This window comes from Miscanthus floridulus, chromosome 8 (assembly GCF_019320115.1).
Source record: "Miscanthus floridulus cultivar M001 chromosome 8, ASM1932011v1, whole genome shotgun sequence".
Classification (NCBI taxonomy): Eukaryota; Viridiplantae; Streptophyta; class Magnoliopsida; order Poales; family Poaceae; genus Miscanthus; species Miscanthus floridulus.
The window spans coordinates 121,534,587-121,606,675 of NC_089587.1; the positions used below are offsets into that span (position 1 = coordinate 121,534,587).

The window sequence follows — 72,089 nt, forward strand, 5'->3', positions numbered from 1 at the left end:
AGCATATATACAAGTCTTTGTTTCTAAAAGGGCGAAAATTGTCAATAATCAGCTAGAGCTACATGAATTTGGATCATTTCCTAATTAACAAATGGAGGGAGCAGAATTTTTGCAGTTTTTCTTGCCAATGAGGAATTTGACATATATGTCAAATCTAAGACAATGGATAGTTCCATCGGTTGGCATTTAAAGACGAACATTGCTTAGTTCACTAGGCCGGGCCGCCGCGGATCTAGATGACTCGAGATTCTCACATCCCACATTTTCTCTACTTTGGTCACACATTGACGAGATCCCTGTTCTGCAGCACTACTTCAACAGTGTTTTCAACGAACGAATAATATTTTTCTCTCACAACAAATTAGCATAAGTATCAGCTTAAGCCAAATTTTAGCAAAACGAATAAGGCCGTGCTTATATTAATTTGTTGTGAGAGAAAAACAATGTTTGTTCGCTAAAAAGTACTGTTGAAGTAATGCTGCGGAAGATCTTAGACCCGAGGTACTAGTCAATTACCTTACTGGTGCTAATAAGCAGAGAAGAATGTAGACTGATGCCTTGAACAGGTTAGCGAGAGAATACATGACAGATCAGTAGCATCCTTTATTGAAATGGTCGGTCATATGCGCCTTTATTTGGGACGAGAGAGCTTAGGCGAATCCACATCTCCTTTCAAAAGCTAAAAAGTCCATTCATATTAGAACGAACAATCCTGTCTGGTTTACGAGATCAATAGTACTGTAGCAGCAACCAAGGTAGTTAGAATAACTCATCTAGATCGGCATCTTGTGATGGAAATAAATAAAGCCACCTTCCCATAAACAACGTAACCTAGCTAGCTCATAGGCATGCATGCCTGGCCACATATTAACTTGATTATACCCGATCGAGCCTTGGAGCTGGCACACACTCGCTCCATTAGCCAGCAAGTCTTGCAAGTTCAAGTGAATTAGCCAGTTATTATTAGTAGAAATACAAAGCTGTGTAGTGGCAGCGGCGCGGCGAGGCAAGAGAGCTAGCGCAATGGGAGGCGTGGCATCGGAGCTGGTGGGAGCCAGCAGGGAGAGGCAGAGCAGGAAGAGGAAGCAGTTCCACACGGTGGAGCTCAAGGTGAGGATGGACTGTGATGGCTGCGAGCTCAAGGTCAGGAACACCCTTGCCCGCATGAGAGGTATGCATGCATTTGTCGTTTTGCCTGAATCTTAATCTGTTGTCCTTCTTTAATTAATCTGGTAACCGTGTACTCCCTCTGTCCCTAATTAACTGTCGCCGTTGGTTTCCATGCCAAAATTTAACTACATTTGTAGAAAATATGTGCGACATTTGTATCTCCAAATAAATCTATTAAAAACTAGATTCAAATATCTATCTAATGATATTAATTATATACCATAAGTATTAATGCATGGAGTAGACTATTTGTAGAATTTAAATGACGAGAGCCATTTAAATGTGCTTATAGTCGGCCTGTGAGAGGACGAAGAAAGGAGAACGTGGATGTGTACTTGTACGAGTCATGCCAAGCATTTTGGTATGACGTGTATACATCTTACTGGTCACACCGTCCATGTAAATACTGGTTAATCGACCAGACACATATCAATGTGTCTGGCTTGATCACTTAACAGTTCACTACTTAAAAAAAAGAATTGCAAGAGATGGCTTCCATTGATTAACACGTCGCCTCTTAAGAATTTAGATTTCTTAAGCGTGATGAAATGTTTCTTGTCTAGTTCTTAAGAATTTAGATTTCTGCCTGTTGGTCCTAAAACAATGGGAATTGGGCGGCCAATCAAATCAATCTTTCATGTTTGACAATGTCCCCGTCAAAATCTATTATTGTTGCAGCTCCCACTAGTATAGTATTGAAATGGTTTCTGTCAACGCTAAGAATTTTTCCACTAGCGGCTAATAAAGGACATGCGGCAGTAAATATAGAACCCTGGGCCTGTACATATGGACTGCCAGGGGAAAAAACATTTACACTGATGGTAGGCTTTTAAGACAATCGCCGATGTAATTAGAAGATTTATACTAGCGGCAACTTTAAAAAAATTGTTAGTGAAGATGTAGTTATACTGATGGTTTTCTTAACCTGTCGCCAGTACAAATAATTGAAATTATTTTTTTTGAAACTTTTCAAATGTCCTCAGATGAAGAAAAGATCCAAACCAAAGTTTTAGTACTCGAAAATATCTACACCTTTGTAGTTAACTATATTTAGTTTAAAATCTTTTAAACCGGAAATTCTATTTTAAGGTTAACAATTTGAAATTCATATTTTTTGAATTTTTAAATGGCTTGGATGGAGAAATAACATAAATGAAAGTTGTAGTACTAAAAAAGGTCTAATTTTTTTTAGTAAAGTTTTTAAAATTAAATTCATTTAGCGTCTCAAATATGCAATACAATATTCATTAAAGTAAATAAAAAAGAATGTATCTTCTACTTAGTTACTGACTTTGAGATGCAATGGTTAAGGAAACAATACTTGAGGCATGAGATCATAAGTTTGATCCCCCACGACCACACCCACGGCCTGATTTGCAAATCGTGAAAAAGATCTGCACTAGCAGATTGTGTAAGGGGTGTTTGAATCTGCTGACTAAAATTTAGGAGGTGTCACGTGAGGGTGTCGTATGGGGTGTTCGGATACTAATAAAAAAATAAATTATAGAATCCGTCAGTACTCTACGAGATAAATTTATTAAACATAATTAATCCATCATTAGTATTTGTTACTGTAGCACTACATTGTCAAATCATGGCCTAATTAGGCTTAAAATATTCGTTTTGTAATTAGTTGCAAGCTTTGCAATTAGTTTCATAATTAATATATATTTAATACTCTATGCATATGTTCAAACATCCGATAGGAGAACGACTAAAGTTTAAAGTTTAGAAAAAGAAATCAAACACCGTGTGCCTGCAGTGTAGATTGAATTATTACACTAGCGGTAGTCTTAGGCGATTCTCGAGTAAGGCTAGTGAAACATTTCAGTAGCCTTTCGTACCAGCCAGTACTAGTGTCCGATGCTTCTACCGAACTAAATTTCACACTCCATGTTTCATCACAGTCTAATTAGTTCCATTTAACCACTTGATACGGGTTCTGTGTATGCTGGCTTATACGTGGCGTCATGCATGACACGTAATTGTAAGATTATTTAGTTATCTCGCAGTAATTCCAAAACCCATTAATATAATTTGTGCATTGAACAAATAAATATTGTGAATTCTATAACAGTGACATCTTAAACAATAGTGGATGCGTAGTCTCAAGTTCCAAAATTTTTGCTAGTGAGACGTGTTCGCGAAACGAAGACTTCACTCTGTCATCTATCTCTGCTCGATATCATTAGAACATAGAGAAAAGTCCATTCTTTGGCCCAACTATCAGACCATCAGACCAGTCAGCTTGCTCGGCTGTGCTTCTTCCCATGCCTGCGGCTCTAGCTGTCCCTGTGCATTGCAATTTACAGTAACAGCTGACGCAGCAATGCAAAGTGTGCAGCTGTCAGCTGAGCAGATCCAGTTTATATAGCCTTCAAAACTGTGAAACCATCCACCACTCTCAACAAACAAAATCATTTGTTTTTCAAACTCAACTTTAATTTTTAATTATTTTAGGTGACACGGACATGACGACATGACCTACGACCAAATTACAAATAGCTGTACAAATGCAAAAGTACCTAAACAACTTTATAAGTGAAATAGGGGTTAATATTTTTGCAAAAATCCAATTCGCCACCTTAAAATTGTCGTTGAATTTAGAAAAACACCCTGAAACTCGAATACTGGACAACTTACTTGCTTTCACTTTTAAAACTGGATAAATTACATACATAAAATAGTTTAGGGTGGTTCCCAGGATAGTTTTGGCTAGTAGGGCCTATGGGCCCACATGTCTTGAGTTTTTTTAGCCATAAAACTTTTTATTGAATATTTCAGCTTCTAAATGATCTCAATAAAAATCAACTATAAAAGTTTTAGACCTCTTCAAGCATTGTAAATTTAGTATAGAGAGTGTTTCCATCCAAGGTCATTTAAAAAATTCAAAAATTTTAATTTCATATTCAGGGAACTTAAAATGAATATTTTTCAGAGAACTTAAAATGAATATTTTTCAGAGAACTTAAAATGAATATTTAGGTGTCTAAATGATCTCAAACAAAAAGTATGTCAACTACAATGTTATAGATGTTATGGAGATCTATAACCTTGGTATTGATAATGTCAATGTCCAAAGTTGTTTGAAAATTTAAAAAATTGAACTTTAAAATATGAGAAATGAAAAACAAATACTTGAGCCTCTAAATAATATTAGATAAAAATATTTCAACTACAAAGTTGTAGATCTTATTTAGAACTACAACTATTGTATATACCATGTCAACATTCAAGATCATTTGAAAAATTAAAAGAAATAAACTTTAAAAAATTAAAACAAATATTTGAGGCTCTAAATGCTCTTAGATACAAAAAAGTTATCAACAACAATGGTGTAGATTGTTTTCAAAGCTACAACTTGGTATATGCATGTCAACATCTAGGTCGTTGAAAATTTTAAAAAAGGAATTTCAAAATCATAATTTGAAATGAATATTTGAGACTCTAAAAGATCTCAAATAAACATTTGTCAACTACAAATATGTTAATCGCATGGACCTCTACAATTTTCATACAAACTTTGTATTCATCCGACTTTGTTATGAAAATTGTATAATTTTTATATATGATGAACAAAGAGACCACCTAACATGTGTGTCAGCAAAATCATCCAAGAAATCACTTTTAGATTGTCAAGGAGTTATTTTATCCGGTTTTAAAAGTTAAGGTGTGTATGTTGTCTGGTATTAGAGTTCAAAAGGATTTTTCAAATTAGTTCAAGAGTAAATCAGACTTTACTAAAAAGTTTAATATACAATTGCTGAACTTTTTTATTAATTGATAATAATTACATCGAGTTGATACAATAATCGTGAACCCACTTTTAGCCTATGCATAAAAGCACATAGCCTAAAAAAACAAAAGCCCTAGCACTCTAATGACTATAATCCTAAGATTAGATCATCATCCATGTGCCTAGGAGAAAAATACCATGGTCGCCTACATCAATTGTTGCGCGATGCTACTACAACCAAAGCCTACAAAGTAAGTTTCTAGTGGACAACGCATATATGTGGAGCCAATAGATAATCAAATGTAGCACTTACAAAGGAGAATAAGCATGTTTGTTTCAAATACTAAATCATTTATGTATAACCAAAGCGACCAACAAGTAGCTACCACCCTAGCAAAACTAAAAGGTTTTAAATCCCTTCCAAACCTGGAGGCCAACTCCCCAACATATGAGAAATACTATGAGGTTGAGGAATGCATAAAGCAATATGTATGTAGCCCCAAACTATATGAGCAAAATGATATTCGAACAAGAGGTTCTTAATTGTCTCATTTTTGTGACAAAATCAACACTCTTTACTCATTGCCATTTGCGTTTAGCTAAGTTATCTTTTGTTTGAATCACTACTCCACGAAAATACCAAAGAATTTTTTTGTTTTTATGTCAGGGACCTAATACTGGGGTACCCAATGAGGTGGAACTAATAACCATCAAACGTTGATGCTTTCGAACAGGCGGGAGCGCAACTACACTCCTTGTCCATACAACCGAAGGTTGGCCGCGCCTTGCCCTGCCCCGAAGGGTTGGCTCCGCCTCGCTCGACCCCTGAGGGCTAGACTCCGCCTTGCCCGACCCTCGAGGGCTGGGTTTCACCTCGCTCGACATATGGGAGCGGGCTCTGCTTCGCCCGACGGCTGAGGGCTGGCTCCGCCTCGTTCGACGGCTAAGGGCTGGCTCTTCCTCGCCCGACATCTGGGATTAGGCTCTGCCTCACCCGACATCTGAGCTTCGGGGCTGGCCCTGCCTCGCCCGACGTCTACACTCTGCCCTCACATAATGACAAGCACAGGGCAAGATAGACACTCAGGTCAACCGCAGTATCGAGGACCATGCCCTACGCACCTACGAGAAGGTACCATCAGGATACGACAAGACGAACGCTTTAAGCCCTCCTAGGCATGGCAGAGCCTGAATAGTTTTGTAGGTGCTGACTTTTGTCCTACAGTGTTGTAGGTGCCGCCATCAGCCCTCGGGCGTGGATCCAGACATAAGCATACGACAACCACTACAATCCAAGGAAGAACTCACATCATCTACAGTGATGGCGTATGGTCATTTCCCCATCTACTCCTTGTAGAGTCATGGCTCGGTGCCCTGACAAACCGCACCATCCACTAGGGAAGGATGGGACGTGACCACTCGCTGAAATGTAGCCAAAGCCCGGCCCTATAAGGATCAACAAAACATGCTATCCCTGGCGTGGTCTGCCATGTCAATAGGGCAGGCTCAAGGGAAAAGGAAGACCTGGCACCTTCGAAGGACCTTCTCTACCTTTAGTTTTTTTCCTCTTTCTCCCATCTGTAACCCCTGCTCCCCCGTTGGTCTATAAAAGGGAGGGCAGGAGACCCCACTAAGGGGACGGATCGATTCCACACACAACACACAACCTAGAAGCAACCAAGCCCTTGGCATCCATTTGACCTTTCCATCAGAGACTTGGGACCTATCCCTCTCTCAACCATTTGTATCCCCTACTACAAACCTTTTTCGGTACTAATAACACGAGCAGCAGCAAACTGGACGTAGGGACATTTAGCCTAAACTAGTATAAATCTTGTGTCCTTTAGTACACCATCCAAGCCTAACGCACAACAAATATAAATTTACTAGTTGGTGTTTGTTTGAAATATTGATAGTTGATGCGCTAGGTAGGGGCCTTTGCGCATTCCAAATCAGGCCTCGGATGGCTAGCCACGCAATTAGCTAGGTCCCAGGCACACACATGTGTTTTGGTGACCTGGACTTCATCATCACAGTGGGAGGAGAGTTGGCGTTGGCCCATGCCGCCATCCAATCTCTCCCCTCCATCGCCTTCAACTACAGGAGGCTTAAGCGCTAGCCCGGCGTCTCCTCTAGACCCCAACCGTCCAGGGAGGACCCACACCGCCTCACCCTCTCTCTCCGAAACACTCCACACAAAGCGCCCCGATGGCGTTTCTGTTCGGTCTCCGCAACGCCGCGGCGACCATTTGCTACCTTATGATACAACGCACGATCCTATCCCCTGTGAACAACGAGTTCATGGGGATGATCAAAAGCATCATAGAATCTCTCCATGGCCTCCTTGCAGAGGGGCCGGGGTCAAACTTTGGCTCTGACTCCAGCAGGGGGAGCCATCACCCCTCCCAGGAATGTTTCATGGTGGGTACCCCCGAGGGACACATCGAAAGCGTCTCCACGGAGGAGGCTACCCCGGTAAGCAACCTTGGTGGTGAAACCAAAGGGGAGATGGTGGCCCCACCCCATGTAGGGGTGGAGCAGCTGAGAGCCCGAAAGCGGGAGATCAACGAAGCCGAACTCCAGCTTGTGCGGGAATACAGGATGTCGATCGGGAGATCGAACGCTGCAGAGACGGTGGGCGCGCACGCACCGTGGCCTGTGATGTAAACCGAAGGATCATTGCTTATGATGAAACCCTTCCTCACTTTGCTTGGGCAAGCCAGAACATCACCACCGCAATGGCCTTGCTCCATGGACTTCCCGAGGTTGCAATGCCCGAGGATCATCGGGCCCACCGTGAGATTCGCATGCTGCTCGAGCGTGCAGCTACGTAGCAGGTAGAAAGCTCACTGTCTTGGCAACATGAGCTCGACACCAGCCAGCGCACGCCCTTAGTGCACCCCACCAGGGACACATCAGTCCACCAGGCACCACAAGGCGGCAGGCAGCATGCTGTGATCCCGATACATCAATGTCTCGGCCGCAACCGTGACGCACATAGCACCCTCAACACCAGCAGACGCACCTACAATAACCCAAGAGAAGGAGCCTGCCACGGTTATCATCCTCATCGCGATGGATGCTATGACAGCGGCAAGGACTGGAGCCTGAGCCCTGGCATACCAGACACTTAGGCCTTCAGGTGGCACATCCTCAACGTTGCTTTCCCGCCAAGGTATCGACCACCTACCAATATCCCTAAGTACTCTGAGGAGACAAACCCTGAACTTTGGCTCAAAGACTATCGGCTTGCCTGTCAAGCTAGTGGTGTGGATAATAATGACTTAATTATCCTCAACCTTCCACTGTTCTTAGCTGATTCGGCACGAGCGTGGTTGGAACACCTATCGTCCAATGCAATCTAGAGTTGGGCAGATCTAAAGGAGATCTTTGTGGGAAACTTCTAGGGCACATACAAGCACCCTAGAAACCCATGGGACCTCAAGAACTATCATCAGAAGGCCGGTGAGACCCTCTGTGGGTACATCTAGTGCTTCTCTCAGCAGTGCAATGAGCTTCCTAACATCACCGACACCGATGTGATAGGAGCCTTCCTGTCTGGGACAACCTATGAGTCCTTGGTTCATAAGCTGGGACACAAGGGCCCATGAACCACCAAGGAACTCTTAGACATCGCCACCAGCCATGCCTTAGGAGAAGAGGCGGTCGAAGCAATCTTCGATCGCCTTGAGGGCAAGGCAAGGCGGGATGAGGGTGCCGGCAAAGGCACCTCCAATCATTCTGCCAAAAGGAAGAATAAGAAGCAACGGCGCAAGGACTTGTTCATGGCCACTGCTGACTGCAAGGGTGGTCAGAAGCCCATGGAGGACACTTGGAACCACTTCAAAAATTACTCGACGGGCCATGCCCGAAGCACACCTTTCCTGTTAAGCATCTGCTCAAGGACTGTGGCCTCATGCGGCGGTTCTTATCCGGAGGCTCCAACAAAGGGGAGTAGGGGAAAGACCCTGCCCCACTATAGATGACAACAAGAAGAAGGATGATGGCTTTCCAACACTAGATGGCTGCCTTATGATCTTTGGAGGATCAATGGCCTATGACTCCAAACGTTGTTAGAAGGTCACACGCCGTGAAGTCTACATGGCCCAACCGGCCACACCAACCATTCGGATACTATCCCACACCCAAGGAGATATCCACTTGTGGTCAACCTAATCGTCAGCCCAAAGAGACTCACCAAAGTACTGATGGATGGAGGCAGCGGCCTCAACATCATGTATGCCAGGACACTCGACGAGATGGGCGTTGATCGCACATGCCTCTGCCCAACCCGAGCACCTTTCCACAGCATCATGGCCGGGAAGTAGGCCATACCACTCAGGCAGATCGATCTGCCCATTACCTTTGGGGATCAGTTCAATTCCAGGACTAAGACCCTCACCTTTGAGGTGGTTGGGTTCCCTAGAACCTTCCGCGCCGTCCTGGGACGTCCATGCTACGCGAAGTTCATGGTTGTCCCAAACTATACATACCTCAAGCTGAAGATGTTGGGCCCCCATGGGGTCATCACCGTTGGCACCTCCTTCTAGGGTGCCTATGAGTGCGAGGTCGAGTGTTGTGGCCACGCCACGGCAATCGTCGCCTCCGAGGAACTCACCGCCCTCAAGGAGGAGGTCGCTGAAAAAGCACCCAATGCGAAGAAGTCAACTAGGTCGTTCGAATCGGTAGAGGGCTCCAAGGGGGGTCCTCATAGATCCCAGTAGCCCCAAAGGTAAAATAGTATGCATTGGTACCATGCTTTCCTCTGAATAGGAAAGCGCGCTCATCGACTTCCTCCATGGCAACAAAGATATCTTTACGTGGAAACCCTCGGATATGCCAGGCATTTCGAGGAAGGTCATAGAGCATACCTTGAAGATCCATCTAGGATCTAGGCTGGTGAAGCAATGCCTATGTTGCTTCGACGAGGAGAAACACAGGGCCATCGGCGAAGAGATAGCCAAACTTTTGGCAGCCAGATTCATCAAGGAAGTATACCACCCAGAGTGGTTAACTAATCCCGTTCTTGTATGAAAGAAGAGTGGGAAATTGAGGATGTGTGTTGACTATACGGGTCTCAACAAGGCATGCCCAAAGGACCCATTCCCTTTGCTGAGCATAGACCAAATAGTCGACTCTACCTCGGGGTGCGAGATCCTCTGCTTCCTTGATGCGTACTCTGGCTACCATCAAATCATGATGAAAGAGTCCAACCACCTCGCGACATCTTTCATCACCCCATTTGGATCGTTCTGCTATGTCTCGATGATGTTCGGTCTAAAGAACGCTAGGACTACGTACTAACGTTGTATGCTCAAATGCTTCGGGGACCTCATCGGGTGGACCATTGAGGCCTACGTCGATGACATCGTAGTTAAGTCCAAACGGGCTGACCACCTCGTTGCCGATCTTGAGCAGATCTTTGCAAAACTCCAAATGAATGGCATCAAACTCAATCCCGAGAAGTGTGTTTTTGGGGTCCTGAGGGGCATGCTGCTCGGCTTCATCATCTTCGAACATCACATCGAAGCCAACCTAGAGAAAATCTTAGCCATCACAAGGATGGGCCCGACTCAAAACATAAAGGGGGTTCAATGAATCATAGGATGCCTCGCCGCCCTTAGCCGATTCATCTCACGCCTCGGTGAATGAGGTCTCCCCCTTTATTGACTCTTGAAGAAAGTCATCTGCTTCGAGTGGACATCCGAGGCCTAGGAGGCACTTGACATGGTCAAACTACTTCTGACAAGGGCCCCGATCCTAGTTCCTCCAAGCAACAGAGAATCCCTCCTGCTATATATAGCGGCCACCACACAAGTGGTGAACGCTGCCATGGTAGTAGAGCAGGAGGAAGAGGGGCACGCCCTCAAGGTGCAGCGCCCTATGTACTTCATCAGTGAGGTACTATCCAACTCTAAGACCCGCTACTACAAAATCCAGAAACTCCTATACGCCATCCTCATCACCAAGAGGAAGGTACGCCACTACTTCAAGTCACACCCCATGACGGTCGTGACATCGTTCCCCTCAACGAGGTCATCTAGAGCCAAGACATCACAGGAAGAACCAAGAAGTGGGCACTCGAGTTGATGGATCAAGGCATCACGTATGCCCCCTGAACGACGATCAAATCCTAGGTGTTGGCTAACTTCATTGCAGAATGGACCGAGGTCCAAACACCACCAGCGGTCGTCGATCAAGAGTACTAGACGATTTACTTCGATGGATCACTATGAAGAAGGGCGCCAGCATGGGGCTAGTCTTCGTATCACCCCTCAGGGTTTGCATGAGGTACATGGTTCATCTCCATTTCTACTCATCCAATAATGTGGCTGAGTATGAAGCGCTCATCAACGGCATATGAATCACCATCGAGTTGGGCATCCGATGCCTCGATATCTGAGGTGACTCCTAGCTAGTCATCAACCAAGTCATGAAGGAGTTGAGCTATCATGACACCAAGATGGCTGCATACTACCAAGAAGTCCAACGGCTAGAGGACAAATTCAACAGCCTCGAACTCAATCACATCCCAAGGCGCCTCAATGAGGCGGCCGACGTGCTTGTGAAAGCGGCATCCGGCCGAGAACTAGTGCTAATGGGAGTCTTCACCAGCGACCAACACAAACCCTTGGTATGCTATGAAGGGTCGAAATGGGCCAATGATGGTCTGTCCGATCTAGCCTCGGGGGCTAACCAACCGATGGCTCCGTCCAGCCCTGAGGTCATGGAGCTTGAAGAGGATCCAGCGACAGAGCCCGCCCTCTAGATGACTGGAGAACACTCTACCTCAACTACCTCCTCCATGACATGCTGCCGACGGACAAGATGGAAGCTCGATGGCTCGCACATCACGCCAAGTCATTCATTCTTGTGGAGGACGAACTCTACAAACGAAGCCACACTAGGATCCTACAACTCTATATCCCCATCAAATAGGGGAAGCTTCTGCTGAGCGATATCCATGGTGGGGTCTATGGTCACCATGCTGCGCCTAGAACCTTGGTTGGGAACGCATTCCGATAGGGCTTCTACTAGCCCACTGTAGTAGCCGACGCTGAGCAAATCGTACGCACCTATGAAGGGTGCCAGTACTACACTCGGCAAACTCACCTTTCGACCTAGGCACTCCAGATGATCCCCATCACGTGCCTCTTCATGGTCTAGGGGCTCAATCTAGTTGGGCCTCTCAAGAAGATGCCCGGGGGCTACACCCACTTACTTATCACCATAGACAAGTTCACAAAATGGATCGAAGCTTGGTCGATCTCCGTGATCAATTCCGAGCAAGCTATGGTGTTCTTCCTTGACATCATCCATCGCTTTGGAGTACCAAACTCCATCATTATGGACAATGGCACATAGTTCATCGGCAAGAAATTCCTTCGATTTTGTGATGAACAACACATCTGAGTCGATTGGGCCATCGTTGCGCACCCCCAAACGAATGGGCAGGTCGAGCGTGCAAACAGCATGTTCCTATAGGGCCTCAAACCCAGGATCTTCAACTGGTTAAACATGTTCAGGGCACGCTGGGTCGCCGAGCTCCCCGCGGTGCTCTGGAGCCTGAGGACAACTCCTAGCTGAGCCACCGGCTACATGCCTTTCTTCATGGTCTATGATTCATAGGTCGTCCTCCCAACCAACCTCGACTAAGGATCAAAGCATATGATGAATAGGGAGCCAAGGCATCCCACGAAGATGCCATGGACCTACTAGATGAAGCTCACGACGTTGTCCTCCTCCGCTTAGCCAAGTACCAGTAGGCGTTGCGTCGGTACCACAGCCGACGGGTGTGGGACCAAGCCTTCAACGTTGGGGACCTAGTTCTCTGCCTCATGTAGAGCAACAAGGACCATCACAAGCTCTCCTCGCCCTAGGAGGGGTTGTACATCATCGTGGAAGTACTTCGGCCAGGCGCCTACAAGTTGAAAACCATCGACGATGAGGTCTTCATCAACGCCTGGAACTTTGAGCAGCTATGTTGTTTTTACCCTTAAATAAACACATACTTTCTCTTATTAGTTTTGTCATCAACATCCCCAATCTTTTGTGACATCCGACCCCAGCAAGTGCGAGGGGTCAGACCTCACTCGGGGGCTGGTACAAGCACGTTTACCTTACAAAAACATTCTCTATGTTATCTTGCAAACATTCTCTGTGTTTTTCTCTCTTCTCATGGTAAGTCCTAAGGGATAGGATTTTGGGGATAAGATCTGAGTATAACTGGTAGGACTGCGGGAAACCCACGCCCTAATGGCTATGGTCTCTTTGCTCACCAGCATGACCAGAATTGTGTCCCTAGCACTTTGAGTCTTTTGCGACCGTAACTATGGGAAGGGTCGGAAGGCATTAAAACTCTTTTGCCAAAAGAGGGAGAAGAGCTGAAAAGTTGTTTGCCATAATGAAATTTGAGAACATGTTCATTTTTGCAAAAATTCATTGCTTACAAAGTGATTTCATCATGAAAAGGGACTAATGTATTCATGAATACATAAAACTGTTCACACGGGGCTCCCCCACAACTTATTCAATTACAGTTTCTGACCATTTCTACTCTAAGTACTACTACGGTCACCATGCCACACTCTCCATCGGCAACGTCCTACCGCTCCAAGAGATCCCTGAGGGTGATGTCGTCTGCAATATCGAGCACCACGTCGATGACCGTGGCACTTTCACCAAGGCCATCGTGATCAGCCGCAACCCTGACAATGGTATCTAGACGGGGGGCGCTTCCCACCGAAGAAAGGCTACCATGGCTGATGGATGTCTCTGACATCTCATCAAGCTTCATGAACTGGCCGATCTGAGCAGCCGCAAGGGCGAAGCCCCCCATCGACGCAGTCCTAGGTGGCTTCCCCACCAACAAGACTCGCCCAAAGAAGATCCTCCAGAAGAGCTTCCCATATAGCTCCATCCTGATGAAGGCCTCATGGACGATGGCAAAGCCGACGACGCTCAACACCCTCTAGTGCGCCTCCTCCTTTGGCGGAAGCGGCCTCTTCTCGGCGAAGGCAGCCGACACCATCTCATCTATGTTGACCTCCAGCTTGACATCACACTCTAGATTTATGAATGGATCTATGAGTTCTCCTCTCCCTCACATTACCCTCTCTCACTTAGGAACCGCTATGACATGCGAACGTGCTCAGTGAAAAGGAAGAAGGAGGAGAAGCGGTAGCTCAGGAATAGGCAGAGGAATGGGATGAGAACTCCTCTCCCCCCCCCCCCATTTAAGGACAAGATGCAGTGGTGGGAGAAAGGCGAAAGGTTGGGACAAAAAACCCTCTCCCTTCCCCTATTCAATGCAAATGAGAATTCGATGCTGATGGGGAATTTGAGGGGACGTGCCTAGACCGACAGGATGTGCTCTGATCGACAAGACGTCGCCTAGCCAAACAGGATGTTGCCTAGGCATGGCCCACCACTATTGCATGCCATGTGTGAGAATCAGGGCGCACCCGCATGCAGGTGACTCTCCGCTTCCCCAGGCAGGACCATGGAACGACCCGATGACAGACCCCCCATAAAGTGGGGCCCAATAGGCCTCCTAGGTCAATCAGACGGCCTAGGTAAAATGATGAATGAACGGACACCAAAAGATAAGCACCTTTGTTTACTCACTTTGCGTGATTAATTTCATTACCGAGCTTTCAACCCTAGCAATGAGGGGCACGAACATCGCTCGGAGGCTGCCGAGAGTGTCTACTTGTTTAGACATCCTCTTTGCCTAACCCCTCCTTACGTTTAAAACCAGATACACAGTGTGCAGGTGTAAAACTTTAAATAAAACTAGACGAACTGCTAGAACCTATGCCCCGATGGCTATGGTGTTTTTGTTCACCAGCAGAACTGAATTCACAGTCCCCCGTTCCCCAAGCTTTAGCATCCGCCTTCCCAAGAAGGGTTCGGAGGGGTCCGCCTGTAGAATCTCCTTCAAGGAGAAGCTGGCAGGTCGCCTAAAGTCAATCGAACGGTTTGGATCACCGTCGAGAGACAGAAACAAAAAATTGTGATGCTCGTGCAGGTCACGCTGGCCCCGTCACAAACGTTGGACCTAAACCCTGCACGGACATGTCCGGTAAAAGCTTCTCGCCGCTCATACTGCCAAGGTAACATCACTGACCCCCACTTTTGATTTGATTAAATCATACATTAAACCCATACATCCAAACGTTGCATATGCAATCGCTGCATCTCAACGCTTCATGTCGCATCATGAAGCAACAGTCGCCTCATTCAATATGAGCGGCAACTGACCGAGGTTCAAAGGCTAGCCCACGAAGGGCTCAAGGCCACCTCGCGTCAAATAGAGCCAAGGGAGACAAACCAAGATGAGGGCCAGCGGCCTTGCCTGACCTCGCTCAGAAGCGGACAGGGACATCTCGACCTTTCTCGTTCGATTCTAACCTCAAGCCAAACCCATAGAATCTCCATTGAGGAGAGGCCAACAGGTCACCTGAGCCTATCGAATGGCTCAGGCATCTACTGGGAGGCAGGTTAAGAAGTAGTGGAATGCCACATGAGGGCTCTACCGACCCCGTTAGTGAATGATGGACCCAGATTCCACACGAACATGCCTATTAGCGAGCTCATTGAGCACGACACTCGAGCCATCGAGGCAAGTGTCGTCAACTTAGCCCCTTTGGTTGTGAAACCAAGGATAGGGTGATGTGTGAAACGCGGCTGACCCCTATCAGACCCCAAGGGGATCAGGGGCTCGAGCCGCTCGATCTGAGATCGAGAGACCGAGGTTTGAAGGCTGGCCCACGAAGGGTCCGAGGCCACCTTGCGTCAATCAAGAGCCAAGGAAGAAAACATAGATGAGCCTCAGCGGCCTTTGCCCAACCCGCATTGAGACGTATAGGGTCATCTCAACCTTCTAGTTCAATCTAGCCTCTAGCCGAGCCCATGGAATCCCCATTGAGGGGGAATCTGTTGGAAGGCAGGTCAAGGAGCAACAGAACACCACCCGAGGGCTTTGCTGACCCTATCACAAAGCAACAGGATCAGATTCCATTCGAACATCCCTGTTAGTGAGCTCATCAAGCACATCACTTGAGCCGTCGAGGCAAGTGACGTCGCCTCAACCCATCCAGTTGTGGAAACCACAGATGGGGCGATAGTCACAAAATGAGCCAACCCTTGACCAAATCCCCACCATGCGTGGGGGCTCGAGGAAGGCTGGGCTAGCAATGGCACCAAATGCACGGTCACGGAATGATCATTAAAATCCTAAGTAAGGGGTACATGCGAATACAAGAGTAAGTTTGCTATCTTCGCTTCGGTCTCCAGTAACATCTGGCCCCAGCGACCGCAAGGGGTCGGATCTCACTCGAGGGCTGATAAAGGTATAAATACTCCCTTTTTTTGAAACTATCATTGCATCAAACCTCTTCCTCGCGTTAAGGTTGATGGCTAGGTTTGTGGGAACAGATAAATGAGCATGCCTGCTAAGACTACAAAAACCTATGCCCCAATGGCTATGATAACTTTGCTCACCAGCGTAATCGAAATTTTCCCCGTATACACCTTGGGCCCTACAGTCTTAATGAATGGAACGATCAGATCACATAAACCTTTTTCCTCGAATGCAAAAGGGATGAAAGTAAGTTTAGACAAATGAAACAAAATTACAAAATGAAATTACAAATATGTTTTCAAACACAAAAGTACCAACACTTGTCCACAGATTATAGATAAATGTTTATCAGACTCATTCAACTAACTACTTCCTTGGAGGGAGAACTATGTCTTTTAGCCTGTCTGCCAGGTTCCATGTGATAGGAGTCACTGCCTTCTCAATCTCTTCTAGCTTGAAGTTTTCGTAGCTAGGCGCGAAGCCGAGGCTCATTGCCTCCAAGTTAACTTCTTGATCATAATGAGAGCGGGCAACAACAAAGGCTTGGGTGATCCTAGCGTGAAAGGCACTCTCTTCAAGCGGGCGCATCCACGCCATGATATCTACGGCATGGGCCGCAAGTGAGCCGGTTTCCTCCAGCCGTGCCACCCCCAGGTCATCGAAAACAACCCTGACGACAGCGCATAGGAGATTGTGCTCATCACTCTTAGCCTAAAGAATCCTCCACACCTCAGCAAGCTCCATGCCTAGCCCAACAGAGATGCTCTTGGCCTCCAACCTTCATGCCACCGTGGCTCCAAGATCTACCCGAAGGGAGCTGACCCCCTGACACGCCTCGTCACGCTCTCAAACAGCCTGGTCGAGCTCCTCGCGGGCCATGCCATGCGCCGAGCGGAGCCTTTCTACAGTCTAGCATAGCTCGTCTCGCTCCCTGCGTAGCCAGGCAATTACCTTGGCATCTAGATTTGCCCTCTGCTATAGGGCCATGGACCTATCCTTGGCTTCTAGCTTGAGATCCCGCTCTGTCACCAGCTCAACCAGGAGGTCAATGGCCTGCTGGCTGGCCTCGGCATCCTTCTAGAGCAGCTTGTTCTGCTCCTTTTAGACCCTAGTGGCCGTCTCCTCATCCTACTGCACCCTCACCAATAGATCCTAGACCATCCCATGTATCTCCTCCGTGTCCCGATGCGCCTCGGCTTCCCACTGTTGGGCAGTAGCAAGCTGGGCGCTCACATCTCCTCATAGCTGGGCCTCCTTAGTGAGGTGGTCCCATTCCACCTTCTACTCATGGAGGAACCAGGATTTCTCCCTGCTACGAGCAATGATGGACTAAAAAGAAGACCAGTGTCAAAAATACAAAAATACATGGAGAAATGTAACATCCTGGCCCAGGGCTTAACAGGATTAATAGGATACTCATACCAATAAGTTGCAACTTCTTTTCTGGAAGCTCATCTGCAAATAACTCTGAGGTTAAGCGTGCTTGGCCTGGAGCGATGGGTGACCGATCGGGAAGTTCTTTCCGGGTGCGCACGAGTGAGGACAAAGTGCGTAGAAAAGACCTGTGTTGGTCTGTGAGGGCAGTCTATATCCTAGAGAAGCTGCCAGATGTAAACGAGCCTGGCCTCGGAGAGGCGGGATATTACAGAATGGTATCAGAGCCGACTCTCGCAGTTTCATGGGCGCGTGTGTCGTAGTTGCGCAGGCATGGTGTACATGGCTAGTGTGGATCCGGCGTGGTCACACAGCATGGCACATGCGCTGGCTCTGAATACACGGACGTGGCCAAGAGAGGATGCTCCTGGCTTGGGATTGATCGACGAGGACGTCGATCTCTTAATGGGGTGAGGATGTAACATCCTGGCCCAGGGCTTAACAGGATTAATAGGATACTCATACCAATAAGTTGCAACTTCTTTTCTGGAAGCTCATCTGCAAATAACTCTGAGGTTAAGCGTGCTTGGCCTGGAGCGATGGGTGACCGATCGGGAAGTTCTTTCCGGGTGCGCACGAGTGAGGATAAAGTGCGTAGAAAAGACCTGTGTTGGTCTGTGAGGGCAGTCTATATCCTAGAGAAGCTGCCAGATGTAAACGAGCCCGGCCTCGGAGAGGCGGGATGTTACAAGAAAGAAGAAAGCGAAGATCAAGTGGATACCCGGCCATTGGGATCGATGATGTCACGTAGGATGCCTCTAGCTTGGTTCAGGACATCCATCATCGCTGAGATCCCTTCATCGAGACTCCCTCGCTCTATGCTCTTGGTAGCATCGTCAAGCGAGAAGAGAGTCGACGTTGGGTCTTGGAGATCCATCCACTAGAGCAGCGACTCACCCCACGTGGGCGAGCGGCTGCACCCCGATACTAGGTCCAAGTTTGAACCCCTGCTAGTCCTCTCCACCACCGCCACAACACCTAGGGATCCTCCGGCCATGTCCTCCTCCGTCCAGCCCACCTCAAACTCCATCGCCTGGGCAGCCGGTGGCACGGATCGTGCCGCTTCTTTGGACACCACCATGGCTGCGTTCAGCTGCCCCTGGCTTGTCATGGTCGTGGCCACCTACGCTTATGATGCCAGGGCCTCGGCTTGTGGTGCCACGTCCACCATAGAGGGCGCCATAAGCATAGGCAGCAGCTCTGTCCGCTCTGACGTAGGTGGCGAAATCACCTCCATTGCTGTTTGCTTGGTGACCCCTAAGAGCGCTCCTCCAACCCCAACGTCTGCTTGACCCACCGAGAGCACGGGCACCGCCCCCATCGGCACCAGATCGGCCAATGAGACCGCAACATCGGCTCCGCTCCTACCCAAAACAAGAATAACGTCGGGCGACGGCACCCATCCCGCTTGAAGAGCAACACTCTTCTTGGACGCCAACACCAAAGAGCAGCTCCATCTCAAGACTCTACAAGAGTTAAAAGGCATAGGTCACACTGAAAAATAGAAAAATAGGAAAAACAGAGGAATCGATGACTTACGCTGGTGCTGTTGGGCGATTGGAATGTTTTGGGCATGAACCCCTAGATTCCTGCTCCAACTCGTCTAGGCAGGACTATTTTGAGCCTACCCCCTGCTCCCAGGTAGAGGGGCTTGTCTCCCTTGCCTCTGAGGGTGTGGCGGCGGAGTCACCCCTCTCTGTCGATGCCTCAGGCGCGGCGGCATATCCACCCACCCCTATCAGCTCGTGGGGCGTGGCAGTGGAGCCACCCCCTCCATCAGCACCCCGGGTGCAGCGGCAGATCCACCCGCTCTCATTGGTCCTAAGGACGGGCCAATGGTCTAGCCCATCTTCACTGGCCACATGGACTCACTTCCCCCCTACATGGAATGGGAAGGGTCCCTACGAGGATGAGTGGGTACCTATCAGTGAATCCTCGTCCTCCAGGACATCACACTCCACATCAGCAACTACCTCGTCATACTCCTCCTCATCGTCGTCATTGTCATCATCACTGTTTGTCTCCTCTCCTCATTCCCGTGCTTGCTGCTTCTGCAACAACTTCTTCTGCTTGAGCTCCTTCATCTTCCTATCCCACTCGGCCATGGTGCGATTCGCTGTCGCCACGAGTCGATCCTTCCATAGCGAAGCCAGGCTATCCCTAAAGACGAGTCTCTTCGGCTAGTCCCACTATCCCAAGGTCAGCATCAAGGGGTTGGGAATTCAAGTAAAGAGGAGGCATAGGGAAGGAGTACTTACAAAGTTGATGAACCCCTATTTCGGCCACATTGGGGGATGCCCGGACACCGGGCACACAAAATCGAGGACAACGCCGGTGTTGTCCTTTGAAGGCTCCATTGCCTCCTTGATGCGCTGCGCCACTTTAGAGGGGGAGCGCTTCATCAACAAGCGTCGTCCCTTCAAGCGATGCTCTGGGCCCCATCAGGTATAGGGGAAGCGTGTGGCGCATCAGTGGTGCCACCCTCCGCGTATGGTAGGTGCTAATGATCCCCGATCCCTTCATGCCCCCTCCTTCAGAATTTGGAGGGCAGCGAGATGGTCCTTGATCTTCTTCTTGTCCTTGTCTAGGACACCCCACTTCCACAACCTCGAGACCTCTTCGATGATGCGCTCGGAGAACACTGGCAAGGGGGCAGCGATGTCGTCCTTGACATAAAACCAATGCGAATGCCACCCCTTGTTGGAGGTCAACAGACGCATTGATGGGTATTCATTCACCTAGTTGTTACGGAGCTAAATGCGGCACATCTCACCGGCACGCTCAGCTCTTGCTTCCTAACCCGCTTCTTCAAAAGGTTGACGGCGAAGAGATACCGCCGCAGGTTGAAGTGGGGACTAATCCCTAGGAACCCCTCATACAAGGCGACGAACGTCGCAAATGTGCTGGACCCCATTGGGAGTAAGGTGCTGCAACTCCACCTTGTAGTAATCCAACAGCACACAATGGAACTTGTGGGCAGGTATGGCGAATCCCCGCTTGTGGAAGTGAGCGAAGGACATGATATACCCTTTGGGTGGCGATGACTCATCCTCATTACCGGGCAGCCGCCACTCGTCGATGGCGGTCAGCTGGCAAAGGAGGCCACAACGAATGAGGCCCTCTAGGCGCTGAGGGGTGAAGTCAGATTTGCACCATGGCTCCATTGAATGATTGGGAGGGGGTGGATGTGAGCTTGACGGCGGCTGCGATGCGAATGCGAGCTTGACGGTGGCCACGATGCGGGTGCGGGAGGCTCAGGTGATTGGCGACGGAGGTTGCAGATGCGAAGGCAAGGAGGCAAAGTACAGAACCCTAGGGGTGAACCCCTTGGTTTTATAGGGGCGATGGATGCTAGAAGAGCAACTATCTGCCTAGGTCTTTGAGCCTACCACAATACACCACCACATCACATCATGGGATATGCGTCCGTGATCCCTATCCTTTCCCACCAAAATCACGCCAAACGTTTCGCCTTCCCGAGCAGACCAGGATTCTTTTCCCACAGAGAGGATACGAGTCAAAAAGCATTTCTCTGGCCCGCTAGGGCCTAGGAGTTTGAGGCTTGGCCCAACTGTTTCGATGACCATCCCAACGAGGGGTGGGCCCACGAGCAGCTAGGACTTAGGCACACGAACCTTAAGGGAGCCTTGATCCACAATCGAGTCCCAACCGGGCTGACCCTGGATGAGTCCCTACGAATGGGATACCAGGGTTTCCTTTAAGTTGTCTAGTTGTTAAAACACCAAATCTCATAGCCATACCCGCAAAGGGTCCGAAATTACCCCTCGGATGATTCTATCTGAATCACCCGGGGGCTCGGGGGCTACACCCGACGGGTGCGCTCGCGCGCACCCTCTAGCAAATCGAAATACCCCTCGGACCATTCTGTCCAAATCACCCGGGGGCTCGGGGGCTACACCCATCGGGTGTGCTCGCACGCACCCTCTGGCATGTCAAATCACCCCCGGGCGACTCTATCTGAATCACCCAGGGGCTCGGGGGCTACTATCGGGGACCTAATACTAGGGTACACAATGAGGTGGAACTAATAACCATCAAACATTGATGCTTCCGAACAGGTGGGAGCGCAACTACACTCCTTGTCCATACAACCGAAGGTTGGTCGCGCCTCACCCTGCCCTGAAGGGTTGGCTCCGCCTCGCCCGACCCTCGAGGGCTAGACTCTGCCTCGCTCGACCCCCGAGGGCTGGGTTCTACCTCGCTTGATGTTTAGGAGCGGGCTCTGCTTTGCTTGATGGCTGAGCGTAGGCTCTGCCCTGCCCGACGCCTAAGGGCTGGCTCCGCCTCGCCCGATGGCTGAGGGCAGGCTCTGCCCCACTCGACGCCTGAAGGCTGGCTCTGCCTCACCTGACAGCTGAGGGCTGGCTCCGCCTCGCTCGACGTCTGGGATCAGGCCCCGCCTCGCCCAACGTCTGAGCTCCGGGGCTGGCCCCGCCTCACCCGACGTCTACACCCTGCCCTCTCATAATGACGAGCACAGGGCAAGACAGAACACTTAGGTCAACCGTAGTACCGAGGACCATGCCCTGCGCACCTGTAAGAAGGTATCATTAGGATACGACGGGATGGGCGCTTTAAGCCCTCCTAGGCATGGTAGAGCCCAAATAGTGTTGTAGGCGCCAACTTTTATTCTACAGTGTTGTAGGCGCCGCCATCAGCCCTCGGGCGTGGATCCTAACACAACATACGACAATCACTACAATTCAAGGAAGAACTCACATCATCTACAGTGACGGGTGTATGGTCATTTCTCCATCTACTCCCCGCAGAGTCATGGCTTAGCGCCCTGACACACCGCACTGTCCACCGGGGAAGGATGGGACGTGACCACTCGCTGAAACGAAGTCAAAGCCCAGCCCTATCAGGATCAACAAAACATGCTATCCGTGGCATGGTCTCCCATGTCAGCAGGGCAGGCTGAAGGGAAAAGGAAGCCCCGACACCTTCGAAGGACCTTCTCTACCTTTGGTTTTTTCCTCTTTCTCCCATCTGTAACCCCTGCTCCCCCCTTGTTCTATAAAAGGGAGGGCAGGATGCCCCACTAAGGGGACGGATCGATTCCACACACAACACACAGCCAAGAAGCAACCGAGCTCTTAGTATCCATTCGACCTTTCCATCAGAGACTTAGGACCTGTCCCTCTCTCGACTGTTTGTACCCCCTACTACGAACCTTTTTCGGTACTAATAACACGAGCAGCAGCAAACTAGACGTAGGGACATTCAGCTTGAACCAGTATAAACCTTGTGTCCTTTAGTACGCTATCCGAGCCTAACGCGCAACAAATATAAATTTACTAGTTGATGTTTGTTCGAAACACCGACACCGACACTTTAATTAGTGGAACCTTTAAATTCCAAATGATTTTACTGAAGTTGAGAATATCTATATGAATCAAAGCCGAGGACTAACTCTTTGGGTCAAAATTATAATAAAACAAATCATGCTCTTGTGTAAGCTTGATATAACAATATGAGGAAGAAGTTCATTCCAAGCTACTAATTTAGGTTCAATCAAATCATGTCTCCATGAAATATTTAGAGGTGATCTACATGTACTAAAGAGCAAAGACCTCAACTATAGTATCATGCTTGTGTCTAGTGATATTATATAAGAATATTGTTCCCTCAAAGTAGAGTTTAACAACCATTTATCCTCCTCAAATCTCACTTCGGCTTTGATTGTGATGGACCCAAGATGGAAAAAATCCAGTTCATATGACTACCCAAAAATGTGACTCCCCATAGGAACCTAAATACTTGTTCCATATTATTTGTTGCCAAGTCCCACCAGTTATAAGTAACTTGAAAAGCCATTTACTTAGTAGTCTCATCAGTTGTTTTCCTAACCCCCTTGATCTTTTGGCTGACAAAGTATGCTTCATTTGACAAGACGATACTTTCTCTTTTGGTCATCATTTTGCCAAAAAAAATCTTAGCCAAAGTAGTCTAATCTCATCAACACCTATGTTGTTGGAATTGCAAAAAAGGACATCATGCATGTATAAAGGTAGACTACTAAGCACTGAGTTTATCATTAATTGTTGGATGTCCACCTCTTGCAAAACATGTATTCAATTGTTTAAAACTAAATTAAACCCTTTTCATTATTGTGGATTGAATTAGACCCCAACCTTTGATTCCTGGAAGAACCATATTGGGAAGTCGACACACGCAGCGGACCTAATGCTGATCTAATGGTGGCCAGGAGTAGTCAGTCTCGAATCTTAAAGATGAGGTGTCACGTTAGGCAGGCGGCCGTATGTGTCCTTTAGGTTAGCACTCAGCATGGAAAATTTTGTCAGTGATCGATTCTGGACGAACCTGTATCGTCTGTATCGTGTTCTGCAGATCATCAAAGTTCATGCATGCATTCAAATTAACATAGCATCTCTCTCTATATCCTCTACCGCCAAATTTGCTCCATTCGTTGTTGTTACGAATATATTATTCTGATCTGGACCCCATGCATGCATTGACCCCGCGGCCAGCTTCACTCTGTTGCACTTTGCATGGTGCAGGGGTGGAGTCGGTGGAGATCAACCGGAAGCAGCAGAAGGTGACGGTGAAGGGGTTCGTGGAGGCGCAGCGGGTGCTGAGGCGCGCCCAGTCCACGGGGAAGCGCGTCGAGCTGTGGCCCTACGTGCCCTACACCAACCTCTACGTCGCGCCGCCGGTGTACGACAAGAGGGCGCCGCCGGGCCACGTCCGCAGGGTGGACGCACAAATCGTCGCGCCCGCGGCTGGCCAAGAGGAGCACCTCGCCACGCTCTTCAGCGACGATAACCCCAACGCCTGCTCCCTTATGTGATAGCCTGCTGCTTGATGCATCATGCTAGAGCCTGCTCCGTCCTTATTAATTATGTGATGCTGCTTCATTCACACAGTCTAGGTTTCCATGAACAAACTGCTCCGTAGTTACGCAGTAATAATTTGTATCTCTTAATTACTTTGAGCCGTTCAGTAGTTACGTATTTTTCCATCATAGAAGTATTCTCCAGTTTTGTATACGACCTCCGCAAGAAGAAATCCTACCAATGGCTCTTGAATTGAAGCCATTCCGTTGGTAGGAACTATTCCTTCTTCCACTCAAGCTTCAAATGAAAGAGCTTGATAGTTTGCGGAGCGTAATCGTATTTTTAAGAGTTATGGTTACCGTTGATTAATTGCGTCTATACGTTGCATCCATGTATATCATAATAGGAACAACAATGGATCATGGAGTCGACCGAAGTAGCGGAAAAGATGGTGCCTTGATGATCGTGTCTACATGATGGAATGCTAATCCTTGGTAATATCTTGTCCAGACAAGCCCCGGTGCATAACCCCTATTATTCTGCACTTTATTTTATACTTGTGCATTAAGTTTTAAGGTGTTGAATGAAACCACTTGTGTGTGTGTGTATATATATATATATATATATATATATATATATATATATATATATATATATATATATATATATATATCCTTATCCTATGCGTCCTACTAGTATGTCAAGATCATGTAGATTGCTATGCTATAGGATTCGGTAGAAATCGAGTGATTACCTGTCACTCGCGAGAGCTAGGAAAGATATTATTGTTGTTATTATATTACTGTCACATAGAATATATATGAAGGATAATTGAAGACCGGGCGGACTGATACTTTGGATCTGGACTTGGTTAGGCATTCGAGCGAGGTTCGGATTCCACTTGTTCCGCCTGTGTCGATTGAGAACCGTTCGTTGCTGTGGATGGTAGCCATGTCACAGATTTATTATCCTGAGCACATACTTGCTTATGGGAGTGGAAGGCTCATTATGCTCTTGTTGTGGGTTCTGCCTCTTTCCGGATCGACTGATTGGAGGCGGGGAAAGGTGGAGGTCTAAGCACCATACTGAGACCGGGTCTCAAGTGTAGGGGCTTGGAGTATAAGTTTGGACAGGGACCTGGACCCCTTGACATGAGTGGAATGGGTTGGTCTTGTTTATGCCTGAGGTACAAACGAGACGTGTGTTTCGGAGTACCCAACTAGGATACATTGATTCGCGAATCGTTATTTCTGTGAGACGGTACGACTTGGCTATGGTCTAGCACCGTAGTAAGAACTATAATATAAAAGATGGTAAAATAGTTCTGATTGCTTGCCACCTGCTTGAAAGTAGCATAAGAGCTTACATAGAATGGATAATTAATGAACTAATGATTACTGCTAATAAAATTTAATATAAGGATGCTCATTTAGTAATGCTTTCGTAGATGTAATAGCCCATAAGCCAAATAAGCCTTGTATATTTTTGGAGTCTTTTTATTTTTCTCCTGTCAGATAACTCTTGTTGAGTACAATCGAGTATTCATGATTTTATTCTTCCTGTTGCAGGTAATCGGAGGATACGTAGAGCTGACTCATGTGTATGGAAACCTTCTAATGGGCTTAGAGAGGATTCCTTTCACGCTACGACCGTAGTGTTTATTTATAACCCTTACTAAAGATTTTTATAAAAAAGATGTAAAATCTGCTAGCATATCTTGTATAAAAATGTCCACTATGTTCACTACACCACAACACCGTATCAGCATCAGACATCTGACGCTAAAAATTATATCTATCGATGGATGATCTATCGCTTACGATAATTCATAGACCATCTGACGCTAATTCTCCATTTACTGATTGAATGTCAGTTGCTATAGATATTCACGTTTACAGTTAATCTATCTGTCCCTAAAAACAGATATGGTATCTGTCTGTTGCTAAAAAAAAATGGACCCCACGTCCAGCTCGCACGCCCGCCTCCATCCGGCCAGCTCACGTCCAAATTTAGCTTGGCCCAAACCCTAGACCTTGTAAATAAAAAATAAAATTAATTACACAGTTTAGATAAAATTCACGAGACAAATCTTTTAAGCATAATTAGATTATAATTGAATATTAATTATTAAATAATAATGAAAATGTTACCGTACTATTTCGCCAAAAAATTTTGCAAACTAAACAAGCCCCTAGACTCTTCTATTCCCCAGATCCCAAATGCAGCGTCGCCGCCTGTTCTTTCCTCTCCCGCAGGCGCCGCCAATTTTTTCCTCTCCCGCCGCGCTCCGCTCTATCTCCACTCTCTCCCTCCCTTCCAATTCCAATCCACCGCCTCCACGAGTTCTACCCGCTCGCCCGCCCTCTCCCTCCCAAATCCTACCCCAAATCCCCCGCTCGCCCCACCCTCACAGCCCCTGCGACAGCGCCGCCGCGCCCACTGGACAGTGCCGCCTCGCCCACCCCAAAGGCCCAGCCTGCCCCACCCACAGATCCCCTGCGCCCCCAGAACCCCGCGCCACTCGCTGCTTCAGCATCGCCCCGCCCACTGGAACTCGAGATGAAGCCGCAGCGACCGAGGAAGCCGCACCCGAGGTGAGATAATTTTCTTCCTGTCCACTCCCCTTCCTCCTAGTTTGGGAATTCATGGGATTCGGCACTGGTTCGTGTGATTCGGGGAACGACGCTCGCCGGGTGGAAGCTCCTAGGTCGGGGAGGCAAGGTGTTGACCGGATTGTTGGGCACAGATTGGGGATACATGTTCATTCGTCATGTCTGAGCACCCCCAGAATCTTGATTATTGACCTCATCTGCACCCCAAATCCAAAGTGTCGCACCCAGGCCGTAACCATTTTGCCTCGCATGCTGCCACAGAGAAGCCATCTCTATATTCCAGCTACACATCTCTCTGCATCTCCATGGCTGCACGCTTGCACCCCTTGAATATCCAATTCTGTTCGCGGCCTCCAGTGCAGCGAATCAGGGCACTGCACAAAAGCCTTAGGATGGTCCTTTGCACAGTAGGTTTGGGACCTAGTACTTTGTTTTTTTGTACAGTATTAAATTTGATTTGCCTACGAATGACAGCAAGTAGCTGGAGATTTCATCTTGTGAAATGGGGCTCACTTGGTGGATTATCTAAGATATTAGGCATAACTAAGAGATATCAATCACAGTAAGGCCTCCGTGGACAACATCAATGTAGGACCGGGTTGTAGAAAGAACCACAGGATCTAGAAAAGCTTGTTTGAGTTACCATTATAAAAATCTCAGAAGTTCATCTGAGAACTAGACTATGCTACTACTTACCATCTGTTGCTTTGCTAGGACACTGCAATTTGTATGTACTAGACTGTACCCTTTGATTTATTTGTGCCTATTACTGCTGTTAGTATGTGACTTGTGCATGAAACAAACCATTGGAAAGAATTAACAACGTGAATAGTATGTGATGGGTGATCTAGATTTATCTATTGTTGCTGCTGTCATTCATGTGGACACCGAAGCTAGCGGTTTTCGTTTTTATTCAGACTTAAACTGCATAAAGAACTGTTGCATTGTGGTAAATGAAGGCAGCCAAATTAAAACAAATAAAAATATATTTATGATGTTATGCCTCAGGATTAATTATATTCAAGTTGGAGATATGGCATGACATGATCTTGCTTTTTTTTGGCTGAAGTAGAAAGTTCAACAGTTTCCTTTTGTTATTATAGTCATACATGAGTCCCTGATGCTTTCTATTCAATACTTAAACATCTCAGGTGCGTCGAGTTCAGTCCCCTATCAAGACAACGAGGTGCCGACCAGCTGCATCACCGTCCTCACATTGCTTGCATCCAACAAATTCAAGCCTTGTAGGTACACACTCAATACTAGTTAGTATTCATGATTGTCGCTTTATGAGTTTACTGCAACCTCTATTGCATATTCGATGTTTTTACTCTGTATTAGCATTAAAGTTTTAGCTTCCTTAACGGTGTCAGATGGATCAAGTCAGCAATGCATCACGGTTGGCTGCTAATATGATGTCATGTACTTTTTGAGCATTGAGCTTGATTGTAGACAAGTCTGTAGTGTACGGCAGCACCAACAGCACTTTCCTTTATCTGCTCTTCTGACTTTATTTGAGAATCTATATTGTTCAGACTAGTAGTGAAGAACTGAAAGTTCGGTGAGTCTGCACTTTACATTTCCATAGAAACAGAGTGATATCTGCTTAGTCATTTGCACCCTTTGATCTGGTTACTTTTTTGGGACCTGATCTCATCCTTGGAAGATGATGCTTTTGCTAGACAGAGGAACATGGTGTTCCATCCTACATTATATCGCAAACAAAAAAAAAATTGTGGTTTCTATGTTCAGAACTAATGCATGCATCTCTATGTTCCTGGTCTGTCACACTAGGCCTCCACATTTATTCTTCTGTGGATATCTGCTGTTTTTTTATTTCTACTTGTGTTGCTTGCCCAATGTTGAAATGGAAATAACAGCAAAATTTCTGCACCATGATAGTATCCTAAGCGTGTCTCCTTTGCATGCCCAACCATGAATTTTTTATGTGTTCACATACTCAAACCCTTACCATTTGTTTATTTAAAAAAAATAGATATTCTCTGGCCAAGTGGTAATAAAATGTAGCTGTTAGTTGATCTCATTTTTAATTGCCATTTGTTATGAAATACTGCAGTGTAAAAATGGGCACCCTCCCAGCCCTTGGCCGCCGGTGCTACTCAAAATCTCGCCCACTGTCCCTACACCATCCTGCTAGCACGCAGAGGCCTGCAGTAGGCGCAATCCTGACCCCAACCATAACGAAAGCAGCGGCCAGAATGGCAGGTGGCTAAAGCTGCATGGCAGGTGGCTAAAGCTGCATGGCAGGCAGCTGAAGCGGCAATGCTCCAAGTCCAAGGTACGATCTGCTAAATATTAGGGAGTACAATGCATGGATGCGCCTTCATTTTGTACCAGTGGGTCTGGCCTTGGCTTTGAAAAATATAGTAAGAGATAAAATTGCAAAAGTTGAAGTAAAAATAGAATCTGCAAGCAATGTGAATATAGCACTGACTACCTATGTATCTTGTTCTAGACCAACAATACATACTTATGCTCATCTTCTGCGAACTGAAGTTTTTTATACTATAACTGTAATAAGGTCAAATTTATGATGTAGATTGATGCATATACTTCTAGCTGGTTGAGTTTTAACTCATTAAGGAACAGCAGCATCAGTATAACATTTGATCTTATGGTTTGTTCAGATCAAAAAGATGATCTGGATATGTCTGCAGTGTGCAGGATGTGGCAAGAGGTGGATACATCCTTTTTTTGGGACGTCTGTAGTACGCATGTTATTGTTGGATGAGGCTGCTGTGAAGATTCACAAGTAGGAGTGCCAAGGACGTGGCCTAGATCAGAGACAGGAGGATGAGGTCAGTGTTGCTCTCTCACCTCTCTGTTTTGATTCATTTGTTGATATTACTCTGAGATGCATTAGTTTGTGGAGGTCTAAACTATATGATGTAGATTAATGATCATTCCATATATGTACATGAAAGCTGCAGTACCAAGTTCGATGCATGAAAGCTGTAAAGTATTAACTGAAAGCAACATTGAATATTTATTTAGGTAGATAAGATTTGGTAGGCTAGCATGCTGTTTGACTAGTTGCAGGACACAATAAACAAGTGACTCCATTGTAGCTTGGAAAATAATTATCTATTCATCTCTTTTGGTAGCAGGTTCCCAATGCATGATTGGCAGCCCAATGCACGCGGCTTAGAGCTTGTATGCTGCTGCCAGCAGGAATAGGAGTAGCAGAACTGCAGCTGCATCCGCACATCATTCAGTCACTCGATTTAAGGTATGTGATATTTCTGATGAGTTTGAAATTGAGTTGCCTACTATTCTGTACAGACGTTCAGTTACTCGATTTAAAGTTTGGGAAGTTTGGGTGGTGTAGGTTCCATATATGCTCGGCACAACTAACCTGTACATTTGAGAATATTTGTAGCTGTCTTTTAATTGTGCCTATGTTACTTAGCTTTATCATAGTTTAATTGTAGCTATCATTTTGCTTCATATTGGACTATCCTTTACTGTTTTAAGCTGCTACCGAGATAATTTTGTTTTAAGTAGCTGTTTTAACTGAAGAAGGCTCTATTTTCCATTTGTTGACTTCGTCGATAACTTTTGTAGATTGTTCTTGTATTCTCTCTGTTTCCATCTATTTTGCAGTGAATGAATACAAGTAGTAGGCTAGTAGCAGCCAATAGCTATTCGATTGTACTGTAATGCAATCTTCGGGATTGCAATTTGAAGTTCGTTTCAGAGTAGCTGCGAATGATTTCCTCCCCTGTCTTGCAAACTCCTTTTTCTGGCTATAATATTTTATAATTCAAGTACCCATTACATGACCTTTAATTGGCTGGCAGCTTTCTGTACAAATCAGCAGCCTGAGGTCCTTTATCTGCTTATTTAGCTAACTTTTAAGTGCAAATCAGTAGCCTCACAGGAAATGTGTAACATGTTAAGTTATACAAATTAAGAATAGCACTAGCAATACTTAACAAGTCCTTGCACAAGAGATCATCTATTTATGCAAAGTTAAGAACAAATACTTATTATTTCAGCATGACCTTATATGAATTTACCTATTTATGCTCAGGTGGTTGTTGTCCAACATGTAGGGAGCTAGCAGAGGCAACCACAGGGCTCACACTACACGCCACTACAGGATAAGGACCTGTCCTCATGTTCAGGCCAAAGAGAACTAGGACGTGGCTAGGCTCTGTGGTGAGTTGCATTGCTCTAACGCTGTAATCAAATTTTTGTCAATTGCTAGCACATAAAGGATTGATTTATGCAGTTCAATATTCAATTCAACAATCTTATGCAGTTCTGTGATATATAAACTATTCTGTGATGTATAGACTATGTGATACACACTATTGCAATAAATCCTAGTTTGTTTTCCTTTACATGGGCTGCAATTGCATATTTTTCATTGAGAAAAAAGCTTTCTGGAAACTTGAGATAGGAGCTGTGATAAGAAACTTGAGATATGTGCTGGTGACATATGTATAGTTTGTAGGCAAAAAATGACCTGACCTTGAGATAGGAGTTGTGATAAATTTTTATTTATTTTTGATTCATCTAAACTATCTCGTTGAACCTTGGTGCAAACAAGTAAACACAAGAGATATGACGAGATCTAATTTGCATGTGTTTGTACTGCAACATTAGCTTGAGTAGCACAAGTGTTAATTGACTAGTTAGGTTTCTTTGGAGCATCTATTTACTACATGATTTGACTTGCTCGGCACATAAGTAAGCTTCAAAGATACAGAAAACCAAGTCCCAATATGAGGCCTTCATTTTTTCTTTAAGTACCAATCTACATACACATTATTTAAGATCCAATTAATTTAACAAAAAAAATGAAGCATAGTAACTTTACCTGATCATGGATCTATGTTAACATGTTACTGATTGCATGTTAGGTTTTAGTTTCAGGGTCTACTACGGTGCTAGTTAGCAAGTTTGTGGATGATTTGCCACTCAAAGTTGATTTAGGTGCTAGTCTATCTCTTTTGGAAACAGGTAGCTGATACTGTAGACTTATCATTGATGAATCATTGATTCATGTTTGTAATGGCTGACCATATATGTATGTCTTAGTGATTGTTTGGACTTGGTCATGAATGAATCTATTTATATGAGAAACGTGCACAATGATTTACTTTTGTATTAATTTGCAACCAAATGGCCTTTTATTTTTTTAAATGCATTTAAATGATCTTGTCAAACCATCAGTCGCTAAAAGCATTTGTAACTTCAAATTGTTTGTCGCTATAGAGTACTAGCAGGCTATTTGTCGCTAAAGAGTAGTAGCAGACTATTTGTCGCTAAAAAAATTCAGGGCAATGGACTATCTGTTGCTAAAGGTATTGTCTGTCATTAAAGATTTTTAGCGACATGACTTACACCGTTTGTAGAAGTCATCGCTATAACTTTTTAGCGTCAGATTGTCTGTCGTTGTAGCTGCTTTTAGTGTCAGACCGTCCATCGCTAATCTTGGTGTTGTGGTGTAGTGGTTAATGCTCCACCATGTATTTAAATTAATCTTTGTTTTCTCTGTAACTCTGATAACATTGTTATATTCCGCTGTTATAATCAATTGAGGTAATATTCTACTACTGTAATAAAGTGATGTAAGAAATGACTTAAGAATGTTGTAAGCTTTATTCTCTCATTTATGATCCTGACGAAAAATGTGGATTTTTGAGTTCTCCCTTGGGGTGTGCTCGATGGAATTGCTTAGTTTAGTGTCCTCTCTTGAGTACGTAGTGTCTAAATCTTAGACGAGTACTCCTGGGAGGCGTTAGATTAGGCGGTTCTGCCACACGTTTGCAACATAAGTGTACAACCTTTGCAACATATGCAACATCCTGATCTACTTTTGCAACATCTATACAAAACCCTTGCAACATACCTTTGGAACAACTAAAACATTTCAAACATACACTTGCAACATACGCTTTCAGTGCAAGGTCACCTTGCGGCTTGGACAAATGGAGCTCATCGTTGTGGAGCTCGATGCTAGCGTGGAGCTCGATGCCACAGAGTGAAAGGAGGTCGTCGGTGCCTGTGATGGACCACCAGTAGAAGAAGGCCCTGATGTGGATGCCGTCGAGGCCCGAGATGCGGCGGTAGTCGAGACAACCCGTGAGGCGATCGCTGAAGGCAGCGAGATAGCTCCCCGTGGGCAGCACGATGCTGCAGCTAGAGCAGAGTTCGACGGTAAAGTCCCTGGAGCCGGCGTCGAGCGTGTAGGAACGCACGTTGCCCAGGAGCAGGCCACACGGGAAGCCCCGCAGGCAGAGCTCGTCGTACGCGGTGGTGGAGGGCGGTGACGAGGTGGAGTTCGGGGTGGGCGAGCTGGAGCGACGCCGCGAGGAGGCGACGCGCCATCGTGGGTTCGTTGCGCGGGCTAGAGACCCAATGATGGGACAAGGGGTTGTTCCTGATCTTTTGGTGAGTGTGGATAAACTCGATTTGGGGTGGATTCGACGTTGGCTGTCCAACTACAACGACCACAAGGTTGCTGCGCCTTAGCAACAGGTACACCGACTCCAATTGTGATGTTCTTGCCATGTCAAGAACACCATGAACTTGCAAGCAACCAAGAACAAACAATAACAAGATGAACAAGCAAATAACTCACGAATTTAAGCCAAAGGCTGAATCTGAATCACAAGTTGGGGTCTTGAAACAAGCAAATCGGGTGGTCTAGCCGACACACGCGTTTACAAGGAAGAAGCAGCAGCTATCTTGCATCTAAACAAAACCCACCCTCATTCTGATGGTTGCTGGTTCTATTTATAAGGAGGAGAGCACAAGGGAGAGTGGGAAACCCTAATCTGGGCGTCCCTCAATGGGCTCTAGTCAGTACTTCCTCCGGTTCTCTAAAACAAGTCGTTTTGGACATCGACATGGTCTCTAAGAAACGACTTTGACTGTAACTTTTTGGTATAAAATATTTATAAAATATAGTCAATATATACTTTTATGAAACTACATTTCGAGATGAATCTACTTACATCACTTTTATATTTTCAAACTCAACCCAAAAGAAGTTATTTGTAATCAAAGTTTAAAATGTTTGACTTAAGAGAACCTCAAAACGACTTGCTTTAGAGAACCGGAGGGAGTACAAGGCCCAGGCCCAAGCTGTAGGTCTGTGCATCATTTTGCTTGCTGCGCATAGCTTAGGTAGATTTTGATAGTGGGGTTGGACCCATCTGAAAGAGGACGCCAAGCTCTTTCCAACAAGGAGTTATGGTATTTTTAATGGAGTGTTTCTTGCTGTCTCGAGATGAGCCGAGTGCCCCATTAATGATGATTCTCACTTGTTCGGCTGCTCCATCCTCATCATGGGGTCTAAAAATAAGGCAATAGGGTCTTGACCAACATTCCTAAGAATAAGACAATCATCACCATGATTTAGTAGCATCCAATTTTGAGACGAGTTTGTATGAACAGCGAGGAACGACTTTACCTAATAATTAAGTTGTGCTTGAGCTCTTGTCACCGGACCTTGTTGTGCAGCAGGTGTGGTTGTATCAATGGAAGGGATGTCCTCATCATCCTCCCCTTCTTGCATTGGAGTCGTCCTCGACTCCAGTTCATCCTCTTCTCCCAAATATGGCTTCAAATCTGCAATGTTAAATGTGGGGCTAACCCCAAAAGCTGCACATAGCTCAAGTTTGTACGCATTATCATTAATCCTTTCTAACACTTTAAAAGGACCATCGGCTCTAGGCAGCAACTTATACTTTTGCAAATCAGGAAATCTGTCTTTTCTCAAATGGAGCCAAACTAGATCACCAGGTTCAAAAATGACATGTTTCTTCCCTTTGCTACCATCTAGTTTATACTTTGCATTCATGCACTCTATTTTCTCTTTAGTGGTTTCATGTAATTTTAAGATCAGTTCAGCACGTTGTTTAGCATTAAAGTTCACTCGCTCCAAGGTCGGAAGAGGTAACAAATCAATAGGAGCACGTGGCACAAACCCATAAACAATCTCAAAAGGGCTTTTCTTAGTGGTAGAATGTTGTGAATGATTATAAGCAAACTCAACACGAGGCAAACACTCTTCCCACATTTTATGTTCTTTTTCAAAACAACCCTAAGCAAAGTAGATAATGTTCTATTGACAACCTCAGTTTGTCCATCAGTTTAGGGATGACAAGTAGTGGAAAATAAAAGCTTAGTCCCTAGCTTAGCCCACAAAGTTCTCCAAAAATGACTAAAATTTTTTGCATCCCGATCAGAAACAATGGTGTTAGGCACACCGTGCAATCGAACAATCTCACGAAAGAACAAATCAGCAACATGTGTAGCATCATTGCTCTTATGACATGGTATGAAATGTGCCATTTTAAAAAATCTATCCACAACAACAAACACACTATCCCTCCCCTTCTTTGTTCTAGGCAGTCCTAAAACAAAGTCCATTGAAATATCTTTCCATGGGGCACTTGGAACAGGAAGAGGCATGTATAAACCATGAGGATTAAGGCGTGACTTAGCTTTTTGGCATGTTGTGCAGCGAGCAACGAACCTCTTCACGTCGCTCCTCATCTTGGGCCAAAAGAAATGACCAGCAAGGATGTTATTTGTCTTTTTCACACTAAAATATCCCATGAGTCCTCCATGTGCTTCCTGCAACAATAACAAACGCACGGAGCAAGCTGGAATGCATAGCTTGTTGGCTCGAAATACAAACCCATAAGCAAGGATGAATTTGTTCTAAGTCTGTCCCTCTTTGCAATTCAGCAACACATCCTTGAAATCATCATCATGAGAATATTGTGCTTTAATTGTTTCTAATCCAAATATTTTGAAATGAAGTTTGGACAGCATGGTATAACGTCTAGACAAAGCATCAGTAATGATGTTTTCTTTACCCTTCTTGTGTTTGATGACATAAGGGAAAGATTCAATGAACTCAACCCATTTAGCATGCCTACGGTTCAGTTTTGCTTCGAATGTGTTTCAATGACTCATGATCAGAATGTATAACAAATTCTTTGGGCCATAAATAATGCTACCATGTTTCCAAGGTTCTAACTAAAGCAAGCAATTCCTTATCATAAGTAGAATAGTTCAGACTAGGCCCACTCAATTTTTCGCTAAAATATGCTACAGGTTTGCCATCTTGTAGCAGCACACCATCCAAACCAATTCCACTAGCATCGCATTCAAGCTCAAAGGTTTTATTGAAATCAGGAAGTTGGAGCAAGGGTGCATGAGTTAACTTATCTTTGAGCGTGTTGAAAGCATCCTGTTGGGCTGCAGCCCAAGTGAAGGTTGCACCCTTGGTGAGTTCATGCAGCGGGGCTGCAATGGTGCTGAAGTCCTTCACAAATCGACGGTAGAAACCAGCAAGTCCTAGAAAACTCCGCACTTGTGTGACCGTGCAGGGAATAGGCCAGATGTGTATGGCCTCAACCTTGGCTTGATCAACTTCGATTCCCTGCGGTGTTACAACATATCCAAGAAAAGAGACTCGATCTATGCAAAATATGCACTTCTCAAGGTTGCCAAACAAGTGTGCATCCCGTAGAGCATTGAAAACAGCACGCAAATGATCAAGATATTCCTCTAATGATCTAATATATATCAAGATGTCATCAAAGTACACCACCACGAATCTGCCAATAAAAGCGTGGAAAACCTCATTCATTAATCTCATGAAAGTGCTGGGTGCATTAGTCAATCCAAAGGGCATGACTAGCCATTCATATAAACTAAACTTCGTTTTAAACGTTGTTTTCCATTCATCTCATAGCTTCATGCGAATCTGGTGGTAACCACTACGCAAATCAATTTTAGAGAACACAATTGAGCCACTCAATTCATCAAGCATATCATATAACCTTGGAATAGGATGATGATATCTGATTGTGATGTTTATCGCTCTACAATCAACACACATGCGCCATAATCCATCCTTTTTAGGAACTAAAAGCACGGGAACGACACAAGGGCTAAGAGACTCACGCGCATAACCTTTGTTGAGCAATTCTTGTACTTGTTGCTGAATCTCTTTTGTCTCATCCGGGTTGGTCTTGTACGGCGCACGATTAGGCAAGGAAGCCCTGGGGATGAGGTCAATCTGGTGTTCAATCCCTCGAATTGGTGGCAACCTCGGTGGTACCTCCTTTGGAAAAACATCGGCATGCTCCTGCAAAAGATTAGTGACAGCAGGAGGCAAAGAAATAGATGTATCTTCGAGTGAAAATAAAGTTTCTTTGCAAACCAAAGCATAGCAAACAGTAGTACTAGCATCAATCTCATCCAAATCAGATTTGGTGGCAAAGTAACAAGAGCCTTTTAACTTGATCTCATTTTTATTATGATGAACAGATTTACTAGACTTCTTATGTTTCTCAAGTTCATTAGCGACAATCTGATTTTCACTAGCAACAGCTTGATTCTTAAGTTTGCTAGCTCTAACAAGTTCATCTCTTAGAATAGCCTCAGGGGACATGGGGTGCAACACAATCTTCTTGTCATTATGCACAAAAGAGTATTGATTTGTTTGACCAAAGTGCAAGGAATCTTTATCAAACTGCCAAGGTCTACCTAACAACATAGAGCATGCTTGCATAGGCACAACATCGCAGTCAATGGAATCATGATAAGAACCAATGGCAAACTCTACCCTTACCAATCGTGTTTCCTTTACCTTGCCGCTGTTGTTAAGCCACTGGATGTAGTAAGGCTGCGGGTGTGGTTTTGTGCTCAACGAAAGCTTCTCCACCATTTCAGCACTTGCCAAGTTGTTGCAGCTACCTCCATCTATGATCACACAGCAAGAGCGTTCCTTGATCACTCACTTGGTTTGAAACAAAGTGTGGCGCTGATTTTGTTCAGCCCTCTCCATTTGTGCACTTAGCACCCGCTGCACCACGAGGCTTTCATAGTGCTCAGCAGCTTCAGCCCTAATGTGCTCTTCGTCTTGTTGGAAATCATGTCCTTCCGCTACATTGTTAGCAGCAAGCAAAGCATATGTTTCTTCATCAAAATCACTAGAAGAGGAGTACCCACCATTAGCTCGTACAACCATTACACGTGTGCTTGGGCAGTCCTTGCGTACGTGGCCATATCCTTTGCAGCGTAGGCATTGAATATCCCTTGTTCTCCCCGTGGATACCACTGAGGATGAACTCTTGGTAGATGTAGCCGTTGCTCCTCTAGTTGGTTCACTTGGGCACAGTACAGAATTTGTTGTAGAGGAGCGTGGCTTGATGGTCGAGGAAGATTGTGGGGGTGCACGTGTTGATGGTGCAGCAGCATTGGAGGGTGTCCACGGGCTAGCACGACCTGTAGGAATGTTAGCCCTTATGCTAGCTTGTCGTCCCTGCACTTCTCGTTCAGCTTTACAAGCAAGGTGAAATAAACGATTGACAGAATTATATTCCTTGTAAGCTAGAATGTTCTGAATCTCCCGGTTCAGCCCACCCATAAATCTAGCTATGGCATCATCCTCATTTTCCTTTAGCCCGCAACGAAGCATATCCATTTGTAGCTCTTGATAGTACTCTTCTACAGATTTGGATCCTTGCCTCAATTGTTGCAACTTATGTAAAAGATCACGAGCATAATAAGAAGGAACAAATCTGGCCCGCATGACCTGTTTCAAAGCATCCCAAGTTGGTGTGTTATTTGGGTTCTTACGATGGTATTCAGACCACTAAACAGAGGCAAAGTCAGTAAACTCACTAGTTGTAGCCCTAACACGTTTGTCCTCAGGGAAATCATGGCAAGTAAATTTCTGATCAACAGCTAATTCCCAACTAAGGCACATATCAGGATTATATCTGCCATCAAAAGCAGGTATGGTGAATTTAATCTTGCCAAATGAGTCATCGGCATGTACCTCTTGCCGTGGTGGGCGAGGACCTGTCTCATGGCGGTGGCGATGTTGTTCGATGCGTTGATGACCATTCATCTCCTCATCAAGCTCAGTGTCCGCTACATATTCTTCTTCATCATGACCAGCAGCACTGCCCATGGTGTTGTTGTGTTTGCATCGTTTGAAACCATCACATCAATTTTGTTCCATCCTCTCCAATCGCTCCAAGACACCTACAAGAGATGTATTAACAGAACCAAGAGTGCCTTCCAAGGAAGCCAACTTGATGTTGGTCTTAATCTGAGCCGTCTCCAATTGAGCAAGGCGCTCATTTGTGACACGAACGTCCTCATCAAGGTGTTCAACATGGAGCCTCACTTTGCGTTCAAAGTGTTGCAGCAAGGCTTTCGATCGAGGTGATTGTGGAGGGGTCCTTTCATCTTCTCCTGCCATGGTTAGTATGCAGCAAGGGAATCACAAGAAAATATGTCCTACCAACTAACTGAATTAGGTGACAACAATTTTCATTCTCTCAGCATGTGCAACCGAGTTCTTACATGTCCTTACCTTGCTATGCAGATGGTGTTGGCGACGACAAGAACAACACAAGTAGTAGCAAGTAGAACCCTATGATGTTGTAGATAATTTGTGGAGCTGTAGGTGGCTTAAAAAAATCAAGGTACAGCTGGAATCACGTTAGTCAATGCAAGTTGAATAAGTGTTCAAAGATAGTACCGTGTTGGTCCTAGGCTAACCCGTGCTAGAGACGCGAGCCTAGATACAAATGTTGTCATCGGACAGTAGCAAACAATGGAAATGATGAGAGTAAATAGCATCCACTTAACCCTTCTTTTTTTGTTTCTTTCTTTCCTCCTTTTCCTTTCTTTTTCTTTTCTATTTTCTATTGTGTTTTCTTTTTCTTTTCTTTTCTTTTTGACAAGTAGCACAAACTGAACTTTTGCAATATGATTATAACAAGAATGCAGCAAGTAGTATAGACTTTCTTTTACTAGGGATAAGGATTGCTACAAGTAGTACAAATATGCAATTTGAATTCTTTTATTTTCAAAACTAAGTGTACTCAGATTTGCACCAAAAGGACAGGTGCATAAGGTAGTGTTTGTGTAGGCGCGGCTGAAGGTGATGGTGGTGAGGGTTTCAGCGAAAAGGTGGAGAGAGCAGTAGTGCTTTTGGTGGTGGTGGTATTGGTGGAGATTGCAGCGGCTGAAGTGGAAAGGCAACAATGGATTGTGTGGTGACTGAAACGTGATAAGAACTCGAAACTCTAAAGGATTAGAACCTAAGAACCAGCACTTGACACCATGATGTAAACCACAAACTCAACAAGCAAAGAACTAAGCAGATTAGCAAGGCTCAAACTTGTGTTTGGAATTTTAGTTCTATCCTATTTTTATATTTCTGGACTATAGGTAAAGTATTGAACGGTAAATCACTCACCAAAGAACCTTGCTCTGTTTACCATATGATGGGACAAGGGGTTGTTCCTGATCATTTGGTGAGTGTGGATAAACTCGATTTGGGGTGGATTCGACGTTGGCTGTCCGACTACAACGACCACAAGGTTGCTGCGCCTTAGCAACAGGTACACCGACTCCGATTGTGATGTTCTTGCCGTGCCAAGAACACCATGAACCTGCAAGCAACCGAGAACAAGCAAGAACAAGATGACCAAGCAAATAACTCACGGATTTAAGCCAAAGGCTGAATATGAATCACAAGTTGGGGTCTTGAAACAAGCAAATCGGGTGGTCTAGCCGACACACGCGTTTACAAAACCCACCCTCATTCTGATGGCTGTTGGTTCTATTTATACGTTGGGGTCTTGAAGAAGCAGCAACTATCTTGCATCTAAACAAAACCCACCCTCATTCTGATGGCTGTTGGTTCTATTTATAAGGAGAGCACAAGGGAGAGTGGGAAACCCTAATCTGGGCGTCCCTCAATGGGCTCTAGTCAGTACAAGGCCCAAGCCCAAGCTATAGGTCTGTGCATCCTTTTGCTTGCTGCGCACAGCTTAGGTAGATTCTGATAGTGGGGTTGGACCCATCTGAAAGAGGACGCCGAGCTCTTTCCAACAAGTCAAAAACCAGCTTCATTGGATCTCGTATCAAGGAGTTATGGTATTTTTAATGGAGTGTTTCCTGCTGTCTCGAGATGAGCTGAGCGCCCCATTAATGATGATTCCCACTTGTTCGGCTGCTCCATCCTCATCATGGGGTCTAAACATGAGGCAATAGGGTCTTGACCAACATTCCTAAGAATAAGACAATCATCACCTATGATTTAGTAACATCCAATTCTGAGACGAGTTTGTATGAACAGCGAGGAACGACTTTACCTGATAATTAAGTTGTCGTGCTCGAGCTCTTGTCATCGGACCTTGTTGTGCAGTAGGTGTGGTTGTATCAATGGAAGGGCCCAGAGGTGGAGCCGTGGAGGCCTAGAGGGCGAAGGGGAAAGGGAGAGACGTGTGGAGGCGTCGGACAATCCGGAATGGGAGAGTCGGGCCATTGAAATGTCCAGATGGGAGTCACGGGACGGACTACTGCGGTTGCCTAGGCCACCCGTCCATAGCCCAGCAAGGAGGCGTATGGATGGACGTCCTGACCCTAGCATTATCCATAACAAAAAGCTATATTATCTTAAAAAAGCCAGAACGACTTGCCATTTGAAGCAAATGTGGTATAATTTTAAGAGTCTTGTCTTTGAGCCCTGAATTCCAAAACCAAATAACTTTGGCTAAAGGTATAAATCATATGGCATGAATGCAGCACGTTGCACACATAATTATCAACATTCACCAGCAAACAAATACGTCATACATCTGAAAACAATAGAATGACAGGCATAAAACATTATGCGGCTCACTACAAGCTCGACACTGAAACTACAGATCATATGGAATAGTTATCTGGTATCTGGTTTTGGAGTTCGGTAGCCAAAATCAAACTTCGGCAACAATTGGGGGACCAAGATGGAGTTCCTTCTATTACCTATCACAACCGAGAGATCATAACACCAGACAAAGGCCTGGACCACTAAGGGGCCGTTCGGTTGAAGGGGAACGGGTCCCTGAAAATATTCCTGGTCCGGATTCGTATTCTAATTTGAATAGACGTCGTCAACTGGAATTATTCCTGGACCAGGTTTCAGCTTAACCGAACAGGCCCTAAAGCAACTCTAGCCAGCACGACCAGACCAAATGAGTTTGGTGACTTCGATCTTTATATCTTCATTCAGGCATCAAGACATCCTCATCCTCCTGTGGCCATCACCTGTAACAGCATCCGGTGGAACAGCATGAACACTTGAATGATGAGGCATAAATGCTTATGCGTATCTTGGAATTTGTACTCTAGCTAGTAAAATTCAACAGGGTACACCGGCACAATGAATTGTACAACCATTCATAGTATCAGTAACTAAGTGAATGCCATAGCCATGTGTTGTTAAAGAGAACTAGTTGACCATGTAAAACCAGTGGAATTTGTAAACAGATAATTCACAGCAGCATAGTTCATTAAAAAAATAGTTAGCTGTAAAAATTATAAGTGACACACTTGGTGAAAGAATCTACTAAATATGAAGTGAAAATGCACTTGGCTGACAAAAACCATATTGAATGTATGTTCACATAATATGAACAGATGAAGAAGCGACAATGTTAATGCTTATCATGATATCTTTCAATTGAATCTCAACTCCTAAAAAGCCTCAAAGGGAATCAACAGTGTTTTGCCACCATGCCTCCCGGATACGCCCTACATTGAATTTCTGCCCCCAGAACACAGCCCCCATCCCCAGCACGTGGCCCCTGGCCCCGAATCGCCTGGCCACCGCTGTGCAGCCTGGCAGCCACGCCGTCTTCTCACCACCCAGCCACCATGCCCCTCTCCCACACAGCTTCCTGCTCCTCCATGCTCCGTCGGCCGGCACCATGCCCCGCCCATACACCATGCTGTCCCAACAACCTGTCATTCTCGTGTTCATGGGGGCCAACTCCAAGGGCAACGCGCTCTCGGCGCTGCACCGCAATATTAGGGACCCCAGTGGCATGCTGCCGAGCTAAGGCCCCCATGCTCGTCAACCCCTACACCTGGTTCCGAGGGCTGCCCTGCGACCACGACAACCATGTCTCACTCGCCTGTGAGCTGCCGCCTCCAAATTCTCCCTCGCCCTCATCTCATCCTTTTGCCCTGCACCATTTCAGTGGGGGCCGCTGTGGCTTGTGGGTGGTGCTCATATCTGAGCTTGTGTCCTTGTAGGAGCATACAATCATGTTTAGGCATCTAGCTGTGTGTTGATTCCCAACTTCAATAAACCATTGATGGGGGAACTGTTGTTGCATGCAAGTTGTCACCTGTCAATCTGTGAATTTGTTACTGTGCCCTTGATTCTGAGCTACAGGTTTGTTTCGACGACATATTTATTGGCTATTAAATTGATGGCGGCATAATGGCTTAGGCAAACAACTAGGAGTTGGACTTCAAGTTTAGTTTGCAAATTGATTTGTGAAGTTAGTGGAGCTGAGTTAGGACTGTGTGATCTTGATTACCCTAAACTGATAGCCTAATTTTTTGTGTCTTGTACAGCTAGCCGCTCAGCGAGTTAATTAGGGGATTGTGGTCTTCGCCAAAGAAGAAGAAGAAGAAGGATCATGGTAGAGGATTGTTAAGGTTGTGGCGCAAATAACAAAGGTGGTGGAACCTTCTACATACAAGAGGATGCTAAGGCCCAAAAGGTACATATATGTTAGCTACTTACTAGAAGTATGGATTACAATAACCAGTAGCACTACCGGAATCGAAGGATTTGTCGAGTGTCAGATTCTTTGCCGAGTGTATTTTATCGGACACTCGATAAACCATCTCTTTGTCGAGTGTCAAACTAAAAACACTCGGCAAAGATTCTGATACTCGACAAACTCTCTATTTGCCGAGTGCCTTACTTAAAAGGGAAAATTGGTCTCGTAGCATTGAAAGATCGCCGTATCCGGAAAATACCATCGAAATTTTGCCGCTCCATAAAATACCATCGAAAGAATGCAAGGTCACCTGGATATAGCATTCCGTTACATTTGTAGCAAACACCGTCGCCTCCGTCAAGCTCGTCCCCTTCTCCTTCCTGAGGTGAGCGCGGCCCCTGCCTCTGCTCTAGGCGGAGGGCCATGGCATCGAGCTCCGGCGTCTGGTTGCTGCGGGCGGAATCGCGGGCTGGTGCGGTGCAGCTCCGGCGGAGGCGGCTTTGACGAGCCGTGGTGGAGCTGGCCCTACATAGCAAAGAGGCGATGAGCCCCAATGACTACACTCTATGTGTCAGACGCGCAACCACCGCTGCCACTGCCTTCAGTCCGGCCCTACGGTAGGATTCCTCGGCCCTACGGCCTCGAGGACCTGTTGCGCGCGTCCGCCGAGGTTCTTGGCAAGGGCATGTACGGTACCACGTACAAGGCCACGATCGAGTCTAGGCCGGTCATGGCGGTGAAGCACCTCAAGGAGACTTCGTTGCCGGAGTGCGAGTTCCAGGACAAGGTCGCGGCCATCGGCGGGATCGACCATCCCAACATCGTGCTCCTGCAGGCTGCAGGCCTATTACTTCAGCAAGGACGAGAGAAGCTCATGGTGTACGATCGAGTTCGTGGCCATGTGCAGTCTTTCCTCCACGCTTCACGGTACGTGCTCTGTTCTTGTCAAGCGACCTGCGATGCGACCCCTCTCTGTTTTGATGACCAAATTGAATGAGGTTTTCTGACGGGGTTCCTAATTGCAGGCAACTACGGCTCTGGCCCGGTCGCCGCTGAGCTAGGAGTCGAGGAGGCACATCGCGCTGGCCTTCAGTACATCCACGCGACGGGCTCCATGGCCACGCATGGCAACATCAAGTCCTCCAACATCCTCCTCAGCCGCACCGTGGATGCGCGTGTTGCCGAACATGGGCTCGCGCACCTCGTCGGCCCCGCGGGCGCGTCGACGACCTGCGTCGCGGGGTACCGGCGTACCGCGCGCCTGAAGTTGTTGCGGACCCGCGCCGGGTGTCGCAGAAGGCCGATGTGTACAACTTCGGCATGTTGCTCCTGGAGCTACTGACGGAGAAGGCGCTGACGCACGCGGTGCTGCACGACGAAGGCGTGGACCTCCTGCGGTGGGCGCGCTCCGTGGTGAAGGAGTGGACGTCCGAGGTGTTCGACATGGAGCTGTTCAGGCACCCGGTACCTGAGGAGTAGATGGTGGAGATGCTGCGACTGGCCATGGACTGCACTGAGCCCGCCCCGGACAGCGGCCGGCGATGCCCGAGATCGTGGTGCGCATCGAGGCGTCGACGGCGTGCGCCAGACCAGCCCGCGATTTTTCCCACAGTAGCCCCAAGGCCGGAGCTCGCCGCCACAGGCCCCCTACTTGGAGCTGAGGCTGTGGCCGCACTCACCTCAGGAAGGAGAAGGGGAGGAGCTTGACGGAGGCGACGACGTTTGCTCCAAATGTGACGGAATGTTATATCCAGGTGACGTTGCATTCTTTCGATGATATTTTACGGAACGGCAAAGTTTTCGATGGTATTTTCCGAATACGATGATCTTTCAATGCTACCAGACCAATTTTCCATACTTAAAAAACACTCGGCAAACATTCTGACACTCGGCAATTCTACTAAAAACACTCGGTAAACTCTGGCACTCGGCAAATATGGGAAAAACACTCGGCAAATTACGACACTTGGCAAACATCGCGCCACGTGTCCCTCCATTGCCCTTTTGCCGAGTGTTCGTTGGGCAACACTCGGCAAACAATTTATTTATTTTTTCTCATTTGACCTTGAAACTTTTTTGTACTCAACAAATAATATAGCATAATCCATGTTAAAATTTAGCATTTTTTGGATCTGTTTGCTAGTTTTAATTCATTAAATGCATTCTAGGAATTTAATTGATTTACGCCAAATTTGATCTATAAGTGCATGAAATAATAGAATAAAATGGGTAGAAAAATCATATTCATTTTGTCAAGTCTATTTTTTGGCCTTACCGAAGAAATGAAAAGAAATTTAAAACATCTAGGTGCCAACACTCGACCATCGACACGTAGCTTATTGGTTTTTTAATTATAAAAAATTCAAACGAAGTCTGAAAAACATAGGACTTGCCATTGTATCGTGATATGATACGTAGAGGCTATGGTAAAAAATTGAGAAGATTTTGGAAAAGTTGTAACATACATTGCTTAGAAACCAAAGCATCTCTAAGGAAGAATTGTGGTATCGAGAGAGAGAACGGAAACAGGTTTGAAGGCGAAGTGATGGTTCAATCATCGTTTGACCTTGAAACTTTTTCTATACATTAGATTGAGCTCAAACTTTCTGAGCTTGCTATTTTTCCCCTCCCATGAAAAGAGAAAAAATAAATAAATAATAAATAAAAAAATAGGGGGTTTGCCAGGTGTCAAAAAAACACTCGGCAAATAGGGGGTTTACCGAGTGTCACAACAAAAACACTCGGCAAACATAGAGGTTTGCCGAGTGTCCCAAAAACAACACTCGGCAAAGAAAAAAAATGACCCACCCCTAAAATCTCCCACCCACCCCTCCCCTCCCTCACGACACACACCCCCTCCCCTCCCTCCCAGCTCACTCCCTCCCATCCTCTCCCGCGTGCGGTCGGCCCCCTCCCCTTCTCCTGCCGGCGGCCGGCCCCTCCCCTCCCTCTCTTCCTCGATGTCGGCCCCTCCTCTTCGGATTCGGCCCTGCCGCCTCCCTCCCGAATTCGGCGCTGCCGCCTCCCTCCCTCCCTCTCCTTCCCCGGCGTCTCCCTCCCTTTCTCCCGGATTTCCCCGGATCCGGCTGCTGCGCTGCCCCTTCCCTCCGGATTCGGCCCCGCCGCCTCCCTCCCTCCCTCCTTGTAACAGAACCGACCAATTATACGAAATTAAGTAAGAAAATCATCCGTCAGAGCAGACGATTTAGCAAACTTAAACCCGTATAACCCGGTAGTCCGTGAGATCACGAAGGATTTCAAACCAACTTACATACCAGCCAAGATCGTAATAAGTTTAGCGGTCACCATCACATATTACATAAAAGTTTGCATCTCAGATACATCAGAGTTTAAACATAGTTATTACAAAACGAGTTCAAATAGAAGTAGCGGAAGCCATTTGTTCAAAACCACACGCACTCACACGAAGTTCAAATACAGTGCCAGCTAATGATCATCTCCAACAAAAGCATCAGACGAGACGTAAGGAATGACCATGCCCATGGTCCTAAGCATCACCCATCGCAGGATAAAGGCAGTTGATACAGTAGCCGTAATACATCTGCCCATCTGCAACAAGTGGGAATAAAACCCTGAGTACGAGAAGGTACTCAGCTAGACTTACCCGACATAACCGAAAATAAGTGACACCAAGGATTATGAAGGCTTTATAGTAGGGTAGCTGACTCATTTGCAAAAAGAAGCATTTTTAGCATTTCAAGAACCTTTCCAAAAGCATTATTGTCAAGTTAATTATTATTAACCTGTCGACTAGATTTGCACCTATACTAGAGCAAACATGTGATTAAGCCAATAATGATAACCAATGATCATTAACCACTTCCATATTGTCATATTCATTATAACTGTCCAAGTGTTCCATTAACATTACTACGATGAAGTCACTCAAGTCAAGTGCTCACTATCCCGGAGCGATGGCGATTCGAATCGATTCCTAACCATCTGGTGATTTATTCCTTACACAAACCTCACTCACCCGCTAAAGTGAGATATCGATTATCGAGTCAACTATCCAGGAATCTCGAGTTTGCCAGGAACCACATGTACCCGGGGGCCGACCGACTGTACTTTGGTCTTATCATCTCGCCCCGTGTCCTATCACACCTGCTCCGGCACAGTGCGCTGTGGGCAATCTACTTGGCCCGAATAATCTCCCAGCTTCGCGGTCGGAAGGTACTTTATTCGGCCAGCTAAATGTAAGGCATGCGTTCAACATGACTCGAGGCCCAACAACGGTCGGTCCTTAATCGACACAGACGGAAAGCACTACAGTCCAAAACTCTATAAGTCTCCGTCCGGTCTCAACTTCATTTAACACTTAGTTATACCATGACTACATAGTTATCCAAGCAGATCCAGGTAACCACCTATAGCTCGCAGGTGACAGGAAATCACCCGACTTCTACCGGTCTAAGCCAGCTAAGCATTGACTCGACTACGGATACCAGGGTAACAAGGATATAGTATAACAAAGGTAGACAAGGTATAATGCAGCAACGGTTGCAAACAACTCCTGAACGTAATGCATCAATTAAAGTAAAGCATTGAATTAATAATTGCAAACCGGGGAGAAAATGCTCCGGGGCTTGCCTCTCTCGAAGGAGCTCGGACGGTGATCGGGGCACTCCGGAAGTTCCTCAACATCCTCCTCGTCGGCTTCGGGCACTTCCTGCGGCTGCACCTCGAGCTGCTCCTCAGGCTCCTCAGGTATGACGACTGGGTTCTCGGTTTGCGATCCTATATGATGCAATGTGCGTAAGTGCTTATGCAATCGATGCATCGGATGAGATGAATACAATGGATATGCTTGAATGCAAGGTAGTCAACATCATCCAAGAACATATACTACAAGCACATGTCATCTACTGCATTCTCTTCTACTACTAATATGCTAAGTCAACATATCTTATTAAATGATTCAAAGATACACCAAAGCTTAACTAATTTCTTAATCACACATAAAGCCACACTTAATTAAACCCTAATTAATAATAGGTTTGAATAGCAACATCTATTTTTATTGCTTAGAAAAATCTTAGAAAATTACCATAGCACAAGTACTACCCTAAGTAGTCTACCATCAGATTTTCATGGTATTTGAATGAGTGGATTAGCCTACACAAAAATAACAAGCTATGGCATGATTATGAACATGAAAATACTTTGTACTGTGAAAAGTGTCAAACAACTAGAGGAAATATTTTTCCTATGTTCTACACAGCAATTAATCACTGTACAAAAATTATCACATGCATGTTTTATACAAATTTTGCTCTCTAGCAAAAATAACAAAAATCAGCCATTAAAGGCACTTGAACTACACCTCATAATTTTTCTACAGCACATGCATGACACATATTTTTCCTAGGAAGTACATTACATAAGAAGATTAACAAACTTGGAATCCTATTTTTCTAAAGCCTATAGGTTTTTCTACACATTTTTTAAGTTATCAGCAATATCAAGGATTAAATAAAGCTCTACAGAAAAGTATCTCAAAAATGACATGCAAAAATTTTATCATGTAGATCTGGTGACAAGGAACCTAGCAAAATTTGTTTCAACAGATTTGGAGCAAATTTAAGTATACAAACATTTTCCAAATCATTTCTCTTTCCAAATAATAAAAGAAAACTGAAAACGAAATCTTCCTATTACTACTGGGCCGGCCCGTGGAAACCAACTGGCCCACGACCACATTCGGCCCGCGCAGACCGAGCGAAGGAGAGGGCGGCGGCCTGGCTCGGGGCTTCGGCCCAAGCCAGCTTGGCCCAGCTCGGCCGGGCAAAGGCCACGCCACTGCAGCTGGGCCCTGCGGGTCAGTGACCGAGAGCAGGGGAGGTGCTCCGCCGGCCGGTGCTCACCGGCGGCGAGCCCTTCCGGTGGCGCGGGTGGTGCCAGCGTGCACGCCTTGCCGAGCCGCACTGGCTGGGATGGTGGAGGTGGCCCGGCAGCGTGACGAACTACCTGGCCGCGGCAGCGCGCTCGCCGGAGAGGAAGGAGGTGGCCAAGCTTGGTCCTTACCTCGACGACGGTGGCTTCAAGCGAGCGCAAGCGAAGCAGGGAGGCTAGGCGGAGCTGCTGGCGGCGGGAATCGGGGAATGGAGGCGTGGGAGGGGTATGCCGCCGGAGAGGCGTGGCGCGCGGTGGTGGAGCTCGTGGCGAGTGCGGGCGTGAGCTGCTGCAGCTGGCGCTGTGCCTGAGAGAGCGGGAGGAGGAATGAGGAGGAGGCAGCGTGGTCGGGCAGAAGAAGGTGCGCGCGTGGAGGCGAGGCAGGCCGTGGCTGCCACGCGGCGGGCGTCGCCGGCGCATGGTCGCCACGCGGCGGTCGCGCCCTGGCGCGGTCGGGACGCGACGCGCGGGAACGGTGCGGCACAGCGCTGGGGCAGGCCTGACGCGGCGCTGGGCTGGGCCGAACACGGGGCGCGCGAGCGGCGGGCGCTGCCTGCAGGCCGGGCCGGCTTTGGCCGTGGGCCGAGAAGGGAGGCGACGGCCCGTGAAAGGAGAAAAGCATTTTTCAATTTTTGATTTTTAAGGAAATTTCAAATACCAGTTTTCAAATATCATTTTGAGCAAGAAAATGACTTCTTTTGAAAATGGCCCAAAAATAAAAGTTGCTTAGAATTTAATCCTCTACAACTTTGCTTTTATGACTAAAGTCCAATTCTAGCTAGATTTTGAATTATAAAATTAAAGTCAATTTTAACTCAAAACCCCAATTTTGGAGAATTATTTTTAAAGCAAAATTTGGCAATAATTTGAATACAAACTTTGCTCCAAAAATTGTGCTAAATAATTATAGATGATTTACAATGATAGCCAAACATGTTTTACTAACCTAGCAAGCATAATTAGGGCAAAAACAACTCTAAACAAGTGTATGCAACATTCATGTTTCACGAGCATGTTTCGTATGTTTCGAAGCAGGGTTTCAGTTATTATTTACATGATTAGGCATGTATGATTAGGATGCTTGATGATGCATGATATGCATGATTTGCAGTGCCTAAATGCTGGCATAACACCGGGGTGTTACACTCCTCCCTCCGGATCCGGCGTCGCGGCATGGGTGGTGGTGGAGGTGGTGGCATGGATGGAGGTGGAGGCATGGGTGGCTATGGTGCGGCCCTATGCGCGGCTATGTGTAACGATGGCACTTATGCACGCGACCTCGAGTGCGCATGGCCGGGAGACGGCCCGAGGTCGCACGGTGGCCGTCCGCTGTCCTGATGCGCACGGCGGCGACGGCCGTGCCTATGGCCGCCGGTGAGATTCTTTATCGTAGTCTTAGGTTTAGAGTTCGATAGATTTGGAATTTGGGCATTTTTATTAGGGTTTATAATTTCGTCCAAATCCTCTCCCTCCTCTAAATCTGGCCTTCGGTGCCTCCCTCCTCCACACGGAAGGGCACCATGTTGGCCTCGGCGTGGTTGCCGCCAGCGGGCAAGGAGAGGCAGGACACAGTGCCCGTCCGTCAGGTACCGCCGCCGCCCTACGCTGAGCTTCCCATGTCTTCTTCGAGCCCGTTGCCGGTGATGGGAACCCACCACACCAGGTATGCCCGCTCCTTCTCTTCCCTTCCTGTTGTGCCAAATTGAGCACCGGAACCTTAACTTGAGCTATTTAGCTATTTGTATTCGGATCTGATGTAATCACAAGTATCTCTTTCCAATGTTTTATCTCCTTTTGAATCTTACCGTACTCAATAGACTGAATCTCAATTCACCTTTTTTACATACTGGGCCAAATTACTTGAAAGCTTTCATGATGAAACAACCAAAGCATGGTGATTGGTAATGGCCTTCTCAGTTTGCTTTGGAACTTCTCAAATACATGTTTAGCTTGCATATGCCACATTCTTATGTAAATTTGTTTATTTGCTCGGAATTTACGTTTTGAAATTCCATTGATTAAGACTTTGTCAGCACATACTTATTCTTTAATCAATGATTGTCACTTTAATTGGGCCAATGCTAGCTTACAACAGCAATAGGTGTATATCCTGTATCCGGTAGAGTATATATCATAGTGTTATAAGATTTGCTTCTTTTTTTTTTTGCAATGTTTTAGTGACTAATACCATTTTTGTCCTGCTGCTTGTATTTCTAATTTTATGATTAGTGATTACATGCTCACTGCAATTATATCCTGGATCATTAGCATTCATTATGTTGGCAAAATTAGCTACCCAGCCTATAACTCTGTACAACATGTATATCATTTCAGTGACCTTGTTACCATTGATTTTGGACTAGCTTGCAGAAAAGCTATTTTTCTAGGTAGCTTGTAAGATATTTCTTTTCAAGTTTGGATAAGATTCAATTTTCTCTTGAGTTGTGAAGCAGGTGCACAGATATGCTGAGAAAAAAATTATTTTTTTCTTTGAAAAATAGGTTTGCCGAGTGTAATTTCCAAAAACACTCGGCAAACAATAATGGTACGCTGAGAAAAAAATTATTATATTTTCTTTGAAAAATAGGTTTGTCAAGTGTAATTCCCCAAAACACTCGGCAAACAATAATGGTATGCTGAGATTTTTTTTGGAAAAATAGGTTTGCCGAGTGTAATTCAAAAAAACACTCGACAAACAATAATCCTTTGCCGAGTGTATTTTGGAAAAACACTCGGCAAACCACTTTTTTTTTGCCGAGTGTCAAATTTGACACTCGGCAAACAATTTGCTGAGTGCGCGATAAAAAACACTCGTCAAATAGTTGTTTGCCGACACTGTAGATGTCATGTGCTTTTTGCCGAGTGTTTTTTGTCTTTGCTGAGTGCCTTGTGGCACACGACAAAGTTATTGTTTCCGGTAGTGCAGTGTCCAAAAAAACAGTCATTTATATGAGCTTTTAAACAAAGGCCAGAGCACCATAATAAATACTGAACAAATAACAAATTCTGCGGAAAACAGTTGGCCAGAGCACAAGAAAACAAAAGGAAAACTCAGTCAAAAGCATGTAAAATTGCTGCCACAGCAATTTATATGAGCTTGGCAACATATTAGAACATCACACTTTTCTTTTTCTGTAACTACCTTTTCTTTTGCTGTAAAACTACACTTTTGTTTTGTTATAACTACTTGAAACATTAAAAATCTGTACTCAAATACACTTATCATCATGAAAAAAAGAGTAACCTGAAACTTTTATGTAGATAACAGATGTGTTATAATTATACTTGTCAGCATTAGGACACTTCTTTTCTATTCTATCAGGCTCCAAAGGAAATGTATCAAGCATACAAACAGAGATGACAAAATCAAATAACTGCACAATAAGTACTACATGTGAAGGATAAAATACAGGGCGGGCACACCAGGTTGTCTTTCAGTATCAAACTCTATACCACAATGATCAGAGTGAGACCTTGTTCTGAAAGGATGGATGGTATGGGGCCATAGAGATTTTCTCAATCATTTGGTGGCAATGATACCCTTAAAAAGCCTCGTGCTGCTGTTGTCAAGTGGCATCACGTCATCACATATGTTTGTACATGCTGTTTGTTGCATGATCAAAAGTTCAGAGCTGATGCACTGATGCAACGTGTGGTTCATCCATGCAGGGAGAGCGGCGCTGTTTGGTGTGCCATTGGCTGTGCTTCGGGTCGACAAGTGGTTTGGCATGACCATGGTCCATGGAGCAAATCTAAGATTTACTGGCATACTGACATGCTCTAATTATGTGTTATGTTCATCTGCACAGGACGTGCCATATAGGGTGCAGAAGAGGGGGAACAGACTAGATTAGAACACTTGGTATTCCATGGGTTGATGATTTGTTTTCATAGCTGAAACGAGGCCATAATTCATTATAGAAATTTATGTGTCATCTGTAATTTAATTTGGACTTTCTATTGTGTCCTTTCTCTTTACATTTTGCTTCCCAATTCTACAATAGTACACTTGTAGCTAAGCATTTTATTTAACGACACCAAAATGAAAATGTAATATTTTCAACTTACACTTGACCAGTCTGATTTGGTCTTTCTTTGAATATGACTTGTAACTTTGTTTTCCATGCATATTTTGGTGCATTAGTTTTTTTGTCTTCCATTGCAACGCAAGGGCAAACACCTAGTTGCTCAGTTCAGTACAAGGAGGAAAACTTGTCGATTATACGTACCACCCAAGGATTTAAGTATGAAAAATATTTCCCATCAACCTATAGATGACACTGGTCTTGTTACTTAATTTTCTAGCTAATCCAAAATTCATTCTACAACCACTCAAGTGCATTTTTCACTAAGAATAACAAAGTAGTGTATGTGTGATCAGCAACCATAAACATTTGTTTATGAAAGATACTCATAAAGCACTGTGACATCCACAACAGCAGTGTAAAACAAAAACAAAAACAAAGGTAAAGGATACTTATCAACATAAATTTAAACTGAAATCGACTGGCAATCAAGAACTGAGTGCTGTTGATTACATAACAATGAAGTGAAGTGTTATTTGTTTCTTTGGTTTTTTTTTCTTTGATCCCGAGCTATGCACTTCTCTATCTAGAAAGGGGTAGTCAAAAGGGCATGCTTTTGGAGATGGTAATAAAGCAAATTACATACCTGGGACGTTTCCACATTCATATACTTGGAGATGGTACTAAGACAATACAGGGCGGGCACACCAGATTGTCTTTCAGTGTCAAACTCAGCAACATCAACAAGTGTGCAATTCCTCAAATCAATAGTGAGAACACATGCCTTGGTGTGCATGAATTTTCTCCTGGCCATCAAGTAAACAACATCCCCATCAGCCGTAGATATGTCTGGAGTGGGGTCCGAAACCAAGAGGTTCTGTAAGCCTCGACCTGCTGTAGCACCATCCCTTGGTTCAGGCAGCAGTCCAAATTGAAGCAACTTGGACTTGATTTGGTTGTCCATTGTGATGTCAGAAGCTTGGACCCTGCAGTCCATGTGCCAATCCTTCCAAGAGCTCGTCATTTAAGTGTTGCTCCATGTGACAATCGCCCAGCTATTCATTAAGAATAAGGGATAACCTGTTTCATCATCAGTACCAGGGAGGCAAGTGGCATTAGCTTCTAAGTGAACAAGCTTGAGGCAATCATCTGCACCGTCGTTGGTCCCTCTCTTGATGAAGGCAATGCTACGAATGATCTTTGGGCAGCCTAGCTCGGTCCCCAGTCCATTGCTGCAGCTCACCAACTCCAACGGCAATGGCAGAGGTACACCACGGAGCGTGGGCATGTCACAGAGTACATCGCAAAAAAGGATGCCGCGCCAGGGATCGACCCAGCCCATGGTTAGGGATGAAAACGGATCGACAGATGGATATCACCGATATTATATTTGTTTTTTATATTTCTGTCCGGATTTAGATTCGAATACGGATAGTGTCAACTATGTCGGATAGGATACGATTGGATATCGACATCATAAATATACGATTTGAGTATTTGGATACGGATACGGTATCGGATGTTGGATATCCAGACTCGGATACAGACAGATCTCAACTCCTCTAAACAAATTCGGTTTCGAATACGATCGAAAAATATCCATACCGTTTTCATTCTCCGGTACAGCCTTCACCACCGATGGCAATCGCGGTGCTTGTGTCGTGGTACAGGAGCCGCCCGCAGTTTTCGGGGATCACCAACAGAAACGATCTCTGTGGCTCGCCTACAGACACCTTCCGGTAGATCCATGCCTTGATTCCGAGTGAAAAAGGTGGAGATCAAAGACGTCAAGCGTCCCCGAGGATATCAACACGGCGATAGTGTAGTGGTCACCGCGACTGAGGAGACCGACATCGTCGTCGAGGGAGAAGGGGTGTGGGCGTGGATTTTTTTATTTTTAACATTTTTTAAACTAGTTTTAACACTTTTTTAAACTGACACTATTTGTTCTTTTTTTTCTTCAAAACTAACACTTTTGGAAGCGCCAACTGATATGGCGCGGTCAAACCACTCTACCGCGTCATGCATGGCGGCGCGGCCAGACTGCCACCGTGGCAGTGACCGGTGAGTGGCCCAGCTCTACCATGCCACGGATCATGGCGTGGCACCGACGCGCCATCGCGCATGGCGCGGCAGGCCCCAGTAAAGCCCGCGACACGGCTCTCTCTTCCCTTTCTCTATCTCTCTCACTCGGCCCCAACACTACCCTAGATCTGGAGATCATTGTCGGTTCAAAAACCTCTTTCACTGCCGAATTTTGAACCGACAGTGGCATATCCGGCAGTAATGCGGGGTTGACATCACTGTCGGTTCTTAAAAACCGACACTGATCTACAGACAACAATGTCGGTTCCTGGGTCCACCCGACAGTGTCCAGTTAAATAACACTGCTGGTTTGTAGTCTCAACCGACAGTGAAGGTTGCTTCAAGAGTGTCGGTTCTTGGCTCAAGCCAGCAGTGTTGAGCAAGCCTACACTATCGGTTCATGACTCAAACCGACAGTGTTGTCGTAACCATCACTGTCGGTTCATGGCTCAAGCCGGACAGTGTTGAGCAAGGCAACACTGTCGGGTTGTTGCTAACCGGAAGTAATGGTTACGATAACAATGCCGGTTTGTTGCTAACCGGCAGTGATGGTTACGATAACACTGTCGGTGTGTTGCTAACCGGCAGTGATGGCCCGTTCGCATTTTATTGTTTTATAATTTATTTTAATTTATATTTTTTCGTGGAATCGGGTTTCGCTTTATATACGCTACGTAGATGACATGTCCATCAATATTAAACATTACAAATGTTACGGTTACAGTTCAAATGTTCTTATCAAGATCTCGATCCCTTAAAATAAAAAAAGAAATTATTCGATAAGATAAAGCATGCTTCTCGGACTTATTACAATAATCTGGCGAAGCCACTCTAGACCATATTGGTCCTTAAACTTCATGGATTATGCAATAGAAAAGACTCCATCTTTTTCAATACCTCGGCTAAGATGAATTTTGCCAGCTCCGATTGTAGCGCGATGATCTCCATGTCCAACAACCTTTCGTGGTTATATTTCTTGCGCTGTCGTTCAAAAAAGATGATATCCAAAGAGGAATTAATAAATCATTTTGTTGAGTGATTAACAGACATAAATAAAATGGGGATTATACACACCAACTTATCGGCTTCTTCCGATTTCCCACCGATGTAGCGAAGCATTGCCCACATTACATAAAACTCGCTTTCATTATTTCCCGCCGACTGTTTTAGGTACTTACCCTCCATTTCAACAACCTTGAATGGGACATGCGTCCCACCGATATGTCTTCTTCAGACACTAAGCAACATTAAAAGGAGAAACGTTAGAAAGCGGTATGTGTGATTAGAAAATAATATGTTATTAGGATCACTTACTAATTCAGTACTGCCACCAGTGCATCCAGATGATGAAATGGATTTTTCTTCGAGTCCCACAACTCGATCAGATTTTTGGCAAGATTAACATAAATGAAGATGAAATAGTGGCTGCAATCACAGAATCATAATTATCGAATAATCTTAACGAAAAAAGAAGCATAAAATTAAAAGTCGAGAACACATACTCGCAGTTGTAGGCTAGAAGTATGTGGGTTTTGTTCTTCATCTTGAATTCGTCGAAAACAACAATCAATTTCTGTTTCAGGTCTTCCATGTCACATCCATGGAGGCCTAGACATGTCTTCTCATTGACTCGCATCAGGTCCAAGAAGCCTATGTTATTCCATTTGCTTTTTAGAATGCAAAATTTTGCTATACACCTACATAAAATCATGGGAAGTGCTCAAAAGTTAACAATTTGTGTCCCGAGAGAGTAGTTAATTATAATATCGTGCGTGTAGGGTACTTACATAGTCCCCAATGTCAATATTTGTGTATCAAGAGAGCGTTTCTGGTATAGCTGGAACAAGCACTCCCACTCGACATTGATTTTCTCTTCTTTAGGATAATTAAAAACATGTGGCGAATGGATAATAACCTCAAAACTAAAGTCCTCCATCTCTGTTGTTTGAGCCATGTAATATTCATGCAACTGGCGCATATATGTTGTCAAATTTTTATACTCATCATCGGAAACCAAAAGATTGCCCCTTTCATACTTCATTGCCGGTGTTGCCGTCCCTTGTACATCATAATAGATGGTCGCGGCCTCTTCTATGGTTAATTCGGTGTTGTTTTTGACAAACTTTTGTATCTTCCTTAAATCTTCATTGTGTATTTCATCGGCTCTTGTTGTAGCGTACTGATTTTGTATTTGCCTTTCAAATTCGGACTTTAACAAAAACGGAGGCAGTGAGGCATAGAGATTGAAGAAACTAATACAATCTTCCTTTGAGATGTGTGCTATAAATTTTCCTTCCATCAAGTTTGTAACGCTGCCACTGAACGACCTTTTTCTTTTTTGTTGGTCCACTTTGGGAGCATTAGCGACCGAATCCAAGGACCTTTTCTACAACTGCGAGGATGTCCTTGATCTTGTTTTGGGCTGAGGTGGAGCTGGAGGAGGAGGATGACAATGAGAATTTTATTTTCCTGGGGCTGATGAAGATGGAGGAGGAGGAGGAGTCTCTTTTCTCGGGGCTGATGAAGATGGAGTCGAACGAGGAGGAATAGAAGGCGACCTCTGCCTTCTCGGGGGTGATGGCAAGGGATGAGGAGGGGAGTGGTCTTTGTTGGGAGATGGTGAGTGATCATCATGGGTGGGCGAAGACTCGCAATCGTCCTCATCATAAGAGGACAATTGGTGGTCAAGCTTAATGAAGCGCTTGCGCCAGGCCACTTGAGAGCCCTTATTATGACCAAGTTTTGGCCTGTCTTTTGCTACAGGGGTACTCAATGTGTATCTTGTTATACTTCTTATCAAGTATTCTGTCAATGGTGACACGAGCGTACCCCTGTGGAATTGGGCGGCCATTAATGGTCCCGTCTCCCACAGGCCAAGCCTGGCTGAGCGCCACCTTGTCCTTTGTCCATTCCTGATGGATGTACAACTTGACATTGATGGGTTCAGTGATGCCATCCACCGGATGAGGCACATTCGCATCTTCTTCGTCGAGCTGGGTCGATCCGCAGCTGCTGTGACCCCTAAACTGTGGGCTAAAGGCAGTAGGAGTAGGGTTTTGTGGTACTCCTGACTCCTTGGACAGCAAAATTTGTTGGACTCGTGCTTCAACAGTTGCCTCAATTTGTGCGTCCATTCTTTCTTCCATCTCTTTTAGTCACCTCAAATACTTTGCCTCCTGATCCGCTCTACCTCTCGAGCGGCTCCGGCAAGTGTTAGATTCTTGGGGGAATACTAGTTTCCAAGGAACAACACCGGTTCCTCTAGTGTGACCAGGGTGCTCCTTGGTTCTGAGTGCTTGGGTGAGCATGTATTTCTCCCTATTAGAAGTGCGAGTCCCTTGCCTCACCTCCTCAGTTACCTGAGAGATCATCTAGATGAGTTCGCTCAAGAGCTGATTTGTGGAGCTAAAGCTCCCGTCCTCTGCGTGGCATACATTCCTCCCCATATAGTATATTACCGATCTGGGCTCTCAATCGGCGGTCTCAACCTAAACGCCTTCCTCAGCAAGGCGATCCATCTTTTGAAGTTTTGCATCAAATTCTAGCATCTTTTTAGCGTAGCCACGAGAGCCAAGATGATGAGGATTTGTCGCTATCTGTGAGTTCTCCTTATTCTTCCTGCTCAGTTCTAAGTACTCCTTGGATAACCTATATTCCGTGAAATCCTGCCAGAAGTCCTTCTGCTTGCTAAACTATCCACCATCAAAATCTGGCTCTTTATTTTGAAGGACAAAATTCTTGTTCAATGTCCCCTTGAAATTCTTGAAGCATGTCCCCATGATTTCTTTTGCTTTTTTCTTGACTAACTCCCTATCATACTCTGTTGGGAAAGTGAAATACTCTAGGATCTTGATATCCCATATGTAATCCTTCTCACTTTCAGGAACCCTCCATGGGTCATCATCTTTCCCAATCCACTTCCTGTACCTAATCGGGATGAAGTCCCTAACAAGTAACCCGAGGATAGTCTTGTATTTGGTCAAAGCTATAGGCGGTGAGAGTGGATCCCCGAATTCATCAAACTTAGTAATATGCCAGTGTGCATTCCTACCAACAGGAATCTTTGACACGCCTCGCTTGGATCTGGCCTTCCTTCTACCCGAACCCTCTGGCTCCTCGGCCGATGAAGGCTCCTGCTAGAGACACCAAGTAAGCTATGACACTCTCAATTGATTAGCGTGTGTGGCTATATAGTCACATGATACTAAAGTTACCTGGCTATCTTGGTCATTTTGACCCAGATTGAGCAGGCCGAATGGGGTCCATGGCTGCTCATTCTCACCATCCTGATTGGCACCATCACCATTTATCGGATCATGCGGCTCTCCCGTCCCAGCTGAAAGGATCAAGATGCCCAAGAGGGGGGGGGGTGAATTGGGCTAATTCTAAATTTCTTTGCAATAATTAAATCCTATGGTTAGCCCAATTAACCCCTTGTACCTAGAAAGTGTTCCTAATTGTTCTACCGCACAAAAGACTTGCAACCTAAGTTCCAATCCTACTCTAGCATGGCAATTCTAAGAATGTAAAGACATGAATTGAATTGCTCAAAGTAAATGCTCAAAGTAAATAGAGAGGAAGGAACGCGACAGTATTTTGCCAAGGTATCGGAGAGTCGTCACTCCCCACTAGTCCTTGTTAGAGCACCCACGCAAGGGTGTAGCTCCCCCTTGATCCGCGCAAGGATCAAGTGCTCTCTACGGGTTGATTCTTCGACACTCCGTCGTGGTGAATCACCCACAACCGCTCACAATGTGAGTTGGGTCATCCACAAGCTCTCTGGATGATCACCAAGCTCTCAATCACCACAAAGTCGTCTAGGTGATGGTGATCACCAAGAGTAACAAGCACGAACTCTCACTTGACCACGATAAGCCTAATGAGAAGGTGGATGCACACTTTGCTACTCTTGATCTTCACTAATGAGGGCTCTCTTTGGGATTCTCAAATCTCAATCACCTCACTAGGACCTTGCTCTTCTTGGCACTCTCTAAGGTGTTTCTCAGCTATTGAAATGAGCAAAAGTACCCCCACACATGAGTGGAGGCTCTATTTATAACATGGGCTGAAAAACGAACCGTTATGTGCCTCTACGGGGTGACCGGACACTCTGGTCATGTTGATCGGACACTCTGGTCAGTATACCCCGAACTATAGTGTTTACAGTGTGACCAGACGCTGGGCAACGCCCGATCAGCACTGACCGGACATGTCCGGTCATGATTTTCCCTCTCTGGAACCTTACTGGAGTCGACCGGACGCTGCCTCTCAGCGTCTGGTCACTTGACCTCTCAGTGTCTGGTCAAACCAGACACAAACACCTTGGTCAAATGAACTAACCAGACCCTGAGCCAGCGTTCGGTCAAACCGGAGCCAGCGTCCAGTCAGTATTTGACCCTCCATTCACTTCCAACTCTCGATCATATGTGAATGAAGTTTGCTCCATTGGATCTAAGGGCTATCTTGAAGCTACCTAGTGCTAGTTTTAACAAGTGTGCACCACACCTAACTCACTAGACTCACCTAGGTCAAGCTACCCATCCATACCCCCATTAATAGTATAGCCAAAGGAAAAACAAAGTCCTAAATTACTCTAAGTGTCTCTCCAACTCCAATCGACACTTAGAACTAGTCCATCCTTAACTTTGTCTTCCATCCTTTGAAAACCGAAAATGATTTTCATCGTAGGGGCATGACCACCTCGATTGCCCAATCGATCTCCATTACCATGACCTAGCTTAATTACCTCTGCAAAACAGACGTTAGTCATAGTAATCTTGTATTGTCATTAATCACTGAAACTCTACTACGGGCCTAGATGCTTTCACCAGCGATATCAGCCGCTTCTTGTTGCTGATCTGTTCTTCAGCGACGGGGTAACAAGCGACGATGAGTCATGGCTATGACACGATCATGGTTAGTTTTGGCTGTGGACAACTACTAATAGCATATGTTCATATATATATATATATCAAGGTATATATATATAATATGTTTAATGCAAAGTCTAATAATAAGTCCACATACAACAAAGTCAAATAATAGCATATGTTCACCTAGAACAAATTCATTATTTGATTGACCACATACAACAAAGTCCACCTACTATTCTATGAAACTAAGCTTACATCAACTTCCAAATAAGAAAACCAATGACCATCGCCATAAATAAAAGCATGACATCTTCCCAAGACTAAGGAGCAATTCTCCTAATCTTCACATCTCTGGCGGGTGGCTTCTCTTCAATCTCTAGTGCTAGCGGATGTCCATGGTTTGCATTCATTGGACCATAGTAGGCCGATTGCCCATGGTTTGCAAGGTAGGCCAGGATGACTATAGTAGGCCCTCAAAGCTTCAGTTTCTGTGTTGTACTTTTTGTGCAAATTACTAGGGTAGCGATTGACTTGAGCATAGCAATCTTCCTAGGTTCAATAAATCCCAGGCATGTGACCAACATGCACTACATACCATGCCATAGTTGCCTATACATTTAAGTAAATTAGGCATGTGGTAAGTGGTAATGGTAACTCATTGAACAAGAGTTATTATTCAAGTTATATGGCCAAACTAAATCTATTTAATGTTACTCATCCTCCAAGCAATCCAGGTGATATTTCAAATAAAAATTTTGCAGGGCTACAAAGTCTATTTTACTAAATCACATAATGCACATAAAATACTCACTTTGCAATCATTGATCATGAGAGAAAGTAAAACAACTTATTATGTGCATTGCTTTGCTAGTATTGCCTGTCGCTAATGCAGCAGTTGAGAGATGCTTTTCAGGAATGAAGATTGTCAAAACAACTTTGTCTAATCGCATGGGTGATTAGCACTTGAGTCAAAGACTTATTTGCTATCTAGAGAAAGAAGAAATGAAGAAACTGACCAATGAGGCCATGGTTTGACGTTTCATGACAATGGAAGGAAAATGGCGTAAATATGATCTCTATTGATAGAAGTCGAATTTGATACTAAAGTGATGGGGTTCATGAATTAACATAATCTGTACAAGAAAAGTGTTTTTATGGCAATTAAAAGGGCTTTCTTGTCTGCAGAATGACATGGGGAATGATCGCCAGGGGCAACAGGGCCATCCTAGAAGTCAAAAAGTTTGATTAGGTCAGGGTGGACTGAAGATATGATGACAAGTTGATGTCAAATTATCAGTTTGTAGGGATACAGGAAACTCTCTTGCAAGTGAAGGTAAGAGGGCGGTTCCATGGCAAGACTGGTTAGCGTTGAAGGCCTAGGCCCTTCAGTTGATGTGGCTAAGAAATAAGTTACTTCTCTGTTAGTTGGCTTTGCAACTGTATCCCTCAAATGCTCAGTAGTGCTTTGTATAGAAACAATGGCACATGATAGTTATATGCATGTTACATTGCCTAATTGACAAACTCAAATGGTTGTACCATGCTCCTAAGAAAGTTAGACAAGAGGCTCTTTAGCAATGATGGGTGTAGGGGGCTGTTTCATTTTAAAAACTGGAGTATAGGAGATATTATTTAACCAGATGTACATATATTAGTTCTATAGGTCTAAAATATATATACTCCATCCTCACATCCAAAAACATTGGGCATCGGTGGCACTATAGACTAGACATTCATGATCAAATTGTATGCTATCATTGCAATAAAGTAGCACTAACATAAATTATGGCAAGTAAATTATCATATCAAACAATAAGTTGTAGTCTTGGTAAATGAAAAGACTCTACTAATTCAAGTAAGTAGCTGTGGGACACCATGGGACATTTCATCAGACATATAGTGGGCAGTGAGCCACGCACTCACCATGGGGGTGGGAAAGCAGCTGTCTGCACGCTTCTAAAGGCCTCAGTGGTGGGAGTGCAGGCGTGGAGGAGGAGGGGTACGGCCAACATCGTGGACGAGGAACGAGGGCACAGATGGCGTGGTGCTCCGGCTTGGGGTGGTGGATGGCGTGGGGCGGTGGACGGCGTGGGGCGATGCTCCGGCGTAGGGTGGTGCTCCAGTGGCGCGGGGGAGGGGATGGTGCGAAGTTGAAATGAGTTTGGATAATTTCAACCCGCGCCTCTTTTATACCAGTAGCTCATCACTGCCGGTTTTGATTATAAACCGACAGTGATGGGGTACATCACTGCTGGGTCATTCCTCAAACCGGTAGTGATGTGGTGTAGCAGTTAGGTGTTAAGTTAGGTCTTAAGTAGGATAACTTTTCATTTTATTTCGAACCCCTCCTCTTGGTGCAATGGTTAAGACCCCTCAACTTAGCCCCCGTGACCCATGTTCGAGTCCCAAGCGGTCCAAATTTTTTTGTTCTATTTTATAAATTATTAATTTACTTTGGGAAAATAGGTCATCACTGCCGGTTTTGATTGTAAACCGACAGTGATGTGGTACATCACTTGCCGGGTCATTCCCCAAATTGGTAGTGATGTGGTGTAGCAGTTAGGTGTTAAGTAGGATAACTTTTTGTTTTGTTTCGAACTCCTCCCACTAGCGCAGCGGTTAACACCCCTCAACTTAGCCCTCGAGACCCGTGTTCGAGTCCTAGGCGGCCCAAATTTTTTTGTTCTATTTTATAATTAATTAAGCGGCCTAAAGGTCAAAAGGAAAAAGTAAATAACCCTAAGCACACATCCTATACTAGCGCAGCGGTTAAGTCTCTGTACTCTGCAGCCAGAGACCCGAGCTTGAACTCGAGGGCTAGCACAATTTTTTTAATTTTTTTAATATTATTGCCGGTTTTTAAATAAACCAACAGTGATAACCAGTATCGCTATCTGTTTATTCTCATCAATGTCGATTTTTTGAAATCCGACTGTGATGTTTATATATATTAAAAATTTTCTTTTATATACTGAATAAATAGAAGCATATGTATTCCTATGTCGAAATCGCTTGAAATTTTTTTGGCAAGCTTGTACACCCAAATTAAGACCCCACATAGGATCTTAGGTTTTTCTGATCAATTTTTTTATTTATTATATTTTTCTATGTGCTTGAATGAGATAAAGGAGGGTGAATTTCATCTTGGACCCAATAGATTTTGTCATCCACCTCCACAAAATTCTTATCCCTAGGGCACATTAGAGCTTGTGTAAAAGTTTGGCACCATTTCAAATCTTTTCATGGGTAGACTCAGTTCAACCTATAATTAAACAGGTCTCGTCACGTGGAAATTCAATTAAACCTCAGAAAGTAGCAAACCATCTCCGAAAAATCCTAAACTTGGTGTTTCCTTCAAACGTGGCACGTGCAAGCCTAAGAAAAAGTTTGAGACCAATACAACACCGGAATGCCTATGAACCATTAGAAACCTTGATAACCTATGTGTATAGTCATGGTTCGATGAAATAACACATGTACCTCTGTGAAGCATGTATACTCCACCTATGTCGAAATGGCTTAAATTTTTTTTGGTAAGCATGTACACCCAAATTAAGCCCCCACACAGAATCTGAGATTTTCTGATTAGTTTTTTTATTTATTATATTTTTTATGCCGAATGAGACAAAAGAGGGTGAATTTCATCTTGGACCCAATAGATTTTGTCATCCACCTCCATAAAATTCTTATCTCTAGGGCACATTAGAGCCTTTGTAAAAGTTTGGCACCATTCTAGGATCTTTTCGTGGGTAGACTCAGTTCAACCTATAATTAAACGGTCTCGTCGCGTGGAAATTCAATTAAACCTCAGAAAGTAGCAAACCATCTCCGGAAAATCCCAAACTTGGTGTTTCCTTCACACGTGGCACGTGCAAGCCTAAGAAAAGTTTGAGACTAATACGACATCGGAATGTATATTTCTAATTGTCCAACAAATGTTACATGAATTATATGCATGACAATAATTAAACACACAAAGCCGTACAAAATAAAATTAGAACCCAATTAAACTACGACCTTGAAAACAACCTAATAAACATTATTTACTATCGGAATCAGCTATCGGGTTCGATCGGACCACGCACACTAACATGCCTCTGTAGCCATATATGGTAATTGATGTCATGGATTATGTATCCGCTTATATCGATGAAGTCTAATGCCTGTATGAGTGCACTCTCTCATGCCTCACAATACCGAAAGAATAGTCGGCCATAGATGTAACCTACTGAACGACCACTACCCCTGTTAGTAATCCTTATGTAGTACTAACGTCCTTCTATAGTGAGCTGGCCGAGGTTACCATTGCAGAAGTCCCAATCATACCCGAGTTTCTCCATAGCTTGGTCTAGAACGGCCCACAAGCCACATGCAGCATAGGTAAGGTCCTGGAGCGCAATCTGTATGCGAAGAAAAAGAAAAAAAGAGAATGTTATTACAATAATAAACAACAAATAACCTCGACTCAGGTATAAGTGACCATTTTACCACATCCACATGGTTGTAGCTCGCAAATCATTTGCTTGCTTATGGGACGAGGATATCACCAGCATTCAAAGCAAGTGCCTTGAAGTGCGAGAAATCTAGCACATCATAGCAAACACGTGGAAGTGCCTCTAAACAGATGCGCACGACATTGAATTGGGCGCTTATCATGTACGTGCTCTATCTTCCCATCTCGTGGATATGGTTCCGATGATTTGCACCCCTCAAAGGGATGGAAAAACTGAGTTCACACGTCCATAGCCGGCCACTTGCATTAGATGCCAGTGTTCTCGACGATGTCCGAGATAAAGAACCAGCTAAGTGCTGTTCGCCGCCAATCTATTAGGGATATAGTCTGCGACATATATGTATGCAATAATGATATTAAACTAATTACACTTATTTGTTAGCATCAAAAAACAAAAGATGTTGGAAAATATTTCATACAATGGCTGGAGCAGGGAACCGTGGAATGGCCACATTAGGAGCGAATGGCTCATTGCCAGGGTGGAAATCTGGTTCTTGTGGTGGGGGAGGTCCGTTGTTCATACCACCTGATCGATAAAATGCCAAAAAATATGAACATAAAATATATGGACAAAAAATTCTTCCAAGTAAAATGTGGTAACATAATTAAATATAGATCGAATGCAAGGAATAAGAATATATATAAATGTAGAATGCAAAGAAACATGAATATAAATATAGATCAAATGAATATAGATAGAATATTGGAGAAGACAACAGATCTACCATTGAAAAATGCAGGAGCCATGACCAAATCACGTAGAGAGAGTAGATTTCTTGAGAAGTGAGAGTGAAACGTGAGAAATAAGACTGTGAGAGTTTGTGGGTGGGTGGGATCGATGTATGTGGCCGGCGGTTTGTTTTATAAAGGGGGCATGGACATCACTGCCAGTTTTTAAGTAGAACCGACAGTGAAAGTTAATATCACTATCGGTTTATAAGTAGAACCGACAGTGAAGGTGCATATATGTAAATGATATATTTATTTAGATAGTACAGTGGGAAAGTTTTAACAACAACGATATATTTATTTAGATAGTAATGAAATACATAAAAAATAACAAAAATATTAGAAATAAATTACATATATGATAACAAAGACCTTACACTAAAATTCCATATACGATAACAAAGACCTATTTGCATGCAGGTCAATGCTACAATCAATGTGTATCAACACATTATAATGTAACCTCCTCAGTAGCATTCTTCTAGCACCAACTAGGGGCAAACAGCAGCACCGAGGTGGTCTACGAGCTATACCGATTGGAGATGACAAGGTGGCATCGATGAATCCGCCTTATCTGTACATGGCCTTTTTCTAGATGCGAACCGCAGCAGATGGCTCTGTGAACCTCGTGGCATCTCCAATCTTCGGCATTGCTCTATCTTCAATAGCATTCTTCTAGTACCTCTTGTGTGCACCATTTTGGTGGACTACGACGCATAATGATATCTGTGGTTTGTTGTGACAGGAAAACATTGTATCATGACTGAGAAGACCTAGCTGAAACCAACATGCATGGAGAGGCTAGCTCCTGGCCAAGGGCCATTTTATAAAGGCTAGCAGTCATGGTACATTTTTATTTCTGAACTAAAGTTGTCGGGGTAGGTGGGAGCAGTGTTCCAACTATTGTGGTCAGTGGGAGCACTGTTGGCATGTGAGGAACATCTATACATCACTGTCAGTTTTAGTTTAAAAACCAACAGTGAATGGGGTACATCATTGTCGGTTTTGCTTGTAAACCGACAGTAATGGGGTACATCACTGCCGGGTCATTCCCCAAACCGGCAGTGATGTGGTGTAGCAGTTAGGTGTTAAGTAGGATAACTTTTCATTTTGTTTCAAACTCCTCCTACTGGCACAACGGTTAAGACCCCTCAACTTAGCCCCCGAAACCCGTGTTCGAGTCCCAAGGCGACAAATTTTTTTGTTCTATTTAATAAATTATTAATTTACTTCGGAAATAGCTCATCACTATCGGTTTTGATTGTAAACCGATAGTGATGGGGTACATCACTGCCGGGCCATTCCCCAAACCGGCAATGATGTGGTGTAGCAGTTAGGTGTTAAGTAGGATAACTTTTAGATTTCTTTTGAACTCCTACTGGCGCAACGGTTAAGACCCCTCAACTTAGCCCCCGAGACCCGTATTCAAGTCCCAGGCGGCACAAATTTTTTTGTTCTATTTTACAATTTATTAAATGAATTTTCTCTATGCACCTTCTTTCTCTATGGCCTTCTTAGCGTTCCTCTTCATCTCGGCTTGATCTGGAGACTGTAACAGTACACGCATCAAGTAAATGGATCACTCAACAGTCAACACACAAGCCACATGCATTCCCATTCACATCTCTAGGAGCACATACATCAATGGTCAATGAAGGTTGGAGGAGGAATGGATCTACTACACCTTTGCTTAATGCTGACTGTGGGCTAGGCTCCTTCGAGTATTGTGAGCAGGGACTACAAACTGGTTGGGGACTAGTGGCGTCGAGGAGCTATGGATCCCTCACTCCTAGTAGTAGCTTGGAAGAGAATGGCTGCCCCAATGTCCTTCTATCGGAAGTCTAGACACATATATTTATATTTATATTTAGCTGGTGTTTCAATTCAGAGAGTAAAGTTTAGAAATGTTACATCCGGTGTCTAATCGAGTGTTTGAATAGTAATAAGGTCAGTCTTAATGGTAGTTTTAAATAACTTTCATTCTCATTAATTGCTATGATACATCAGCATATTTGCTGAGTTGGCAGAGTATTAACAAGAAGGAGAGAGGAGATGAGAGTTTCATCAGGATCAAACATCCTTCACGGTTATGTGCATAATGATTACATAGTTAACAATAATCTAACTATCTTTATGTGCATCAACAATGAGGGCCTCATTGTGATCAAGCCGTACGTAAGCAGGTTCGTCACCCTCTTGAAGGATAGGTAGGGGTACATTCGCCCCGAATGGAGGCATTTCCTGATAGCCCCTGTAGTCTTCTTCGTCCGTCACTCCATCGACACCGACAATCTTCCTTTTCCCTTCTAGGACTACTTTTAGCCTTCCTTTTGTCTTGTTGTCCCTTGCATAGAAGACTTGCATAACATCTCTTGCAAGGACGAAGGGGTCGTCTCTGTATGCGGTCTTACTGAGATCAACGGTAGTGAACCCTTCGCTATCAGTGTTGATTTCCTTGAGCCGGACCCACTGGCAGTGAAAAAGAGCTGCCTTCAACAGACTGTAGGCTAGCTCCCATATCTCCTCTATAAAACCATAGTATGTCACCTGCACGTTGCCGTTTTCGTCGTGAGCATCAAAACGAACACCACAATTTTGGTATGTGCTCTTTCCATCTTGCTTTTTTGTGTAAAATGTGAATCCATTGATCTCATACCCTTGGTACTTAAGATATATACTCGAAGGTCCCTTGGCTAAGGCATCTAGTTGATTACCCAACTTTATTCCAAGCAAGCGACGTCGCAACCAGTTGACAAATTCCTCCTTATGTTTTTATCCAGCCAAGCCTGTGACCTGCTCGGATACAGAGTTTGCAGCGATTGCCTATGCTCATCAATGTATGGCATCACACCCTCGGCTTGCTAGAGAACAGTGAACTATGCCTGTCTGAAAGAAACAGGGTCATCTACTGTAATAGATTTCTCCCCAATCATTCCTTTGCCACGTAGTCTTCCCTTGTGACGAGATTCTGGAACTCCGACCCTTTTGATGTCCAGATAATATGTGCAGAACTCAATGGCCTCCTCCATTGACCATCCTTCAACCATGCCCCCATCTGGCCTAAATCTATTCCTAACATACCTTCTGAAAACTTTCATCAATCTTTCGAAAGAGAACATCTGATGCAGGTACATTAGGCCAAGGGCTCTAATTTGGTCAACAAGATGAATGAGCAGATGCAATGAGATATCAAAGTAAGTCAGTGGGAAATGCATCTCAAGCCTAACAAGAGTTTTAGCTATGTCTCGCTATAGCTGCTCTAGCGTGGACACATCAATGACCTTTTTTGAGATCGCATTGAAGAATGAGCAAAGCTTTATGATTAGGGCGCGGACCTTTGGGGGGAGGATACCACGTAGGGCAATAGGGAGTAGCTGAGTCATAATGACATGACAGTCATAGGCTTTCATAGGGCCATAGTTGAACTTGAGTTCTCTCATGTTCACTAGCCTCTTTAGGTTCACACAGTAGCCCGTCCGGACTTTGAGTTCATTAAAGAAAGAAATAAGCGCATGCTTTTCTTCCTTCTTCAATGTCCATGACACAACCAGAAGTTTGAACTAGGCCATTCTCTAGCTCCATAGGATGCAGCTCCTTCCTGATTCCCAAGTGTTGCATGTCTAGGCATGTGGCTAGTGAATCCTTCGATGTCCCCCTGGTGTCCTATCAAGGTGTTAAGAGTGTTAGTGCACACATTTTTAGTGATGTGCATGGAATCAAGACAGTGGCATACACTCAGAAATAGCCTAGTAAGGTAGTTTCTAGAAAATCCTATTTTTTCTTCCAAACGCTCCCATTAGGTGCTGCTACTGCATTGTCCCCCTTCCCAAGGACAACCTCTAGTTTGTTGAGTTCTCGAAGTATCGTAGGCCCGTCTCGATATTTTGGAGCTAAGCGTTTCTCAATAGTACCATTGAAATCTTTTCTATTCCTATGGTAAGGGTGATCCTTAGGTAGGAATCTATGGTGTCCCATATAAACTATCTTTGAGTTATTTGGTAGATTTACCGCATCGGTGTCGTCCAAGCACTCGACACATCTAGTATAACCTTTTGTCTTCTCTCCGAACAATGAACCTCGACCTGGCAGGTCGGTGATTGTAGCGATAAGTACTCCCTTGATCGTGACATGTTCCTTTTTGTACTCGTCCCAAACATCCGGTACACCCTATTCAAACATCTCCACTAGTTCATCGATCACTGGTTCCAGAAACACATCGATGTCATTTCCAGGTTGTCTTGTCCCTTGGATCAGTAGTGGAATCTGGATGTATGACCACTTCATACAGACCCAAGGTGGAAGGTTGTATATATAGAGCATCATTGGCCAGGTGCTATGATTGTTTCTAACCTGGTCAAAAGGATTCATCCCGTCTGTGCTTAAAGCAAACCAAAGGTGCCTTACCTCTCCACCGATGTCCTTATAGAACATAGTGTTGATAGTCCTCCAGTCATGCCCATCGGCGGGGTGCCTCATCATTGTATCTTTCTTACGCTCTTCGCTATGCCAGCGCAACAGCTTGGCTGACTTTGCACATGCAAACAGCCTATGCACTGGTGAGCTATAGGAAAATACCAAATGACCTTTATAGGACCTCCTCTAGTCTTGGTACCCTCACCTTATGGCCCTTCCTTGTATCGTGGAGCTTCACACTTGGGGCACTTGTCCAAGTCTTTATATTTTTCTTCACGGTACAATATGCAATCATTGGAACACGTGTGGATTTTTTCAACCTCGAGGCCGATGGGGCAGATCATTTGCTTGGTCAAGTATGTCTTTTCTGGCAACTCATTTTTTTCTAGGAGCATTTTCCTTATTATACCTAACAACTGATCGAAGCCTTTATCGCTCAATCCATTTGTCGATTTGAACTCTAACAGCATGATGTCGGCTTCTAGTTTGCTCATTAGACAATTCCTATACAATGGTCTTTTGCCATCTTGTCTCATTTTCTCTAGCTTTCTCAGCTATCTTTCACTAAGACATCCGGTCTCTACATTACGTAGTAGCTGAGAAATGACATCGTTATCCTAGGTGTCATCAGCTAGCGTGCTCCTAAACACATTATTAACTGTGGCCATAGGTTCTGTATTGACACTGGGTTCCTTGTCAGCATCATGGATGGCTATGTTAGGCATGTCCACATCATCATTGTTTTCCTATAGAACATTCACACCAACCTCACCATGCATAGTCCATATCGTATAGTTTGGCATGAACCCCCTGGTAATCAATT

General features: G+C 45.0%; 2 protein-coding genes and 1 long non-coding RNA gene across 15 annotated transcripts; all 3 read left to right on the forward strand.

Moving 5' to 3' along the window:
- Positions 1 to 788: 788 nt before the first annotated feature.
- Positions 789 to 24,823, forward strand: LOC136473439 (heavy metal-associated isoprenylated plant protein 23-like). The gene is made up of 2 exons (XM_066471085.1): positions 789 to 1,171; positions 24,248 to 24,823. The coding sequence occupies exons 1-2, from the start codon at positions 1,024 to 1,026 to the stop codon at positions 24,535 to 24,537; spliced, it is 438 nt and encodes a 145-aa protein (XP_066327182.1). The 5' UTR covers positions 789 to 1,023; the 3' UTR covers positions 24,538 to 24,823.
- Positions 24,824 to 26,758: 1,935 nt separating this feature from the next.
- LOC136473441 (uncharacterized) lies at positions 26,759 to 53,648 on the forward strand. Of its 13 annotated transcripts, XR_010762623.1 has the most exons (9): positions 26,759 to 27,117; positions 28,287 to 28,383; positions 29,213 to 29,434; positions 29,784 to 29,954; positions 30,264 to 30,385; positions 31,190 to 31,317; positions 50,740 to 51,002; positions 51,143 to 51,291; positions 53,298 to 53,648. It is a non-coding gene; the product is annotated as an uncharacterized lncRNA (long non-coding RNA). The 13 variants fall into 13 exon arrangements; XR_010762622.1 differs by having other exon boundaries at positions 50,740 to 51,291; XR_010762629.1 differs by having other exon boundaries at positions 31,212 to 31,317; positions 50,740 to 51,291.
- On the forward strand, positions 44,003 to 45,343 carry LOC136473440 (probable inactive receptor kinase RLK902). Its single transcript, XM_066471086.1, has 2 exons — positions 44,003 to 44,642; positions 44,741 to 45,343. Exons 1-2 carry the CDS (start codon positions 44,269 to 44,271, stop codon positions 44,769 to 44,771), a joined length of 405 nt encoding a protein of 134 aa, XP_066327183.1. The 5' UTR covers positions 44,003 to 44,268; the 3' UTR covers positions 44,772 to 45,343.
- Positions 53,649 to 72,089: the final 18,441 nt, after the last annotated feature.

What these genes read in the sequence shown, in the direction of transcription:
- LOC136473440 (XM_066471086.1), top strand. Translation starts at nt 44,269, where the DNA reads ATGACTACACTCTATGTGTCAGACGCGCAACCACCGCTGCCACTGCCT. An exon ending in TCTTTCCTCCACGCTTCACG is followed by an intron (nt 44,643 to 44,740) that starts GTACGTGCTCTG and finishes TCCTAATTGCAG; the next exon opens with GCAACTACGGCTCTGGCCCG.
- LOC136473439 (XM_066471085.1), top strand. Translation starts at nt 1,024, where the DNA reads ATGGGAGGCGTGGCATCGGAGCTGGTGGGAGCCAGCAGGGAGAGGCAG. An exon ending in CACCCTTGCCCGCATGAGAG is followed by an intron (nt 1,172 to 24,247) that starts GTATGCATGCAT and finishes TGCATGGTGCAG; the next exon opens with GGGTGGAGTCGGTGGAGATC.